We start from the raw sequence: 68,344 nt of genomic DNA, 5'->3' as shown, positions 1-68,344 counted from the left end.
TTTTATTTCATTTTTGTTTTTACTTTTTATTTTGTTGTAGAGACTGGGCCTTGCTATGTTACCGAGGCTAGTCTGGAACTCCTGGGCTCAAGCGGTCCTCCCACCTCAGCCTCCCAAAGTGCTGAGATTACAGTTGTGAGCCACAGTGCCAGGCCCTCCTCCCTATTTTTGGTTTATTAGTGACCATCCCAGTTCTCCAGCCCTGACGCTGCCAGTCCTGTTACTTTAGATCTCCATGCCCCACCTCGCCTTCGGTTTTGTTTTGATTCATCTTGGCTTCCCTAATTTCACATTGCCTGCTGTTACAACTCCATATTCTTCAATAAAAATATTTCTCACCAAGACCGTCAAAGAAAACTGAAGGCAAGCATTTCCTGCACTCCCTCCTGCCTCCTCCACCCACAATGCTGTGGTCAACCGCTTCTAAGACTGACGTTATCTTCTGCTTCTCCTAGTGACCTCTGGAGTTTCAAATAACCTTAGTCTGTGCTGTTTCTTGCTAGATTTTTTTTTTTTTTTTTTTTTGAGACAGAGTCTCACTCTGTTGTAACCCAGGCTAGATTGCAGTGGCGCGATCGTGGCTCACTGCAACCTCTGCCTCCCAGGTTCAAACAGTTCTCCTGCCTCAGTCCCGAGTAGCTGAGATCACAAGCACCCGCCACCACGCCCAGCTAATTTTTGTATTTTTGGTAGCGACAGGGTTTCACCATGTTGGCCAGGCTGGTCCTGAACTCCTCACCTCAGGTGATCCACCCACCTCGGCCTCCCAAAGTGCTGGGATTACAGGCGTGAGCCGCCACACCTGACCTGCTAGATCCTTTTTAGGCATCCCCGTTTGTCGTCCTGCCATGGAAAGGGGGGGATCTCGCATGTTCTACCCTCACCAGTCTGGGATCTGACATTGGTAGGGAGAAGTTTGCAAGTTATCCCTACAAATCTAGGTTGGATCTTGGAGTAAGTGGAGAACCTAGCTGTCTTTGAGTTTTCTTTTTCAAAAAAAGAGTAATGCACGCCCCTGATTTTTTAAAAGGTGATGAAACTGGTGACACCTGTGTGTGCTTTATAATTATTTCTCAACCTACACCGAGATATTTTCTATACTTCTCTGAAAATAGCTTATGTTTCACAATTTTAAAAAAGAAAATAGGCCAGGCACGGTGGCTCACGCCTGTAATCCCAGCACTTTGGGAGGCCAAGGCAGGCGGATCACGAGGTCAGGATTTCCAGACCAGCTTGGCCAACATGGTGGAACCCTGTCTCTACTAGACATACAAAAATTAGCTGGTCGCGGTGGCAGACGCCTGTAATCCCAGCTACTCAGGACGCTGAGGTTGGAGAATCACTTGAAACCGGAAGGCGGAGGTTGCAGTGAGCCAAGATTGCGCCACTGCACTCCAGCCTGGGCGAAAGAGCAAAATTCTGTCTCAGAAAAAAGAAAATAGGGGACAGGTGTGGTGACTCATGCCTGTAATCTCAGAACTTTGGGAGGCCAAGGTAGGAGGATCACTTGAGTCCAGGAGTCCAGCCTGGGCAATAAGCAAGACCCTGTCTCTACAAAAAAAAAAAATTTTTTTTAATTAGCTGCGGCCGGGCGCGGTGGCACATGCCTGTAATCCCAGCACTTTGGGAGGCCGAGACGGGCGGATCACGAGGTCAGGAGATGGAGACCATCCTGGCTAACACGGTGAAACCCCGTCTCTACTAAAAAATTTTTTTAAAAATTAGATAGGCGTGGTGGTGGGCGCCTGTTGTCCCAGCTACTCGCGGGGGCTGAGGCAGGAGAATGGCATGAACCTGGGAGACGGGAGCTTGCAGGGAGCCGAGATCGCGCCACTGCACTCCAGCTTGGGAGAGACAGAGCGAGACTCCGTCTCCAAAAAAAAAAAAATTAGCTGGGCATGGTGGTACGTGCCTGTAGTCCCAGCTACTTGGGAGGCTGAGGCAGGAGGATTGCTTGAGCCTGGGAAGTTGAGGCCGCAGTGAGCTATGATCGTGCTGCTGCACTCCAGCCTAGGGAACAGAACTCTGACACTAAAAAAAAAAAAAGAAAGAAAAAAAAGAAAAGAAAATAGGCTTACCATAAAAAGCAATCTTGACATACCCCAAAATCCCACTCCCTTGAAGACAGCCACTTGTGCCCTGTTGCTTCTCTTAGTAATACTCCTTCTCTGCAGTTATCTCTTGACTTACTGCCAAGCTTTGAGGGAAGAGCGTGTCCCTGTCTCACTGAGAGAGGTGCCACCCTGTCTCAATTAGGAGATGAGGGATGAGAGAGGAAAGGGGTCTCCAGTGTGTTTGTCCAGCCAGGGCCTTAAATCCCTCTTGGGAGACATGGGATGGGGTGGATCGGAAAATAAATTTTTTTAAAATCCCTATCAAAATATCAGCTGGCTTTTTTTTAAAAAAATCAAATACCGAAATCCAAGTAGACTCCAACAGAAAATTCACCATCTCCTCTGCCCCTTTCTTCCCATCTCATGCCGTGAACTGTCTTCTGTTGACTTTATCGCTACATTTCTTCATTCTATTATTCAACCTTGATCTTTCCGTTTCATTTTATAAGCGTTTTATTAATTTCATTTATGTATTTATTTTTGACTAGGTAATACATGTCCATGGTACACAAATTCACAAGGTTTGTAGACAAGAAAAGATGTGAGGTTCCTTTCGTTCTCTGCCTGTGGCCTCCCTGCCCCACACAGGGACTCTAGGGTGGAATGTAGCAAAACCCATCCACCAGCCATGTACTACCCCTCAACCCAGCCAGTTTGGAGCGGCAGTGTCTGGGGAGCCGAGCCCCCCTTCTCGCTGCGGTGAGCCCGGACTGAGACGCGCATTGCGCAGACTCCCCGCTGCAGTGGGCGGGGCTCCCACAGGCCCCGCCCCCTCCGCCTCCCACCCCTGTTCAGCCTGTCGGGGCAGAAGCTGGGGCCCCGCGGAGGTAGCAGCAGACGCCTGAGAGCGAGACCGAGGCCCCTCAGGGGTAGGTTGGGGGAGGCTGGCTGGGGGGATGGGCAGCGGGGTGGCAGGGAGGCCCCGATGATCCCCGGCTGAGCTGTGTGGTGTGGGGGTACCTGAGTGAGGGCGGAGGAGCCACCTAGAATATACCCCCTGTGTAGTCCCAGGGCTGAGAAAAGCCGAGCACAAAGACCTGGGGCTCCGCTGACCTCATCCAGCGCTGTCTTTCTGGTGGTGGAGGAGAGAGAAGGGGGCTGCTAGAGGGGAGCTGCGTGGGTGCTGATGGGGGCAGGGTGGGCACTGCAGAGTGATGAGCAGGCAGCAGAGCCGTTGGATTTTGAGGGATTTCGAAATCCTGCTGACCAGTGACCAGCTTCCTCTTTTTGGGGTGGTGGGCAGTGTGCCAGTGGCCCCCATGATTATGAATGGCCCCAAGACTAATCACCCTTCTGTGATGTCTGTCCCTCTAAAGCATAGAACACCCCACACAGTGCCCACTTTTGTTCTGCCAGTTTGGAGACCCTGACACACCCACCTTCTCACCTGGGCTCTGCATATCCCCCAGCCTTGAGGGAAGATGAAGCCTAAACTGATGTACCAGGAGGTAGGTGGATTGGGGGACTCAGCAGGGTAGAGCTGGGTGAAGTGGGGGTGGGGGTTCCGAAGAGCCACCTGTCACCCCTGCTGTTGTCCCCATCCCCAGCTGAAGGTGCCTGCAGAGGAGCCCGCCAACGAGCTGCCCATGAATGAGATTGAGGCATGGAAGGCTGCGGAAAAGGTAGGAGCCCTCCGCCACCCTCGCCCTGTCTCAGGGACAGGCTGGGCTGCCCCCTCGGGCTGGCTGACTACCTCCTCCTCCCCACAGAAAGCCCGCTGGGTCCTGCTGGTCCTCATTCTGGCGGTTGTGGGCTTTGGAGCCCTAATGACTCAGCTGTTTCTATGGGAATACGGCGACTTGCATCTCTTTGGACCCAACCAGCGCCCAGCCCCCTGCTATGACCCTTGCGAGTAAGTGGGGGGCGCTGCAGGTGGTGGGGGGAGGGGCCTGCCAGACCAGGGACACTTAAGCACACACTAAGCATGGCCTGCACTGGGCCCTACCCAGCGCTTGCGACAACTGAGGAGGTTGCAGGCTCCCAAGTGCTCGCCCGCCCCCTCCTCCTCCACACACATAGTTTCTATGGCAGCCACAGCGTCATCTTCTATCCGCCGGTGAACAGACACAGCATCTTCCACCCACATCTGTGGACACACACACACATACACACACATCTAAATACATAACCTTCCTTCCACACCTCTAGACAGACACTCAGAGGATCATGAGTCCAGGCACATTCAAATACACACAGTTTTTTAAAAAATTTTTAAGAGAAAATAAAAACTCAAATACAGTTTAGCCGGGCTTGGTGGCTCACGCCTGTAATTGTGACACTTTGGGGGGCTGAGGCGGGAGGATTGTTTGAGCCCAGGACTTCCAGACCAGCCTGGGCAACATAGTGAGTCTCCATCTCTACTAAAAGTAAGAAAAGTAGCCAGGCGTACTGGCGCACACCTGTAGTCCCAGCTACTCAAGAGGTTGAGGCGGGAGGATCGCTTGAGCCCAGGAGTTCGAGGCTGCAGTAAGCCGAGATCACGCCACTGCACTTCTAGCCTGGGGGACAAGGCGAGACTCTGTCTCTGAAAAAAAAATATAGTCTGTCCAACACACCCATGGACGGACAGCTGAGCACTCACCTCCCAGCCATTGCTCTCCAGCACCCTATGGCTGATAGCATCCCCCACCCCCCAGAGCAGTGCTGGTGGAAAGCATTCCTGAGGGCCTGGACTTCCCCAATGCCTCCACGGGGAACCCTTCCACCAGCCAGGCCTGGCTGGGCCTGCTCGCCGGTGCGCACAGCAGCCTGGACATCGCCTCCTTCTACTGGACCCTCACCAACAATGACACCCACACGCAGGAGCCCTCTGCCCAGCAGGTACCTGCAACCTTGGCCCTGGCCAGCAGCAGGGGCAGGGGGTGGGAGGCAGCGGGGACTGTGGGGGATGAAGGGGTTTCTCCTGCAGCCCAGGAGACAGATGGGCGTGTCTCACACAGCGGATTGGACACAGGTGTTTGCAAGCAGCTGCCTTCACATGGTTCTCTGGACTGGAGGCGTTTGTCACGGTCATCTGTAGGCCTCTGAATGTCAGGGTGTGGGTTTGGTTACAAGGGATTATTAGGCTGGCGGATGTCACTCACCCACAAGCTGCCCTGACCCCATCACACAAAGAAATGGAAGAGTGGAGTAATTAACAGCCCAGCATCAAGACAGGGGCCACCTTCCAGCTGTGCGACCCCAGGCAGGTCACCTGTTCTCTCTGGCTTCAGTTTATCTGTAAAATGGGGTCAATTTATAGCACGTGCTTCTTAGGGCTCTTGTGAGGATGAAATGGACTAATCCAAGCAAATTTTAGCACAGTGCCTGGCACAGAGTTAACCTTTGTGTCTCCTGTTACTATATCCTGCTATGGTCTGCAGACAAACTTAAGAATGTAAAACTTCACAATTTGAGAAGGAACAGCCTACATGGATAACCTCTTCCACTGAAAAACCATGAATTTGTTCCTTCTGTTTTCTTCTCCCTACTGCCTCTTTTTGTGAGAAGTTGTCTTAAAACTTAACTAAAATTACAAGGCTCCTTAAGAACTGCCTGAAAAAAAAAATTATGCCAGGTGTGGTAACTCACTCTGTAATCCCAGCACTTTGGGAGGCCTAGACAGGAGGATCACTTGAGCCCAAGAATTTGAGAGTAGCCTGAGCAACATAGTGAGACTCCTGTCTCTACTAAAAAAAAAAAAAAAATTAGCAGGGTGTTGTGATGCGCGCCTGCAGTCTCAGATACTCAGGGGCTGGAAGGCGGATGGCTCGAGCCCCGGAGTTGGAGGCTGCAGTGAGCTGTGATCATGCCACTACACTCCAGCCCAGGCAACATAGCAAGACCCTGTCTCAAAAAAAAAGAAAAATGGCCGGGCGCGGTGGCTCAAGCCTGTAATCCCAGCACTTTGGGAGGCCGAGGCGGGTGGATCACAAGGTCAGGAGATCGAGACTATCCTGGCTAACATGGTGAAACCCCGTGTCTACTAAAAATACAAAAAAAAACTAGCCGGGCGTAGTAGCGGGCGCCTGTAGTCCCAGCTACTTGGGAGGCTGAGGCGGGAGAATGGCGTGAACCCGGGGGGCGGAGCTTGCAGTGAGCCGAGATCGCGCCACTGCACTCCAGCCTGGGAGACACAGTGAGACTCCGTCTCAAAAAAAAAAAAAAAAAAAAAAAAAAAAAAAAAAAAAAAAAAAAAAGAAAAAGTAATAATAATAATTACAAAAGTTGAAAACCAAAGCCAGGCATAGTGGTACACACCTGTGGTCCCAGCTACTTGGGAGACTAAAGCAGGAGGATGGCTTGAGCCTAGGAATTGGAGGCTGCAGTGAGCCATGATCGTGCCGCTGCACTCTAGCCTGGGCAACATAGTGAAATCCTGTCTCTAAAAAAAATGTTTTTATGTTAAAAAAAAAAAAAAACCGTATGAGCTCCCACTCCCTACTGGCTCCCTCTGAAGTGGTTTAAAACAGATGTAGGAGGCAGATGGTCTGGGTTCAAATCCTGCTCCATAGCTGGATGTGGTGCACTCCTGAGGTACCAGCTACTTGGGAGACTGAGGCAGGAGAAATGCTTGAGCCCAGGAATTGAAAATCAGCCTGGGCAATGTAGCAAGACCTGTCTCAACAAACAAACAAACAAAAACAAAATCCCACTGCACTACTGAGTTCTCCGTGGAGATTATAATTCAACCAGCCTCACCGGGTTGTGAGAATTCAGTGAGTTCACTGAGAAGGGGCCTAGAACAGGGCCTGGCACACAGTAGGTTCCAGGGCATCCTTGATCGTTGCTGTTGCTGGCATCATCGTGCCTCACCCGATACCTTCCGGGACCCCCTGCCTGAGGCTCGCCCCCACCCTCCTGGGAGATGCCTGGAGGCCCTGCCTTGATGCTGAATTTTGAGAAAGTCCCTGGAGGGGCAGGTGGGGTCAGGAGGCCTTGGAGGGGGATCACAGGGCAACTAATTATTAAAGCAGATAAAGATGTTTAAAACAGATAAGGAAGTCTTTTAATATTTTAATCTGTAAAGTCTTTATACAGGCTAATGTAAAGCCTGTTTACTCCTAATCATGTCTCAAAATAACTCCACTGGGCATTACCTTGTGGGGTTGGAGAGCTGGCTGGTCCAGCCCCTCAGACGCTCTCCCCTCCCTGCAGGGTGAGGAGGTCCTCCGGCAGCTGCAGACCCTGGCACCAAAGGGCGTGAATGTCCGCATCGCTGTGAGCAAGCCCAACGGGCCCCAGCCACAGACGGACCTGCAGGCCCTGCTGCAGAGTGGTGAGCTGGGGCCCAACTGGGGCTGGTCTGGGCCTGGGGGTACCCAACCTGGCCCCTGATCACTGCCCCTGCTGGTCACAGGTGCCCAGGTCCGCATGGTGGACATGCAGAAGCTGACCCATGGCGTCCTGCATACCAAGTTCTGGGTGGTGGACCAGACCCACTTCTACCTGGGCAGTGCCAACATGGACTGGCGTTCACTGACCCAGGTCTGCCTGCACCCTGTCTACCTTCCTTCCAGGCCACTCCCTGCCCCACAGGGCACCCAGCCTCTGACTGCCCCCTCACTCGATCCAGAGTCCTCTCCACCCATTCTCTGCAATGGCTTCCTTCTTGCCTACCAAGCCTCCCTAATTCAAGCTATGCACGGTGGCTCACACCTGTAATCCTAACACTTTGAGAGGCCAAGGTGGGAGGATTGCTTGAGCCCAGGAGTTGGAGACCAGCCTGGGCAACATAGTGAGACCCCTTATCTACCAAAAAAAAAATTAGCCAGGTGTGGTGGCACACACCTGTGGTCCCGGCTACTTGGGAGGCTGAGGTGGGAGGATCACTTGAGCCCAGGAGTTTGAGGCTACAGTGGGTTGTATTCATGCCACCGCACTCCAGCCTGAGTGACACAGTGAGACCCTGTTAAAAAACGAAGAATCCCCAAGTGGAGCCCTCTGCTGCCCTGTCCCTGCTCCTGGAAGCCTGGGGCTCCCTCTGATCCCCAGTTGCAGCTACCAGCCCCTGGGCATTCAAGGACCTGTGCACCATTTGATCTTCATTGTACATCTCTGTGTGCCTGCTCTAAGTCCAGCCCTGTCCCGGGTAATGTTGGGAACACGGTGGTAACGGGTGGACCTCATGGAACTCCCAGTCCAACGCAGACTGGCCTGTCACCTGACAGTGACAGCCCAGAGGGGTCAGGGCCAGGATTGGGGAGACACAGGCAGAGGGTCAGGGCCAGGATGGAGGGAACAGAGGGTTGAAAAGCTCAGAGACCCCCAACCTGGGGTATTGGAGGGTTTCCCAAAGGAGGTATAACTAATCTGATCCCTGAAGGATAGGGAGGAATTAGCCCAAGATAGGGAACAGAAAACAGCTTGGGGAATGAGGTGAAGACACACATTAACTCATGAATTCATTTCCTCAACAGATAGCTCCCCTAACTTTTAATCTCAGCAATTATGCAGGGAGATGCTGCAGATACAGCTGTGACTGAGACATCCTTGGTACCTGTCCTCATAGCCCAGTGGGAAGACCAGTTTGTCACCAGAGAGAATGAGGAAGGAATCCCAAGGGACTAGGAGAGCCCAGAGGAATGCCTGACACAGGCTGGGTAGTCACGGGAGGCTTCCTGAAGGAGGAAATGTGTCAGCCTAGTTCTACGAATGAGTAGAAGCTAGCTCAGTGGAGGGTAGAAGCAACAGCAGATTGCAAACGTTCAGGAAACCTGGAGCTTTGGAATAACTGATTTTCATCAAAACTTAAGTTGGTAATCATGCTAGGACTTTAGCTATTGGAGCTGGGGTGGAGGGGTACTGAGGGACAGGAGGATAGCCAGAGGCCAGACTGGGGAGTGTCCCTGTCATCTGTGGGCACCAGGCCGGCGTCCCTGAGCTCAGCACTGCCCTCCTACAGGTCAAGGAGCTGGGCGTGGTCATGTACAACTGCAGCTGCCTGGCTCGAGACCTGACCAAGATCTTTGAGGCCTACTGGTTTCTGGGCCAGGCAGGCAGCTCCATCCCATCAACTTGGCCCCGGTTCTATGACACCCGCTATAACCAAGAGACACCAATGGAGATCTGCCTCAATGGAACCCCTGCTCTGGCCTACCTGGCGGTGAGTCTGGGACAAGTGAGGCCTGTCATGTCCCAGCTCCATGCTGTCACTCACAGCCTCCATCCGTCCCTGTCTGGTGATGATAGGGAGGGCGTATCCTGACCATCAGTTCTCACCCCAGCTCATTCTGCTTGCTCAGGGGCCTGGAGTAGTTCCTAACATCCCTCGGCCTCTATTTCAGTTAGAAAATGGGTAACCTGTTAGTGCTGCTGGGAGAGGTACCCTGCGTTCATGCACAGCAAACCTTTGGTGCTCTGTGTCATCCAGTATCGCCACAGGTGGCTCTTTCAGTTTAAGTTCATTAAATGCAATTAATAATTCAGGTCAGGTGGGGTGGCTTATGCCTGTAACCCCAATACTTTGGGAGGTTGAGGTGACGGGATCACTTGAGGCCAGGAGTTTGAGACCAGCCTGGACAACATAGCAAGACTCCATCTTCACAAAAAAAAAAAAAAAATAGCTGGGTTGGGTGGTACATGCATGTAGTCCCAGGTACTCGGGAGGCGGAGGCAGGGGGATCACTTGAGCCCAGGAAATCGAAGCTGCAGTAAGCCATGATCACACCACTGTACTCCAGCCTGGGTGACAGCCTGTTTCAAAAAAAAATTTTTTTCAAGACATGGTTTCTCATCCCTGTGATCCCAGCACTTTGGGAGGCCAAGGCCAAGATGGGACGATCACTTAAGGCCAGGAGTTCAACATAGGGAGACATCATTTCTTTTTTTTTTTTTTTTGTCTTATTATTTATTGCTCTAGACAGGATACCAAAGAACTAGGGAGACACCATTTCTACAAAAACATAATAAAAATTAGCCGGGTGTGGTTGCATGCGCCTGTAGTCCCTGGGGAGGCTAAGACAGGAGGATCACTTGAGCCCTGGAGTTCGAGGCTGCAGTGAGCTGATTGTAACGCTGCACTCCAGCCTGGGCAAGAGGCTGCTGCTCTGTCTCTAAAAAAAGACAAAATTCAGTTCCGCATGCAGTAGCCACATTTCATATGCTCAGTAGCACCTGTAGCAAGTGGCCACCATATTGGACATTTCCATCACTGTGACACGCTCTATTGGACGACACTAGCTCTCGCCCATGGCAGATACTGATCACTCTGGACAAGGCACTGATGTTTCTAGCTCTTAGATAGTTTCACTAGTTGAGGCAGGCAACCCAGGTCTCCCTAGGTCCCCCTGAGCAAGTCACCTGTCCAAGTCGAGTCATCGTGGAAGGCATGACCCTAAGGTGTGGACACAGGGAAGCATGACTCATTGGGGTCTTTCACTACAGGGGCCTCCCACAGGGGATCACGGCTCTCCTCATTACCACTTCCCCATTTAGAGCCTCAGTTTCCTTGTCTGTTGAGTATTAAGGGAGATGGGGGACCAGGTGTGGTGGCTCACGCCTGTAATCCTAGCACTTTGGGAGTCCGGGATGGATGGATCACTTGAGTTCAGGGGTTGGAGACCAGCCTGGGAGATGTGGTGAAACCCCATTCTACCAAAAATACAAAAATTAGGCGGGCGCCTGTAGTCCCAGCTACTCGGAGGCTGAGGCAGGAGAATGGCCTGAACCTGGGAGGCGGAGCTTGCAGTGAGCCGAGATCGCGCCACTGCACTCCAGCCTGGGTGACACAGCGCGAGACTCCGTCTCAAAAAAAAAAAAAAAATACAAAAATTAGCCGGGAAGGGTGGCGGGCACCTGTAATCCCAGCTACTCGGGAGGCTGAGGCAGGAGAATCACTTGAACCCAGGAGGTGGAGGTTGCAATGAGATGAGATCATGCCACTGCACTCCAGCCTGGGAGACAGAGCAAGACTCCATCTCAAAAAAAAAAAAGAAAGACTTGAGCAGAGGTCCTCAAATCTGAACGTGCCCCAGAATCAGCTGGGGGCTTGTTAAAACCCAGATTCCTGGGCCCCATCCCAGCACTCTGATTCAGTAGGCCATGTGCAGTGAGGCCCAAGAATTTGCATTTCTAACAAGTTCCCAGGTGATGCGGTTGCCGCTGGATCAGGGACTGGGTTCAAATCCTGGCTCCATTTATCCGCTGTGTGACCTTAAGTAGGTCACTTACCCTCTCTGAGCTTCAGTTTCCTCACCTGTGAAATGGATGTGGTGATTGACCCTCCTCTTCATGGAGGCTGAGGATTCGTTGAGCTCCACAGTGCCTGACTTGTGGTGAGCTGTCCGTATGTGAGATCCACTGTGACGATGCCCCTGGCAGGGCACGTGTCTTGACTGTCCCCTCGCCCTCAGAGTGCGCCCCCACCCCTGTGTCCAAGTGGCCGCACTCCAGACCTGAAGGCTCTACTCAACGTGGTGGACAATGCGCGGAGTTTCATCTACATCGCAGTCATGAACTACCTGCCCACTCTGGAGTTCTCCCACCCTCACAGGTACTGCCGGGTGTGGGGATAGGGAGCCACTGCAGGTGGCCAGGAGACAGGAGAGGGAATCATGGAGACCAGAAAGCTGGTGGGAGCTCCAGGCAAGGGGACAGATGGAAGAGAAGCCACAGGGAGAGACAGTCACCAGGAGGTGACTGGGAAGAAGGTATCTAGGTACTTGAGACAGGAGAAAGAGATTACGGAGGAGACAGGGATGAGGTTTCAGGATGAGGTTTGAGGAAACAGAGAAAAGGATGAGAGGGCTGCGCCCGGTGGCTCACACCTGTAATCCCAACACTTTGAGGGGCCGAGGTGGGTGGATCACTTGAGGTCAGGAGTTCAAGACCAGCCTGGCTAACATGGTGAAATCCCATCTCTCCTAAAAATACAAAAATTAGCCGGGCATGGTGGCATGTGCTTGTAATCCCAGCTACTTGGGAGGCTGAGGCAGGAGAATTGCTTGAACCTGGGAGGTGGAGGTTGCAGTGAGTTGAGATCACACCACTGCTCTCTAGCCAGGATGACAGAGCGAGACTCTGTCTCAAAAAAAAAAAAAAAAAAAAAAAGAGAACGCTCAAAATGTTGGGGTTGAGGGCAGGAAGCCTGACGCAGGGGTGCAGGATGTGGGATTTGGGGAGGTAGGAGGCATGCGCTGGAAACAGGATGAGGGGTTGGGGAATGGGGGCTAAAAGTATTTGGGTTTAGAGTAGCAAGCTTGGGGATTTGTGATTCTGGGATAAGAAGGATAACAACCGTACCCACTGCAATGTCCAGGTGGATGATGGCGCTTGTGGGGCTCAAAGAAGGTATTCTAGGGGCAGTAGATAAGACAATGGGTCCAAGGCATGGTGGCTTATGCCTGTAATCCCAACACTTTGGGAGGCCAAGGTGGGAGGATCACTAGGAGTTTGAGACCAGCCTGGGCAACATAATGAGACCTCGTCTCTACAGAAAAATTTGAAGATTAGCCCAGTGCGGTGGCACTCACCTGCAGTCCCAGCTACTCAGGAGACTGAGACAGGAGGATCATTTGAGCCCAGGAGTTGGAGGCTGCACTGAGCTATGATCATGCCACTGCACTCCAGTCTGGGTGATAGAGCAAGAACCTGTCTCAAAAAGAAAAAAAGAGGATGGACCAGGTGCAGTGACTCACGCCTGTAATCCCAGCACTTTGGGAGGCCAAGGCGAGCAGATCACCTGAGGTCGGGAGTTCCAGACCAGCCTGACAAACATGGAGAAACCCCGTCTCTACTGAAAATACAAAATTAGCTGGGCGTGGTAGCGCATGCCTGTAATCCTAGCTACCCGGGAGGCTGAGGCAGGAGAATCACTTGAACCCGGGAGGCAGAGGTTGCAGTGAGCTGAGATCGTGCCATTGCACTCCAGCCTGGGCAACAAGAGCGAAATTCCATCTCAAAAAAAAAAAGAAAGAGGATGACAAGACTGGGTTTTGGAGAGCAGGAACGGGAGCCACAGCCAAAAGAGGAAATACTCCGTAGGATTTATGGAGGCAGGAACAGGGTCTGGGAGCCAGCGATGAGGAAGTCCTCTGAATAGCTAACGCTGGGCCCAGGCTTGGTTCCCCAAAGCTGAGGGCAAAGCCTGTGGAGACACACCCTCCGCATCCTGCCCCACCTCCTACACACTCGTCCCCAGGTTCTGGCCTGCCATTGACGATGGGCTGCGGCGGGCCGCCTATGAGCGTGGCGTCAAGGTGCGCCTGCTCGTCAGCTGCTGGGGACACTCGGAGCCATCCATGCGGGCCTTCCTGCTCTCCCTGGCTGCCCTGCGTGACAACCATACCCACTCCGACATCCAGGTGGTAAGCACCACCCCTCGGCCCCTGTGCGGGGCAGTCCTGGGGACACAGCCCTCATGGGGCTCCTCTGTCAACTGACAAGGACAGCCCAGAGTAAGCCCTGTCACGGTGGGGAAACCACGGGTCAGGGCCAGGGTGGTGGGGGCACAGGGAGAGGGGCCAGGGCTGGGATGAGGGGGCACAGGCAGAGGGGTTGGGGCTGGGATGGGGGTACACAGAGAGAGGTGTTGGGACCGGGACTGGGGATGTGGGCAGGTAGAGGGGTCGGGGCTGGGATTTGGGGGCACAGGCAGAGGGGTCAGGGCTGGGATGGGGAGGCACAGGCAGAAGAGTTGGGGCCAGGGTGGGGGGCACAGAGAGAGGTGATAGGGCCAGAGTGGGAGGTACAGGCAGAGGGGTCGGGGCCAGGACGGAGGAGGCCCAGGCAGAAGGGTGAGGGCTGGAGTTGGGGGCACAGGTAGAGGGGTCAGGGCTGGGGTGGCACAGAGAAGGGTTTGGGACCAGGACTGGGGGAGTGGGCAGGTAGAGGGGTCAGGGCTGGGGTCGGGGGCACAGGCAGAGGGGTCAGGGCTGGGATCAGGGGGCACAAGCAGAGGGGTCAGGGCTGGGATGGAGGAGGCCCAGGCAGAGGGGTCAGGGCTGGGATGGAGGAGGCCCAGGCAGAGGGGTCAGGGCCCGGGGGGTGCACAGGCAGAGGGGTCAGGGCCAGGGTGGGGACACCCAGAGGAAGCCCCTGCCCTAGTGAGAAGGGCCAAGGAAGATGTTCTGGCAGTGGGGGCATCTGAGACAAGACCTCAGGAATGAACAGGAGCCATTCTGTAGGGAACAGTGTTTTGCAAATGAGGCCACCGGGGCCTCCCTTTCAGCTTTCATTCTCAGAGCGCCCCTCCACCTGGCCCTGTTCTGGCCCCCAGGGATTCTGTGGGAAGCAGTGGAGTCCCACAGATCTGGCTCCATGCCCCGCTCCCTGATCCCGGGGCTCCTCCAACTCCCAGTGCCTCTCACACTCCTTCCCATCCGTCCCTCCCACTCAGAAACTCTTTGTGGTCCCCGCGGATGAGGCCCAGGCTCGAATCCCATATGCCCGTGTCAACCACAACAAGTACATGGTGACTGAACGCGCCACCTACATCGGTGAGTGTCCTGAGCACCACAGGGCACTGAACAAGAGGGGGTTCAGACACCCGGGGCAGCCCCCTGAGGGCTCCCTTACGCTCCACCCATTCCTCTCTAGGAACCTCCAACTGGTCGGGCAACTACTTCACGGAGACGGCGGGCACCTCGCTGCTGGTGACGCAGAACGGGAGGGGCAGTCTACGGAGCCAGCTGGAGGCCATTTTCCTGAGGGACTGGGACTCCCCTTACAGCCATGACCTTGATGCCTCAGCTGACAGCGTGGGCAATGCCTGCCGCCTGCTCTGAGGCCCGGTCCAGCGGACAGGCCGAGGCCTGCTAGGCCCCCACAGACCCAGATGCTCTGGGTCACGGTCCCTGTCCCCGTGCCCCCGCTTCTGTCTGCCCCATTGTGGCTCCTCAGGCTCTCTCCCCTGCTCTCCCACCTCTACCTCTGCCCCCACCGGCCTGACGCTGTGGCCCCAGGACCCAGCAGAGCTGGGAGAGGGATCAGCCCCCAAAAAAGTGGGGGTGCATGCTGGGCCCGGCCCCCTGGCCCACCCCCACTTTCCAGGGCAAAAAGGGCCCAGGGTGATAATAAGTAAATAACTTGTCTGTACAGCCTGTGCCTGACTGAGTGGTGTGAGATGGGGTGCAGGGGTAGGGGACAGCTGGCATGGGCCTCAGGTGGGGACATCTTTGTGCTGAGCCCTCGATATGTCACTGGCATGTACTGAGCCCTCAGTGTGTGACTAGCGTGGGTTAGCATGTACTGAGCCCTCAGCATGTGCTGGCACGGATTGGCGTGTGCTGAACCCTTAACATATAGCGTACATGGGCTGACCTGTGCTGAGCATGCAGCATGCCACCCTGTGGCCTGGCATGGACTTCACACTCATGTAGCCAGCATGGGGTATGTGCTGTACAGAAGCATGTTCCCAGATTGATCAGCAGGGACCAAACCATTGCTACATCCCAAGGGTGAAGAAGCATGGCTGAGCACCGGAGTGTGCACCAAGTGTGAATTTAGGCCTGCCAAGTGGATTTCCACCCAGCATGTCCCAAATGCGGATGAGTGCATGCCAACCCCATAAACATGTAGGAAGGACAGGTCAACAGATAAGGAGACCCCAGCGTCTGGCAAACTTGATTAACACATACTGAACACATGCATGTTCCGAGGGTGGATTCCCAATGTGCCAAGTACATAGCATATTTAGGACATGGGTTAGTCAACCAAGCACAGCTTTTCCCTCGTAGTGTGACAGCAGCCCAGGCTCCAGCCTAAGCCAGTGGTCAACTGGGCCCAGCATCGCAGAGCGAGTCACTGGGTGCCAGCCTGGAGCCCCCATTCCCCCCAGGGCCAGTCCAAGCCCCAGGCAGTGAGAGCAGGCTTGAAGCAGGACTGCTGAACAGTTCTATATTGAAACAGACAGAGGCAGCAGGGCCGAGGGCAGTCGCAGGGCCAGCGGGGTGCAGCCCCCTCTTCCTGCTGTCCCTCTGGCCAAGGAGCATGGGCCAGACTCCAAAGCTCTGCTGTGTTTAAGAGAAGTGTGCAGGCACGCACCGCACCGCAGACGGGGAATGGGAATTTCCAGATAACTATCTTTCTGTAAGAATAATTTGTGGGTTCGGGAGATGGCTCTGAGGAGCAGTTCAGGTTGGGAGGGGATGCCAGCTCAGCTAGTGCAGCCCTCAGTGATGGGCAGGGGTGGAATCACCATCAGTGGTGGCCGGTGACATGCTGGAGGAAACTGGTGGCCCCCCGGGGCGGACCATGCTGGTGGGAGCGGCGGGGTGGGAGCCCCTGAGCCCGTGGGCCCCTGACGCCCTCCAGGGTCCAGTCTGGCTCACTCAGCCATTCTCCGGGACAGCTGCTGGGGTCGAAGAGCTCAGGGTCTGGCCTCTGTGGGGGAAGAGGAGAGGGGCATCAGCCAAGCAGTGTTAGTGTGTTAATGTCTGCTGAGCCTCTGTCAGCTCCGCCTGATGAGGGTGAGCACGTGCTAGGGTCTTACCAGTGCTAGGCCTTTATCGCCTCTTTGCAGTGATGTGATGACAGCTCACTGCAGCCTCGACCTCCCTGGCTCAAGTGATCCTCCCACCTCAGCCTCCTGAGTAGCTGGGACTACAGATGCATGCCACCAAAACCAGCTAATATTTCTAATTCTTTGGTACAGACGGGATCTCACTATGTTGCCCAGGCTCTTTATCACTTCTTATAAGTAGATTACTGTGCCCTGAGTTTTTGTCACAGCCTGGAAATAGCTGAACATGTCCTGAGCCTTACCATATCTTGACGGTATTAGGTGTGTACTGAGCCTCCTCACACCCTAATCATATCCTGCATGTGGGTTGAGTGTGCTGAGCCTCTTCACATCCTAATCTTATCCTAAGGTGGGTGAGTGTGTGCTGAGCCTCCTCACACCCTAATCGTATCCTAAATGCACCCGGCTCACCTCAGCCTCCATGGTCATGTTGTCAATGTTGGGCCCATCCCCATCTCGCTGCAGGATGGCGGGTGGCTCAGCAGAGGCCCCGAGATGCTCTCCTTCCTCCCAGCTGCTGCCCCGGCAGGGCCTGTCATCCTCAGGCGAGACCTGGCTCAGCCGGATGAGGTTGCTGAAGTTGGAGTCGGATTTGGAACCCGCAGGTGGCTTGCGGGCCTTGTGGCGGCCTGCCAGGCGGCTGCTATAGAAGGCCAGGATGGGCTCGGGGCCCGAGTCGGGCATGTGGCGGCCAGTGATGGCTGCCTTGAGGGGGGCCATCATGTCGGAGACCACATCGGTGCAGGTCTCACCCCACAGCCCATGCCCAGCCTCCTGCAGACTCAGGTCATCCAGCTGGTCGATGGCTCTTTGCATACCTGGAGCCTTCTCCTCTCGGAAGAAGGGGCTGCTGCTGGCCACACTGCCCATGCCTGCAGCCTCCTTCTCCTCAGCCAGATGGTAGTAGGGGGTCCCACCTTCTGCAGCCACGACGGGCGCGGGGGGCTTGCCCTCCACCTGCAGCGAGAGGCGGTAGCTGCGCAGCGAGAGCTGGTAGTAGTGGGTGGTCTCGTGGGCATTGCGCAGCTGCTGCATGGACACAAAGGGGTGGCGCAGGGCAGCACTGGGGCTGATGCGTTCATGTGATTCCCAGGTCAGCATGCGTTTGATCAGCTCCACCATGCTCTTGAGGTCGGCATGCTCTGCCAGTGCCTCCCGGTCGGGGAAGGTCAGCCGACTGGCCACACTGCCACCATTCACTGTCTCGATCTGGTCCAAGGATTTGAGCATATACTTGCGGCGCTCCAGTGGGCGCACCTGGCGAGGCATGGAGAAGGGAGCAGGGTTGACCCTTGTGCAGGGCTAGGGCCCTGAGCACTCTTGCTGTGGCACCCACATGTAGCCCCAACTTCCAGGTCTGCCCATGATCTGCCTTGGAGCTCTCTGGCTGCTAGGAGGGCCACCCTGGATCTGTCACACCCGAGCTGCTCTAATCTAACCCAAAGCTTTCACTGGTCCAAGTTCCACCCCTCGCCCCAGACCTCCAGTCCACCCCAGCACCATGGGTGCAGCCCCTACCGGCAGCTAGCAGAGGGGCTGCCCAGAATCTCTAGTCCTCCCTGGAATCAAATCCAGGTCCCTCTTACTGCCACAGCTCCACGCTTGATCCCAGGCCTCCCGGTGGTAGAACCCAGACCCTTCTTGCTACACTAGTTTATGGAACTAGTTCCCTGCTATGGAACTGCCATCAACTTTTAGTCTCACCTGTGGTCCCATCCAGACCCTTCTTGCTGTGAAATCAAGACTTGTGACCTCAAACTCCTAGTCTCAGGCTCTTGCTGCACAGATTGGAGGGGCAAAGCCATAGAGGTAGCAAACTGGCTGCTGCCCCAAACCTCTAGACTCACCTGAGGTCTCAGAAATTTTTTTTTTTTTTTTGGGACAGAGTTTCACTCTTGTCACCCAGGCTGGAGTGCAGTGGCACAATCTCGGCTCACTGCAACCTCTGCCTCCCAACTTCAAGCGATTCTCCTGCCTCAGCCTCCCAAGCAGCTGGAATTACAGGCGTCCACCACGATGCCCAGCTAATTTTTGTATTTTTAGTAGAGACAGAGTTTCACCATGTTGGCCAGGCTGGTCTCAGACTCCTGACCTCAGGTGATCCACCCGCCTCAGCCTCCCAAAGTGCTGGGATTACAGGTGTGAGCCACTGCGCCTGGCCTCAGATCCTTTTTTTTTTTTTTTTAAACAGGATCTTGCTCTGTCGCCCAGACTGGAGTGTAGTGGTGCAATCACAGCTCACTGCAACCACCAACTCCTGGGTTCAAGTGATCGTCCCACCTCAGCCTCCCAAGTAGCTTGGAACTACAGGTGTGTGCCACCATGCCTGGCTAAATTTAAAAAAATTTTTTCTAGAGACGCAGTCTTGCTATGTCACCCAGGATGGCTTCAAGCGATCCTCCTGCCTTGGCCCCACCAAAGTGCTCGGACTGCAGGTATAAGCCATTGCACCTGGCCTCTTTTGCAATTCTCACAGCCAGTCTCAGTCCTCATTTTTTCTCCGTGGTCTCATCCCTCTTGCCACACAAGTTGCTGACCCCAGAGCTGAAGCTGGCAGAGAAGCCGCCCCAATCTTCCTGTCACACTTGTAGTATGACCCAGATCCGTCTTGCTAGAGCAGCCCTCACACCTGACTTCCAAACATCCAATTCTCCCTGCGGTGTCTCCCCCAGATCTATCTTGCTGAAGCAGCTGACAAGTCCCACCTTTGATCTCACCCAGCTCTTTCTTGCTGTGAAAATGCCCTAGGCTGACCCCCAAGTTCCAGTTCTCACTGAGATTCAGCCCAGAAATAATTTTTTTCAAATATTAAAAAAATATTTTTTTTTTTTTTTTTTTGAGACGGAGTCTCGCTCTGTCGCCCAGGCTGGAGTGCAATGGCCGGATCTCAGCTCACTGCAAGCTCCGCCTCCCGGGTTCACGCCATTCTCCTGCCTCAGCCTCCAGAGTAGCTGGGACTACAGGCGCCCGCCATCTCGCCCGGCTAGTTTTTTGTATTTTTTAGTAGAGACGGGGTTTCACCGGGTTAGCCAGGATGGTCTCGATCTCCTGACCTTGTGATCCGCCCGTCTCGGCCTCCCAAAGTGCTGGGATTACAGGCTTGAGCCACCGCGCCCGGCCTAAAAAAATATTTTTTTGGCTGGGCGCAGTGGCTCCTGCCTGTAATCCCATCGCTTTGGGAGGCCGAGGCGGGTGGATCATGAGGTTAGGTATTTGAGACCAGCCTGGCCAACATGGTAAAACCCCATCTCTACTAAAAATACAAAAAATTAGCCGGGTGTGATGGCGAGTGCCTGTAGTCCCAGCTACTCGGGAGGCTCAGGCAGAAGAATCCCTTAAACCCGGGAGGCAGAGGTTCCAGGGAGCCAAGACTACGCCACTGCACTCCAGCCTGGGCAACAGATCGAGACTCCCTCTCAAAAAAAAAAAAAAAAAAGAAGAAAAAATTTCTTTTATTTTGTTTTTTATTCTTTTCACTCCATTCTTCTGGTCTGATAGATTTTTCTTTTATTTTTCTTTTTGAAACAGGGTCTTGCTCTATCACCCAGGCTCAAGTGCAGTGGCATGACCACAGCTCCTGTAGCCTGGATCTCCCAGGCTCAAGGAATTCTCCTGCCTCAGCCTCCCATGTATCTGGGACAACAGGCCCATACCACCACGCCCAGCTAATTTTTTTTTCCACGTTTTATAAAGAGGAGGTCTCACTATGTTCCCTAGGCTAGTCTCAAACCCCTGGGCTCAAGGGGTCCTCCCACCACAGCCTCCCAAAGTGCTAGAATTACAGGTGTGAGCCACGTCGCCCATCCTAGATTTTTTTTCATGTAACAGCCCCCACACTGACTGCCCTCACCCAACTTCTCCCTTACCTTCGTCTCGGCCAGGTAGTCAGCCGAGGACTTGAGCTGCCAGGGGTTGGCGGCGTCAGGGTGGGGGTTGCGCTTAAAGAAGTGGTGGGCCTTGCGGGCGGCGTGCAGCAGGTGCGGCTTGGGGAGGCCCTGGGTTTCGCAGATGTAGCGCACCTGGTCGTACTCGTTGTTGCCGGGGTAGAGGGGCCAGCCCAGGTGCAGCTCAGCCATGACACAGCCCAGGGACCACACGTCCACCTTCTCGCAGAAGGGCAGCCCCAGCAGGATCTCGGGGGCCCGGTAGAAGCGTGACTGGATGTATGGCTCCTTCACGTAGCGCACCTCGCTGAAAATGCTGGCAGAGCCAAAGTCAATCACCTGTCGGGTGGAGAAGAGGGCGAGTGGGCAGGTCAAGTGCAGGGACAGCCCAGCCGGGCCACCCCTGGCATCCCTCACCTGGCATATTCCTGCATCTGCTATTTGACTCTGGCCGTCTCTGGGTCTGTGACTCTTTAGTCGCTTTGTTGGTTTTTGTTTGTTTGAGACAGAGTCTGGCTCTTGTTGCCCAGTCTGGAGCGCAATGGCACTATCTCGGCACACTGCAACCTCCACTTCCCCGGTTCAAGCGATTCTCATGCCTCAGTCTCCTGAGTAGCTGGGATTACAGGCGCCCGCCCCCACGCCTGGCTAATTTTTTGTATTTTTAGTAGAGTTGAGATTTCACTATGTTGGCCAGGCTGGTCTCGAACTCTTGACCTCAGGTGACCCACATGCCTCGGACTCCCAAAATGCTGGGACTACAGGCGTGAGCCACTGTGCCCAGCCTTTCTTGTTGTTTTTTGTTTGTTTGTTTGTTTGTTTTTTGAGACTGAGTCCCACTCTGTTGCCCAGGTTGGAGTACAGTGGCACAATCTAGGCTCACTGCAACCTCTACCTCCTGGGTTCGAGTGATTCTCCTGCCTCAGCCTCCCCAGTAGCTGGGTCTACAGGTGCACACCACCATGCCCTGCTAATTTTTGTATTTTTAGTAAAGACAGGGTTTCACCATGTTGGCCAGACTGATCTCGAACTCCTGACCTCGGATGATCCACCTGCCTCAGCCTCCCTAGCTGGAATTACAGGCATGAGCCACCTCACTCAGCTGTGGTCATAGTTCTTAAGTCGCTATCTCTGTCTCTTCCAGTCTTTGTGTCTGGTTCGAGTGACTGACTCTGTCTCTGTTTCTCTCCACTAGAACTATGCATAGGAGGATTAGGACCCTACTCTTCCTCTTGTACCCCACACCTTGTCCATCAGCCAACAGATCTAGAATCTGCTCGCTCTGCATGCCATCTGCAGCCCCCACCCTGGTCCTATCCCACATCCTCTCCAACCTAGACTGACACAGGGGCCTCCTCGCTGGTCTCCCTGCTCCTCTCCTCTGCCCCCTAGTCTGTCTCTCACATGCATCCAGGGGTACCCTGTGGTCGCCTGGGATAGATTGGGTCCTCCCCTGCTCACAGTCACATCCTGTGACAAAAGCCAAGGTCCTCACCGTGGCCCACAGGTCTCCAACGTCTGCTCTGTCACCTCTCTGCCACATCTCCCACTGTCCCCGTCACTCACCCTCCTCCAGCCACAAGGGCCTCCTCACTATTCCTTGAATAAATCAGACATTCCCAGCTCAGGGTTTTGCACTGGCTATTCCTTCTGTCTGAAATGCTCTTCCCTGCATGAACACAGGGCTCCCTGCCTCACCTCCTTCAGGTCTTTACTCAAATGTCATGTTTCTATCAAAAGCAGAAAGGGAGGATAAAAAAAATGATCACCTTCTCAGTGAGGCTTCCCCTAATCATTCTGTTAAAGCATCAGCCCCCACCCTTCCTATCCCTCTGCCAGGCCCCTGTTTTTCCTTTTTTCTTTTTTTTTTTTTGAGATGAAGATTTTTGAGACAGAGTTTTGCTCGTCACCCAGGCTGGAGTGCAATGGTGCAATCTTGGCTCACCGCAACCTCCGCCTCCCAGGTTCAAGTGATTCTCCTGCCTCAGCCTCCCAAGTAGCTGGGATTACATGCGCTTGCCACCACGCTCAGCTAATTTTTACATTTTTAGTAGAGACGGGGTTTCGCCATGATGGCCAGGTTGGTCTCAAACTCCTGACTGCAGGTGATCCACTCGCCTCGGCCTCCCAAAGTGCTGGGATTACAGTCGTGAGCCACCACACCCAGCCCCACCATCGCTCTTAATGCCATTTCACACACTATATCTTTTAATTTTTTATTTTAATTTTATTTTTAATTATTTATTTTTTGTGATGGAGTCTCGCTCTGTCGGCCACGCTGGAGAGCAGTGGTGTGATCTTGGCTCACTACAACCTCCACCTACTGGGTTCAAGCGATTCTCCTGCCTCAGCCTCCGAGTCGCTGGAATTACAAGCACTAATCTTTTGCATTTTTGGTAGAGATGGGCGGGGTTTCACCATGTTGGCCAGGCTGGTCTCAAACTCCTGACTCAGGTGATCTGCCTGCCTCGGCCTCCCAGAGTGTTGGGATTACAGGCGTGAGACACTGCACCCAGCCCTTTTTTTTCTTTTTAGAGACAGGGTCTTGCTTTATCACCCAGGCTGGAGTGCAATGACTCCATCATAGCTCACTGCTGCCGCGAACTGCAGGGCTCATGAGATCCTCCCGCCTCAGCCTCCTGAGTAGCTAGGACCGCAGGCACACACCACCATACCCAGCTAATTTTTTAACTTTTTGTAGAGATAGAGATGGGTCTCACTATGTTGCCCAGGATGGTCTTAAGCTCCTGGGCTCAAGTGATCCTCCTGCCTCAGCCTCCCAACATGCTGGGATTATAGGCATGAGGCCCCACACCTGGCCCTAGTCTACTTCCTTATCAAGTTCAGCATTTCTCTCCCCAGCTAGGATGTCAGTCCCACAAGGGCAAAGATTATATCCACTTTGTTCAATACCATATCCCTAGATGCCTAGAACAGTACCTGGCACACAGCAGGGGCTCAGTAAATAATGAGTGAATGAATGAATGAATGTATGGGCTTTGTAATCCTTCATTCTATTTCCATCTCTTGTTTGTATCTCTCTGTCTCTCTTTTGAGACAGTGGCTCACCCTGTCACCCAAGCTGAAGTACAGTTGCGTGATCTCGGCTCAAGGCAACCTCCACCTTCCAGGTTCAAGCGATTCTCCTGCCTCAGCCTCCCAAGTGGCTGGGACTACAGGCACATGCCACCATGCCCGGCTAATTTTTGTATTTTCAGTAGAGATGGGTTTTCATCATGTTACCCAGGCTGGTCTTGAACTCCTAGGCTCCAGCAATCCTCCCACCTCGGCCTCCCAAAGTCCTGAGATTCCAGGCATGAGCCACTGTGCCTGGCCATTTGTACCTCTCTTGTTCTTTCTTTGCATCTACCTCTCCATCACTTGCCTGTCTCTTGTCTCTCAGTGTCTCTCTCTCTTTCCATCTCTGTCTCTGTGTCGTCCACTAGGAAGACACCTCCCTGAAGTCCAGGTCTTCTTCTGTCTTCCTCATCAGGCACTGTTCACACCTGTCACAGGCCTTTGGCACATGACAGGTGCTTTGACCAACAGCTGCAGAACCAACGCCGCGAATCGCCCAAAGCCTTTGTATCTCCCCATGCCTCTGGTGGAGCTGTCTGCCATTTTCACTCTGAATCTCCGTGACTCTCTCTTGGCCTAAGTTTCTTTTTCTTTTTCCTTTTCAGATGGTTTCACTCTTTTTTTTTTTTTTTTTTTTTTGAGACGGAGTCTTGCTCTGTCGCCCAGGCTGGAGTGCAGTGGCCGGATCTCAGCTCACTGCAAGCTCCGCCTCCCGGGTTCATGCCATTCTCCTGCCTCAGCCTCCCGAGCAGCTGGGACTACAGGCGCTCGCCACCTCGCCCGGCTAGTTTTTTTGTATTTTTTAGTAGAGACGGGGTTTCACCGTGTTAGCCAGGATGGTCTCGATCTCCTGACCTCGTGATCCGCCCATCTCGGCCTCCCAAAGTGCTGGGATTACAGGCTTGAGCCACCGCGCCCGGCCGGTTTCACTCTTTTGTCCAAGCTGGAGTGCAGTGGTGTGATCTCGGCTCACTGCAACCTCCACCCCCACCCGGGTTCAAGCGATTGTCCTGCATCAGCCTCCCAAGTAGCTGGGATTACAGGTGCACCCCACCACACCTGGCTAATTTTTGTATTTTTAGTAGAGACGGGATTTCACCATGTTGGACAGGCTAATCTTGAACTTCTGACCTCAGTTGATCCACCCGCCCTAGCCTCCCAAAGTGCTGGGATTACAGGCTCAGGCCACCACACCTGGCCAGCCTCAGTTTCCTTCTCTGAGTTTTTCTGCTTTTCATTCAGCCATTTCTCACTTTTTTTTTTTTTGGTGAGACAGAGTTGAGCTCTGTCGCCCAGGCTGGAGTGCAGTGGCGTGATCTCAGCTCACTGCAAAACCTCTGCCTCCCATGTTCAAGTGAGTCTCCTGCCTCTGCCCCCCAATTAACTGGGATTCCAGGGTATGTGCCACCATGCCTGGCTAATTTTCTTTTTTTTTTTTTCTGAGACAGAGGTACTTCCTCTGTCGCCCAGGCTGGAGTGCAGTGGCGTATCCTCGGCTCACTGCAACCTCCGCCTCCCAGGTTCAAGTGATTCTCCTGCCTCAGCCTCTGGAGTAGCTGGGACTACAGGCACCTGACGCCACGCCCGGCTAATTTTTATACTTTTAGCAGAGACGAGGTTTCACCATATTGGTCAGGCTGGTCTTGAACTCCTGACCTCAGGTGATCCACCTGCCTCGGTCTCCCACAAGTGTTGGGATTACAGGCATGAGCCACCGCCCAGCCATCTCTCACCTTTTACTTGCAGAAAGCAGTATCATGAAATGGTTATTAATTGCAGTTCTGATCCCAGAGTGCCAGGGTGTCAGTACCCAAGAGGCTAAGTGACCGTGGGTACTTAATCCATATTTATGGAATTCATTCATTTATTCATTCATTCATTCATTCCACAGAGACAGTGGGGGTGATAATGCTGGTCAGGTGCTATGGATCTGTCCTGTCTGTCCTCTGCTGTGTTTGTAGAAGTCCCTGCTTCCCTGGGTCTCTGACCTTCCACCTCTTGGGGCAGAATAATCCACCTTTTTCTGTCTCTGTGTCTCTGTATCTCTGGCAAGCATTCATTTAGCACTGGCTCCATGACTGCAGTGCTGGGAGATGTCAGGGACACAGTGATGACTAAGTCAGCCCCAGCCTTGCCCTCAGGGTGCCCCTGGTTCAGACCCATCCAGACAGTATCAAACTCAAAAGCAGACAGAGGACTGGGCGTGGTGGCTCACACTTGTAATTCTAGCACTTTGGGAGGCCAAGGTGGGCAGATTGCTTGAGCTCAGGACTTTGAGACCAGCCTGGACAACATGATGAAATCCCATTTCTACCAAAAAATACAAAAGTTGGCCAGGCGGGTGGTCACACCTGTAATCCCAGCACTTTGGGAGGCTGAGGTGGGTGGATCACCTGAGGTCAGGAGTTCGAGACCAGCCTGACCAACATGGTAAAACCCCGTCTCTACTAAAAATACAAAAATTAGCCAGGTGTGGTGGCAGATGCCTGTAATCCCAGCTACTCGGGAGGCTGAGGCAGGAGAATTGCTTGAATGTGGGAGGCGGAGGTTGCAGTGAGCTGAGATTGTGCCACTGCACTCCCCCCTGGGTAACAAGAGTGGAACTCCGTCTCAAAAAAAAAAAAAAAAAAAAAAATGTTAGCTGGGTACGGGTGGCGGGCACCTGTAATCCCAGCTACTCAGGAAGCTGAGGCAGGAGAATCGCTTGAACCTGGGAGGAGGAGGCAGTGGGCCAAGATCATGCCATTGCACTCTAGCCTGGGTGACAAGAGCAAGAGCAAGACTCCATCTCAGGCCGGGCGCGGTGGCTCACGCCTGTAATCCCAGCACTTTGGGAGGCCGAGGCGGGCGGATCACAAGGTCAGGAGATCGAGACCACGGTGAAACCCCGTTTCTACTAAAAATACAAAAAAAATTAGCCAGGCGCGGTGGCGGGCGCCTGTAGTCCCAGCTACTCAGGAGGCTGAGGCAGGAGAATGGCGTGAACCCGGGAGGCGGAGCTTGCAGTGAGCCGAGATTGCGCCACTGCACTCCAGCCTGGGCGACAGAGCGAGACTCTGTCTCAAAAAAAAAAAAAAAAAAAAAAGACTCCATCTCAAAAAAGAAAAAAAAAATACAAAAATTAGCTGGGCATGGTGGTGCATGCCTGTAGTCCCAGCTCCTCGGGAGGCTGGGGCAGGAGGATCACTTGAGCCCAGGAGGCGGAGGTTGCAGTGAGCCGAGAAGGTGCCATGGCACTGTAGCCTGGGCGAAAGAGCCAGACCCTGTCTCAAAAAAAAAAAAAAAAAAAAAAAAAGCGGACAGAGGGGTCAGCACCAGGGGCCTGTGACAGTATGGAGGAGATGCCTCTGTGTGTCCAGCACAAGGCCAGACCCAAAGCAGGCATTCAGTAAATGTTTATTCATCGACAAACTGACCATGATGAGTAATACACATGCTTCCAGTTGCTCGGACCAACAGGCTTTTGTCCCCCTCTACTCCTCTCTCGCCCTGTCACCCTTCATGTAAGATCTATCAACAAATCCTCTTGTCTCTAGCTCCGAAATCTACCCAGAATCCACCGAAGTCTCCTGCTGCCACTGCCCTGACTCTGGTCCCAATTGCCACATCTCCCACCTGGACTAGCACAGTCACCCCTCTGCCTTCCTGCTCCTGCCCAACCCACCCCTGTCTGCTCCCCTTATGCAGCCAGAGAAACAAGGCTTAGGCTTGTTTCTCTGAGTCAGACCGAGTCCTCCTCTGCTTAGATTCCTCCTGTGGCTCCATCTTCCTCGGAATAAAACCAAAATCCGTGCTGTGACCAACAAGGCCCTGCATGCCTGGCCACATCACCTCCTTGGACTCATTTCTTCCCTCTTCACCTCATTCATTCTGCTTCAGCCACACAGGCCTCCCTGGTGTTCTTCAAATGCATACAATTGGCACACTCCTTGATATGGTTTGGCTCTGTGTCCCTGCCCAAACCTCATCTCTAAATGTCACCAAAGGAACCTGGTGGGAGGTGATTGGGTCCTGAAGGCAGTTTCCCCTATGCTGTTCTCATGATAGTGAGTTCTCATGAGATCTGATGGTTTAAAAGTGGCAGCTTCTCCTGCACGCTGTCTCTCCTGCCGCCATGTAGGACATGCCTTGCTTCCCCTTCACCTTCCGCCATGATTGTAAGTTTCCTGAGTCCTCTCTAGCCATAAGGAACTGTGAGTCAATTAAACCTTTTCTTTATTTATAAATTACCCAGTCTCAGGTAGTTTGTTTGTTGGTTGGTTGGTTTGCTTTTGAGATGGAGTCTCACTCTGTTGCCCAGGCTAGAGGGCAGTGGCACCATCTTGGCTCACTGCAACCTCCACCTCTGTGTTCAAGTGATTCTCCTGTCTCAGCCTCCCGAGTAGCTGGGACTACAGACGTGTGCCACCACGCCCAACTAATTTTTGTATTATTAGTAAAGATGGGGTTTCACCATGTTAGCCAGGCTGGTCTCGAACCCCTGACCTCAAGTGATCCACCCACCTTGGCCTCCCAAAGTGCTGGAATTATAGGTGTGAGCCACTGTGCCCAGCCTACAGGTAGTTCTTTATAGTAGCGTGAGAACAGACTCCTACCTCAGGGCCTTTGCACTGGCTGTTACCTCTGCCTGGATGCTCTGTCTCCAGATGTCTACACAGCTTTCTCCCTCCTTCAGGATTTCCCTCAAAGTTACCTTCTCAGTGAGGCCTAGCTGACCACCATGTCTAAAAGCTCACTCAGCACCACCCATCTCTATGAACACCCAGCATCCACTTCCTCCCTGCTTCTCACTTGCTTATCATATTTCACTCATTTATCTTGGTGACCCTCTGTCTCCCACTAGAATGTCAGCCCCACAAGGACAGGACCAGGCCAGAGAAGCTGAGCTGAGAATGGAGCAGGACAGGGAGACCTCAGGGCCTGGAAGGGAACAGGGGAGACCTCAGGTCTGGGACAGAAAAGACATCAGAATTGGGACAAGAAGATGGGGAGGATTTGGGGGCCAGGAGCAAGGCAGAGCAGAGCCATTATGGACAGGACTCTGGGAAGACCTCAGGCCCCAGAGGTAGATAAGAGAAATCTTAGTGTCTGAAGAGACTGGGCACAGTGGCTCCTGCCTGTAATCTCAGTGATTTGGGAAGCTGAGGCAGGAGGATTGCGTGAGCCAAGGAGTTCAAGACCAGCCTGGACAACATAGTAAGGCCTCGTTTCTACACAAAAAAAAAAAAAAAATTTAATTCGCCAGGCACAGTGGTGTGTGCTTATAGTCCCAGCTAATTGGAAGGCTGAAGTGGGAGGATCGCTTGAGCTCAGGAGTTTAAGGCTGCAGTGAGCTATGATTGTACCACTGCACTCCAGCCTGGGCAACAGAGCAAGACCTTGTCTCTGAAACTAAATAAATAAATATCTTAAAATTTTAAAAAGTAGGCTGGGCACAGTGGCTCACGCCTGTAATCCCAGCACTTTTGGAGGCCGAGGCAGGGGGATCATTTGAGGTCAGGAGTTCAAGACCAGCCTGGCCAGCATGGTGAAACCCCATCTCCAATAAGTACAAAAAAAATTAGCTGGGCAGCATGGTGGCGCATCCCTGTAATCCCAGTTACTCGGGAGGCTGAGGCAGGAGAATCACTTGAACCCATTTGAACCCAGGAGGCAGAGGTTGCAGTGAGCTGAGATTGTGCCACTGCACTCAAGCCTGGGCAACAGAATGAAAGTCCGTCACACACACACACACACACACACACACACACACACACCCCATCCAGGGCTAGAAGAAGCTGAGAAAAAGACAAGGAACTAGGGACACAGCCACCCTAGACGGCCCCTACTCACCTTGACCCTGAAGGGGCAGCGGGTCTGGTCCACCAGCATGATATTCTCAGGCTTGAGATCAGCGTGGATGATCGCCAGCTCCTTGAGCCGGGCCAGGGCTCTGAGCACCTGCAGGGTGACTGTACGGATGTGGCGGGCAGGGAGGGGTGCAAAGTTGTTCTCCTTCTGGAACTCAAAAAGGTTTTGCTCCAGCAGCTCGAAGACCAGGTAGAACTTGAGGGCGTCGTGGAAGAACTCGAGGAAGCGGATGACGTGGGCTTCCTCAGGGTCCAGGCCTCGCATGCAGTGCAGCAGCTTCAGCTCGTTCTTGATGATGCGGTTGCGGTAGGCGTCGTTCTTGAGGATCTTGATGGCCACCATCTCGCCCGTGCTCCGCCGCCAGCCCTTGGCTACCTCCCCGAAGGTCCCCTTGCCCAAGACCTCGATGATGTCGTAGCAGTCGGTCTCCGACTGGATGGTAGCCATGGTGCCCCCGCTGCCAGACACCGCCCTGCCCAGGCCCCTGCGCCACTGGCTCTGCCGCCCAGGCCTCCCGCCTGGCCGCCGACACAGCAGGCCCCCCAGTGGGGGAAAGAGAACCGCACTCGTGCCTCCTCCTACGAGGTTGGCCCCTGCTTCCTTGGCACCCCCAAATCCCCAGGCCACACTGTCAGTCTGCCAGGGGCTGCGCCCCTCCCCAAAAGCCCTCCTGGCTTGGGATGAGGGGCCCCAGGCCCCACTGAATGGGTTCCAGCGCTGTTGAGTGGCTCTGGTTCTGTTGTTGGAGACCTGAGCCCTGGCTGGAGTGGGGGTGGGGTGCCAGGCTGGGGCCCCCCTCCCCCGCCCAGTCGTGGAACCTTGCAAAGACCAAACAGGTGAAGTGTTGACAGAGGGGAGTCTAATCGTGGGCCTTGGGCATACAGGAACGGGGATAAGGCAGGAGCGAGGAAAGGTGGCCTTGTTGAGCTTGGGAGATGTGATGTGTGGCTGTCTGTGTTCAGAAAACTCCTGTCCCAGCCTGTGACTGCTGTGGCATGAGGGATAAAAGGCCCTGAATGCCAGGCTAAGGATTTTGGACTCTGTTCTGAGGGCCCTGGGGAGCCACAGAAGGGCTTTGAGCAGGGGAGGGCAGGGTCAGATATGAGTGTCAGAAAGTTACTGTATGAAAAAGGATAGGTTGGAGCGGGTAACAGTGGAAGCTCCAAGCCAGGGAAAGAGCCCAGGACAGGGCACGGATGGGAGAGGTCAGGGAGGGCAGGGCGAGGCCAGTGAATGAGACACTCCCAAGGCCAGAAGGAGCAGCCGTGAGACTGACAGGTTGGGGGAAAGGCGGGAGCTGTCTAAGACCAAGCCCAAGGCTCTGGCGTGCAGAGGCAGTCCCTGAGAAATGGACATGGATAAGGAGCAGCTTGGGGGAGATGTTGAGGCCAAATTAGAAAATGTATTTATTTTTGGCTGGGTGCGGTGGGTCACACCTGTAATCCCAGCACTTTGGGAGGCTGAGGAGGGCGGATCATGAGGTCAGGAGATCGAGACCATCCTGGCTAACATGGTGAAACCCTGTCTCTACTAAAAATACTAAAAATTAGCCGGGCGTAGTGGTGGGTGCCTGTAGTCCCAGCTACTCGGGAGGCTGAGGCAGAAGAACAGCTTGAACCCAGGAGGTGGAGCTTGCAGTGAGCCAAGATCGCACCACTGTACTCCAGCCTGGGTGACACAGCAAGACTCAGTCTCAAAAAAAAAAAAAAAAAAGTGTTTATTTTTATTTATCTTTTAATTTTTTGTAGAAATGGGGTCTCACCATGTTGTCCAGGCTGGTCTCAAATGATCCTCCTGGCCTCAAGTGATCCTCCTGCCTCAACCTTCCAAAGTGCTGGGATTGTAGGCATGAGCCACCACTCCAGCCAAATTAGAATATTTAACATTGGGCCGGGCTCAAGTGGCTCATGCCTGTAATCCCAGCACTTTGGGAGGCCGAGGCAGGTGGATCACCTGAGGTCGGGAGTTCCAGACCAGCCTGACCAACATGGAGAAACCCCGTCTCTACTAAAAATACAAAAGTAGCCAGGTGTGGTGGCGCATGCCTGTAGTCCCAGCTACTCAGGAGGCTGAGGCAGGAGAATCACTTTAACCCCGGAGGTGGAGGTTGCGGTGAGCCAAGATCGCACCATTGCACTCCAGCCTGGGCAACAAGAGGGAAACTCCGTCTCAAAAAAAAAAAAAAAAAAGTAAAAGAAAAGTTAACATCAAAACATTTAAACAAGGATGAAGTGCTTTAGTCTTATCTGATCCTTACAACATACAAAGTAGGGATTTTATGGAAGAGAAAATCAAAGTACAAAGAAGTTTTTAAAGTGCCTGGCCAGGAGCGGTGGTTCACGCCTGTAATCCCAGCACTTTGAGAGACCAAGGCGGGCAGATCACCCGAGGTCAAGAGTTTGAGACCAGCCTGGCTAACATGACGAAACCCCCATCTCCACTAAAAATACAAAAATTAGCTGAGCATGGTGGTGCACACCTGTAGTCCCAGCTACTCTGGAGGCTAATGTCAGGAGGCTGAGGTATGAGAATCACTTGAACCTGGGAGGCGGAGGTTGCAGCAAGCCAAGATTGCACCACCGCACTCCAGCATGGGCGACAGAGTGAGACTCTGTCTCAAAAAGTTAAAATAAATACATAAAAAATAAAATAAAATGCCTAAGGTCACCCAAGTGACTGCCAGAAACAGCCTCTGACCCTGAGCAGCCTGGTTCCAGCACCAAGCTCTGAACCACCACCCACACAACCTCCTAAAGACGGGGAGACCTCCCGGGAAGGCGTGCAGAAGCTGCTGGGTCCCCAAAGGGATGCAGGAGAGAGTCTTGGAGTTGTCAGCACAGAGAGGAGGCGTAGAAGCCATTTGGGGGGTGGTGACGCACCCCAGGGAGGGTGTGGGGGTGGACAAGGGCCCGGGAGGAACCTCGAGTGCCCAAGGAGCACGGGGAGAGAGAGGTGTGGGGAAGAGAGGAGCAGGTGTCAGGAAGATCGAAGGGGCCTTGAAGAGTCAGGACAAGAGAGACAAAGGAAACCCTCAGGCATGGCCACGGGGAGGTCACTGCTGACACAGACAAGGTAGGAGGAAAATCCCAAATGTTGGGATCTTGGAAATGGGTGTGCACCATGAGCGTAGATAACTCCCGCCATATTTGGTGGTAGCAAAGGAAAAGTGTGTGGTGAGACAGTGACCCGAGGAGGGCTGGCTTGAAGGGACAAGGTACTCAAGTGAGTGGGGGATTCTGCCAGGCCCCTCATTCAATGAGACAGGATAGGGAGATGTGACGAGAGTGGGGGGCTGTCGGGGTGAGACTCAGGACTGGATATTGAATCTCCTTAGTCCAGTGTGGGACATCACAGAGAGGATGTGGAGGAGGCTGGAGGCCCTGGTGGGAGCCTGGGCACTTAGGTCCTGAATTGGGATGACAGGGATGGATGGCCCATGGTCCCTGGGAGCTGAGACCAGCACTGATGGGTGCTGAGGACCCTGGGACCTAGTTCCAAGAGGCGGCTGTGTGTTTGGGGTAGAGGCTTTGAACCCAGATCCTGAAGAGGGGAGCAGGAGCGGCCTTCCTGGGTGGGGCCAGAGTGGACAGGGCAGTCAAACCAGCCAGACAGCAAACAGAAGTCCAGGATGTGCAGAAGTGCCCACGCTGGCAGAGGGCAGGTGGGGAGCAACCAGCCTGGTAGGAGTGGGTCCCCCAGGACAGGCAGGCTCCCTGGCAGAGGGGTCCCGAAGCTGTGCTCTGCCAGGGAATGTCCCAGAGTCCTCTTTAACAACCCCTGGGAATTCTCAAGGGCTAGGGACGTCTCCCCTCCCACCAGGGCCTGCCCCAAGGCCACCCTGACTCTTTGTTGTTGTTTTTGTTGAAACAGAGTCTGGCTCTGTTGCCCAGGCTGGAGTGCAGGGGCGCCATCATGGTTCACTGCAGCCTCGACCTCCCGGGCTCAAGTGATCCTCCTACCTCAGCCTCCTGACTAGCTGGGATTACAGGCACAGGCCATCATGCCTGGCTATTTTTTGTAGAGATGAGGTTTCTCTGTGTTTGCTGGTCTTAAACTCCTAGGCTCAAGCAATCCTCCTGCTTTGGCCTCCCAAGTGCTGGGATTACAGGTGTGAGCCACTGCGCCCAACCCGCCCTGACTCTTCTCAGACCAGGTATGACCTGTTTTTCCCCTCACACCAGAGGTTCCCCTCAGGCCAGGCTCAAGTGACCCCTAGAACCTCCTCTTTGGAGACTGCCTTCTCTGCATCTTCCCTATACCCACTCCTGCCCCTCCCCACCCCCATGCACACAGAGGAGACGAATACACAGCTACTTCCGGATTATTTTATTCACATGGCTTGGTGGGGTACGGGCACTCCTGCCAGAGAGACAGGAGCAGGCCTCCCCGCCGGCCATGGTCAGTCACCCACCTCCCAGCCCTCTTAGGGTTAGTGCTAGTTATCACACACACAACAGCGAGGGGGTAGAGAAAGGAAGGCAAGAAGGGATCCCCATCTGCCCAGGGGCTTCAGACGGCCGCAGCCTGAGCCCCCTCCATCCTGGCCGGGCCTGGAGCCCCTGTCTCTGAAAACCCCACACTGGGCAGCCGCACCCGGAATCCACCTTCTTCCTGGTCCCCACTCCCACTCCGGGCCTTGGGGCTTAGGGACACCCTGGGGAAGCGGAACTTGGGTGACTTCTCTCTGACGGGGGACTTGGGAGCTGCATCGCCCTCCTGCCCCCGAGAGGCTTTAGAAGGGGCCGCCAGGCCTACACGTGGCAAGCGGACCCGGACCCGGCCCCGGCGCCCCAAGGCCCCTTCCCCACTGCCCTCTTCCTCCTCCTCCTCCTCGGGGCTGGGGGAGCCTTCCCCAGTGACCATCTCACTCTGGCTGAAGCCCACTCGGGGCAGCCTGAGTTTGGGGCTCTTGGCCTTCTCACCCTCCTCGGCCCCCTCCTTGGCCCACGCCAGGCCAAACCGGGGCAGCCGTACCTTGAGCTTGTGTCCAGCCTCCCCCTCCCCGTCTGCCACCTGGTACTCGGCGTGGTTGCCCCCGGGTGGTGAGAGCTCCACGTCAGGCAGTGAGAGGCGGAAGGTACGCTCGTCCCCTGGGGGCTGCTCCTCAGCACTCTCGCCCCCCACCCCAGCTCCGGTCCCCAGTGTGGGCAACTTCAGCCTCAGCCCACCCTTGCCTGTGGCCACCTCGCCTGCCTGTGCCTCTCGGCTTAGCCCCACGTCCAGCTCAAGCTGGGGCACTGTCACGGTGGGCATCTTGAAGACACCCTCACCCACCAACAGCTCCCCACCTGCAACCTGGGCTCCAGGCAGAGACAGGGTCACCTGGGGCACCTGAACCCTGCAGCCTGCTGTGTCCTCTGCTGAAGGGGCCGTACTCTCAGCTTGCTGCCCTGGGGTACCCACCTCCCCAAAGCCGGTCAGCTCCACCTGGGGCAGGGAGATGCCCAGCGGAGGCATCCTCAGCCCCGCCTCATGGCCCTCGGTGACCACCTGCCTGGCTGTGGACACCTTCAGGCCTGACAGCTGCATTCCACTGACGGCCACAGCCCCCTCTGCCCTCCCTTCCTCCTGGGCGCCCAGTGTGACCAGCTCCACCTCGGGGATCTTAAGCTGCACAGCCGTGGACTCAGCCTTTTCCCCCGGGCTGGCACGCTCACCTTGAACTTCTGCTTCCTTCCCTCGAGCCAGCCCAAAGGAGGGCATCTTCAGCTTGGGCATCTTCACCCTCCCATCCCAGCCCCAGCCCTTGCCCTCCAACTCAGCCATCCCCGGCACTAGTTCTGCTGCCTCAGTGTCCCGGCCTCTGACCCCAAACTTGGGCAGAGCAAACCTGGGCCCCTTGACCTTGAGGTCGGCCCCTGCCACCTCTGCCTTGCCTGAGGGCAGGTGGGCATCCAGGCTGAGCTGTGGGATGGACAGATCGAGGGCAGGCAGCAGGCCTGCCTCCCCAGCCCCTTTGGCCTCAGCCTCAGCCCCCACCCGAGCCTTGGGGAGTGAGATGGCAAACTTGGATACCTTCAGCTTGGTGGCTCGCCCAGGCCCCTCAGCCTCTGCCTTAGCCACCTTTGGCCCTGAGAGTCCAAACTTAGGTAAGGAGAACTTGGAAGAGGGCTTGACTTTCATCTCCATCATCTCCAGCCGCCCTTCCTCAATTTCCACAGCGGGCAGCTGTGGAGTGACAATTTCAACAGAGGGCACTCGGAAGCCCACTTCCCTGACCTCGGGGCCCTCCACCCGCTCTACCTTGCCCATTTCAGTGGCTGGGACCTGCCTCTCCAGGCCAAGGGCTCCTGGTAAGTCTAGCTCCACTGAGGGCAGAGTGAGAGAGGGGACACCCACATGAGCCTCACCATCCACCTCTGGCTGCAGACAGGGAAGTGTTACCAGCTTCCCTGAGACCTCAGCACCCGCCTCGCCTGGCTTTCCCCGTGACGGGGACTCTGCCCTCCCTAGCTTGGGCATGGTCATCTTGGGCATCTTGAAGCCAAATTCCATCCCTTCTGCCTGCTCTGCCTTGGCGGCCTTTAGCTGCACCTCTGGAGCCCTAGGCAGCTTCACCTCTGGTGCCTTCGGAAGATGCACATCAGGAACCTTCGGTAGTTGCACTTCCGGCATCCGAATCTCTGACACTTTCGGCAGCTGCACCTCGGGGAGGTGCACATCGGGCACGGCCATCTCAGGCACCTTGGGGAGTTTTATCTCCGGGAGCTTCACGTCAGGGACTTTCATTTCGGAGACCTTGGGCAGCTGCACCTCTGGGAGGTGCACATCGGGCACGGCCATCTCAGGCACCTTGGGGAGTTTCATCTCTGAGACTTTTGGCAGCTGCACCTCGGGGAGTCGAACCTCTGGCACAGCCATCTCGGGCATTTTAGGGAGTTTCATCTCTGGGGCTTTCGGCAGCTGCACCTCTGGGAGGTGCACATCGGGCACGGCCATCTCAGGCACCTTCGGGAGTTTCACTTCAGGGAGTTTCATTTCAGGAAGTTTCATCTCAGGCACCTTTGGAAGCTTCATCTCAGGGACTTTCATCTCTGGGACTTTCGGCAGTTGCACCTCTGGAAGCCGCACCTCTGGCACAGCCATCTCTGGCACCTTTGGGAGTTTCATCTCTGACACTTTGGGCAGTTGCACCTCTGGAAGCCGCACCTCCGGCACAGCCATCTCTGGCACCTTTGGGAGTTTCATCTCTGGGACTTTCGGCAGCTGCACCTCTGGAAGCCGCACCTCTGGCACAGCCATCTCTGGCACCTTTGGGAGCTTCATCTCTGACACCTTGGGGAGCTCCACCTCTGGGAGTCGAACCTCTGGAAGAGCTGCCTCGGGCACTTTTGGAAGCTTGACCTCAGGAGCCTTGGGGAGCTTCACTTCAGGTCCCTTGGGCACCTTGACCTCGGGCCCTGACACTCCGATGCCAAGGGAGGGCATCTTGATGGTGGGCAGCTTCAGCTTGCTCTCTACAACTTCAGGAGCAGCAGGCCGGGGCTCCAAGAGGGAAAGCCCAAAGGTGGGCATTCGAAGTCTGGGACCTTTCACCCTGGCCTCAGGGATGCCCTTGGCTACCTTGGCCTCAGCAACTTCCTTTGCTCGAGCCCCAAATCGGGGGAAACTAAGGCGGGGCATCTTCAGGGCCACCTCAGGTGCCTCTCCCCGGGCCTCCACCTCTGCACCCGGCAAGGCCAGGTCCACCCCCACAGTCGGTGCTGCCACATCCAGGGTGGGCACCACTACCGACACAGCCCCTTCCCGGGTCTCTAGGCAGGGAAGTGGAGGCAGAGCGGGCAGTGAGGGTAAGGCAGGCAGCTCCACCTGGGGGACCTGGATCTCCACGGCTGGGGCCTCCACAGCAGGCGGAGCCGGGGCTCCGAGCCCAAGGGTTGGTAGGTGGAGGGCAAAGCCACCAGCTGCCTCTGCAGAGGGGGCAGCCTTGGGGGCTGAGACCTGGGGGACACCCACCTCGGCCCCTGGCAGCCGGGGCCCAACCAGCTCCACCTGAGGGGCTGTGAAACGAGCCCCTGCAGCCACCTCGGCCTCCACCTTGGCCTTCCTGGGGGGAGGAGCAGCGGCGGCCAGCCGGGCTGCCTGAGCCTCTTCGGCCACTTCTCGTACACGCAGCCGAGGCAGCTGGAGGCGCCGGCGGACAGGGGCGGCCGGGACAGGACCCTTGGCAGCCTCAGCTTTGAGGCCTCGGCGCAGGCGGGAGAACTTGGGAAAGGAGAACTCGACGTCAACAGGGGCCAGGTCAGCGGGGACCCCCAGAGCCCCAGGCACCATCTTCTTCTTCTTCACAGGGGACAGACTCTGGATGTTCTGGGGAAAGAGGAGAGAGGCGGGAGGCGGTGGGACAGTGGGAGGCTGGGAGTGGACAGGAAAAGCCCCACCTGGTATTGGACCAGGCTGGGGATACCCTGGGTCAAGTATCTTGTCCCCCAAACATCATCCCCACTTCTTGCCTGTCTTTTCACTATGAGTGCCCAGGAAGGCAGGCAGCCATCTAGAATCTCCAAATGAGTCAACAGGAGTATAGGGACTGGGACCCAAGACTTCTAGGTCCTGATCTGGGATTTTCCCCAACATCCTCATTCTAGAGATGGGGAAACTGAGGCCCAGGGAGGGAAATAAATTTGTCCAGGGCCACTCAGCCATAATTGGGCCGCACTCAGGCTGGAATCTGGCTTCCCTGGTTCCAAGTAGCCTGGTCAGGACCCCTAGCAAGCCTGGATCCGATGGTGGGGACGCCTCTCCGAGGTGGGTGAGGGCCCTGGGCTGGGGTGGGTCTGTCCCCCTCCCCGGGGAAGAGTTTGGGGCAGAGAGGAAGGGGCAGAGGGTGGGATTAGCTTGGGTTAGTGACAAGACAGAGGGCAAGGCTGGCCCATGGTGGCGGGGAATGGGGCTCACGGCGCAGAGACCGGATCGCTGGGGCAGTCCAGGGCCGGGGCCGGGCTAAGCACGCGTACCAGCTTGGCCACCTTGGCCCGCGGGCCCTTGATCTCGTAGCCAGACACGGTCCCAGGCCGCAGCGCCAGGTCCCCGGTGGGCACAGTGCGCTTCAGGCAGAAGGAGACTTTGTAAGGCTCGGCGCATTGCAGCAGGCGTAGTGCGTCCTCGTACTTGAAGTTCTCGAAGAACACTCGGGCACTCAGCAGCTGGTCCCCTGCGGGCGAGGTGGAGGTGCGCAGCACGTGGGCATCTCCCGGCTCCACCCAGGCCTAGTTCTGCCCACTTGCGCGGAGCCCCCCGCGGTGAGGCCCCGCCCCAAATTTTAGTCTCTCCAGTCCCCAGGGCAGGATTGAGTCGCAGTTACGCTAGTCCCCGCCCTATGACCTTATCCCCGCCCCCTGCAATGAACAAAGCCGCGCCCTCTCAGGTCACGCCCGCACCTTGTAGCTCCCCTAACCATCCTTACGTTTCAGATACTGACTTTGTTTCTTTTACCGAGAGAACAGAATCAGAAGAGAACTTCCAGAAGCTCCCACATTGTCTGTTCACCCCCTTTCTCCTTCCTGTTTCTGGGGATGAACTAACCCCACTCCTAGCTCAGGGCAATCCCTCCACCGCCTTCTCAGGGACATCCTCCAGCAATTCTCTCCTCTTCCCATATCATCAGTTGTCCTTCTCGTCTACATTATTCCCATCAGAATACAAACATTATTATTTCTCCCATAAGAAAGGTTGTCGACTGGGCGCGGTGGCTCACGCCTGTAATCCCAACACTTTGGGAGGCTGAGGCGGGCGGATCACGAGGTCAGGAGATCCAGACCATCCTGGCTAACACGGTGAAACCCCGTCTCTACTAAAAAAACAAAAAAAAAAAAAAAAAATTAGCTGGGTGTGGTAGCGGGAGCCTGTAGTCCCACCTACCCGGGAGGCTGAGGCAGGAGAATAGCGTGAACCCGGGAGGAGGAGCTTGCAGGGAGGAGGAGCTTGCAGTGAACCGAGATGGCGCCACTGCACTCCAGCCTGGGCGACAGAGCGAGACTCCATGTCAAAAAAAAAAAAAAAAAAGGTTGTCATGGCCTCACTCCCCTGGAGCTCCTGCCCTATTGATCTGTTCACCTTAATAGGCAGAAGGTAGTGAGTTCTCCAGTAGCATTGTTACCAGTTCTTCAATCACACCTCTGACCCTACTTTCCCACACACACATCTGAACTGCTCCTCTTAAGGTCCCAGGCAGTGACCTCTGTGTAGTAAGTTTAAGGGTCAAGTCCCAGGCCTCATCTGCTTAAACCACTCAGCATCTGATCTAACTTCATTCTCTCTCTCATACACTTGCTTCCCTTGGCTTCCAAGGTGCCACACCCTCTGGAGCCTCTCTGGGGGTTCCCTGTCAGTCTCCATAGATGTTTGCTTTCTCTCTCCCTGATTTCTTTCTTTCTTTTCTTTTCTTTTATAAACAGTCTCACTATGTTGCCCAGGCTGATGTTACCCAGTCCAGTCTCAAATTCCTAGGCTCAACTGATCCTCCCACCCCAGCCTCCAAAAATGCTGATATTACAGGCGTGAGCCACTATACCCAGCTTGCTTGCTTGCTTGCTTTCTATTTTTCTTTCTTTATTTCTCTCTCTCTTTCTTTCTCTTCTTTCTTTCTTTCTTTCTTTCTTTCTTTCTTTCTTTGTTCCTTTCTTCCTTTCTTCCTTTCTTCCTTTTTCTTTCTTTCTTCCCTCCCTCCCTTCCTTCTTTCTTTCTTTTTTGAGATGGAGTTTCACAGCTCACCACAACTTTTGCCTCCCAGGTTCAAGCGACTCTCCTGGTACCCCAGGCACGCGCCACCACACCCGGCTAATTTTGTATTTTTAGTAGAGACGGGGTTTCTCCATGTTGGTCAGGCTGGTCTCAAACTCCCTCCCGGGCTCAAGCGATCCTCCCACTTTGGCTTCCCAAAGTGCTGAGATTACAGGTGTGAGCCACCCCATGCTTGACCATACTCTACTGTTAATGCAGCAGTTCAGCACAGTCAATTCATGTTTCTCCTCTGCTCACAGCCCTCACAGAATAAAAGCCAAAGTCCTATAAAGCCCTCTAAAAAGTCCCTACCTCAGGGGATCTGCCCACCTTGGCCTTCCAAAGCACTGGGATTACACGCGTGAGCCACCATGCCCAGCCTCTTTTTTTTTTCAAAGACAAGATCTCGCTCTTTCGCCCAGGCTGTAGCACACTGGTGCAATGACAAATCACTACAGCCTTGAACTTTCAGCCTCAAGCGATCCTCCTGCCTCAGCCTCCTGAGTACCTGCGACTGCAGCCCCGTGCCACTACACCCAGCCTCTCTGGCCTCTTAAAGACACACTATCCCAGACCTCAGGACTTGGACCTCCTCTCTGTCTACATGCTCAAGTCACCCCTCGGGAATTCTTGGAAAGCTCATCCAGATTGAGGAGTTTAAAGATCATAAATCTGCTAACAATAGCTGAGCATATCTCTGCAGCCCAGCACTCTCTCCTCCACGCTAGACTCACATCCAACATCTCCATCATATCTCCACTTGGGTGTCCAACACCACACCTCTCCTTTAACAGATTCAAACTGCACTCCTGGTCTTTTCCAAATGAGTGCTAGTCTCAGTGTGCTCCTTTTGAGAGACCAGCAACTCCACCCTCAGTCAAAAATCCCTGGATCCAACCTTGACAACTTTCTTTCCATCATACCTAATATCCAGCCCTCAAAGCTCCTCCTTCAAAATATATCCAGAATCCAGAATATATATATATATATACATACATACCTCCAAAACCTTTTGGTCCTGAGCATCCTCATCTCTTACCTGGATAATCACAGTAGCCACCTTGTTGGTCTCCCTGCTCCTAACCCTGCCCTACTGTTTCATGTTGTTGGCTTTGTTTTTGAAACAGAATCTTGCTCTGCTGCCCAAGCTGGAGTGCAGTGGTGTGATCATGGCTCATTGCAGCTTCAATCTCCTGGGCTCAAGCGATCCTCCCACCTTGGCTTCCCAAAGTGCTGGGATTACAGGGGTGAGCCACCCCATGCTTGACCATACTCTACTGTTAATGCAGCAGTTCAGCACAGTCAATTCATGTTTCTCCTTTGCTCACAGCCGTCACAGAATAAAAGCCAAAGTCCTGTAAAGCCCTCTAAAAAATGCCCTCCTCTTACCTCTCTGGGCTCCTCTCTTACTCCCCTCTTCACTAACTCAATTGCATAGTCACTGGCTTCCTCACTGTTTCTCCCACAAGCTAGGCATGGTCCCACCTTGGAGCATTTTTGCTAGCTGTTCCCTCTTCCAGATGGCCTCATAGCTTGTTCCCTTATCTCATTTAGCCTTTTCACCCTTTCCAGTCCACCCCATTTTTTTTTTTTTAGGCGGAGTTTTGCTTTTTCACCCAAGCTGGAGTGAAGTGGCACGAACTTGGCTTATTGCAACCTCAAGCAATTCTCCTGCCTCAGCCTCCTGAGTAACTGGGATTATAGGCGCCTGCCACCACATCCAGCTAATTTTTGTATTTTTAGTAGAGACAGAGTTCAAGGCCAGACTGGCCTTGAACTCCTGACCTCAGGTGATCTGCCCACCTTGGCCTCCCAAAGTGTTGGGATTACAGGCGTGAGCCACCGCACCTGGCCAAGCCCACCCCATTTAAAAATGCAGCTGTAGCACATTTTGTCCTCCTGGCAACTGTAGCACTTATTGCTTTCTAATTTATTAGATATTTTACTTAATTTGCTTAAATATGTCTCTCCTCACTGGAATGTAATCTCCATAAGTGCAAGGACTGTTGTTCACTGTTTTGTTCACTGCTGTAGCCCAAGCACCTAAGATAATGTCTGAAATAGGGCAGGGTACAGTGGCTCACGCCTGTAATCGCAGCACTTTGGGAGACCGAGGCAGATGGATTATTTGAGGTCAGGAGTTCGAGACCAGTCTGGCCAACATGGTGAAACCCCGTCTGTACTAAAAATACAAAAATTAGCTGGGCATGGTGGCCCGCGCCTGTAATCCCAGCTACTCGGGAGGCTGAGGCAGGAGAATCGCTTGAACCTGGGAGGCGGAGGTGGCAGTGAGCCGAGATCGCACCATTGCACTCCAGCCTGGGCAACAAGAGACAAACTCCGTCTCAAAATAAATAAATAAATAAATAAATAAATAAATAAATAAAGTCTGAAATAGAAGGCACTAATAAATAGTTGTTGCATGAATAAATCACGTCAGCTTCATCTATGTTTCCTAAAACATCCTTCACTTACAAAGCTTCTCTTCCCAACCCCTCCAAGTGACTCACTCCACCCTTTTCTCCTGCCCCAACAACAAAAACATTTACTAGCACTCACGTAGTTAAGCACTATGTGCCACTTAGCTATGTGCTAAGTGTTTTCACATACTGACTCTAATCTACAATACATAATAACCCCATACTAGAATAAGTCCCATTTCAGAGATGAGAAAACTGAGGCACAGAAAGATCACAAGCTAGTAAACGGGGGATGTGGAATTCGCACCCAGTGAACCTCTGGAGTTCGCTGTGAAGTCAGCAAAGCCCCGCCCCAAGCCCTTAACCCCGCCTCCTGGTCGCCGGTCACGCCCCCATCCCCTGGTCAGTTTCAGCTTCTCTTTGGACCCAAGGCAGATTCCTAACCCCGCCCCCGCAGTTCGACCCCCGCCCCATATCCCGGGCTCGCCCACCTTCCTGCAGGCTGAGGCTCCTGGCGGCCGGTGAGTCCTCGCGCAGCTCCCGAACGAAGATTCCCTCTTTGCCGCCGCCAGCTACGTTGATGCCGCTGACCCCGGTCTGCGCCTCTGTCTCCACGATAATTTCCACCAACTCCGCCCGCCTCAGCTCCTGCAGAGGGCGGCGAGGTGTAGTGCTGGGGCTCTAGGGCCAGACCTCGCCCAGAGCCCACCATTGCGCTCAACAGTGGCTCATATACATATATTATATACATATATATGTATATATTTATATAGAGAGACGGGGCGGGTCTCGCCACATTGCCCAGGCTGGTCTCGAACTCCTCCTTGGCCCAAGCGATCCTCCCGCCTCGGCCTCCCAAAGTGCTGGGATTACAGGCGTGAGCTACCGCGCCCGGCCAGGAGCGGCTGTTCAACGGGTCTTCAGGGCACACGCCCCTCGGCGCTGCGACGTCGGGACACACCCACTCCGGCCTCTCCCCTTTAAGCAAGCCCGCGGGCGACTGGCTTTCTAGGACCCGCGGAACCGTTAAACAGCTCCGCGGGCCGGCTGGCCTCTCTGAGGCTCTAGAGCTGCAGTCTAAAGGGATTAGGGGAGGAGACGGGGTTGTAAGCGGATGGACTGCGTCGGAGTGGTCTGGAGAGAATTTGAGTTGTGATTGAGAGATTGGCCCAGGATCGTGGGGGCGTGGTCAGGTCGGGAGGGCGGGGCTGGGGGTTGGTGCGGGTAGGAGGGGTAGGAGAGCACAGGCCTGGGAGGAAGAGCCAAATGGGGTATAGAAGCGTGCCAAAGATAGGACTGTGGCCGGAATTTATGGGGGGTTATTTGGAGCTGGGATTGGAGACCCATATTATTTTTTTGTGGGGGGAGACAGGGTCTCTCACTCTGTCCCCAGGCTTGAGTGCGGTGTGATCATGGCTCACTGCAGCCTCGACCTCCTAAACTCAAGCAGCCCTTCCGCTCCAGTCTCCCAAGTAGTTGGGAACACAGGCACGCGCCACCATGCCCAGCTAATATTTAATTTTTTTTTTTTTTTTGAGACGGAGTCTCGCTCTGTCGCCCAGGCTGGAGTGCAGTGGCACGATCTCGGCTCACCACAAGCTCCGCCTCCCGGGTTCACGCCATTCTCCTGCCTCAGCCTCCCGAGTAGCTGCGACTACAGGCGCCGGCCACCTCGCCCGGCTAGTTTTCTGTATTTTTTTAGTAGAGACGGGGTTTCACTGTGTTAACCAGGATGGTCTCGATCTCTTGACCTCGTGATCCGCCCGTCTCGGCCTCCCAAAGTGCTGGGATTACAGGCTTGAGCCACCGCGCCCGGCCTAATTTTTATTTTTTAAGAGACAGGGGTCTCACCGTATTTCCCAGGCTGGCCTCAAACTCCCGGCCTCAAGAGATCCTCCTGTCTCAGCCTCCCAAAGTGCTGGGATTACAGGCATGAGCCACTGCATCTGGCCCCGAGACCCATATTCTCCAAGCCGGATTGAACTATGGGGGAGGGGCTTTAATTATAGCAGAACAAGAGAATAGTTGAGGATGGGATTCTGAGGAAGGGGCTGGCTGGACCTTCAAGCTGTCTGGGATTCGGGGGACAGGGAGTGGGATTTGCCTCCCTGCAGGCTTGAATCTGTGTGAGAATGTGCTCTATTGTAAATTCAATGACCCAAAGACCTGCGAAACGCCCACAGGAGAGGGAATCCAGTGAAGGGGGTCTGCGTGGGTAATGAATGGGACTGGCAGACATGGCATTCCCGGTATTTACTGTAAATGATGCAGATTGGACCTGGCCCAGAAGCCACTGTGGGATTCACAATAGGGCTTCCCAGAAGAGGCACTGACAAACCTGGATCCTGTCTAGGAATCCAATCTGCTGTGTGTCTTAGGAAGAATCTTGCCCTCTCTGGACCCACTTCTCTGCTGCAAAATAGGGTAGCATAGGCATACTGGAAGGAGGTTGCAGCAGGGATCTGAGAGGATGCTGTCACTTCCAGCGCATCAGGGCCAGCACAGAGTGGAATTGAGCCCAGGACTTGGAGGGAGAGCGGGTCTAGGCCAGATGCCCCACAGCAGTGGCCCCAAGGGACTAGGGGGCTGAGCAGGGCAGTGTGGGTAAGAAGAGTTGTGGCTGGGGCTGCAGAAAACAGCATGACCACCAAGTACCACCCTTTGGCTCAGCAGGCCGTGGACTCAGCATTTTATGTGCAGGATCTCTTTTTTTTTTGAGGCGGAGTCTCGCTCTGTTACCCAGGCTGGAGTGCAGTGGCACAATCTCAGCTCACTGCAACCTCCACCTCCCAGGTTCAAGCGATTCTTTTTTTTTTTTTTTTTTTTTTTTTTTGAGGCGGAGTCTTCACTCTGTCCCCCAGGCTGGAGTGCAGTGGCACCATCTCGGCTCACTGCAAGCTCCGCCTCCCGGGTTCGCGCCATTCTCCTGCCTCAGCCTCCCGAGTAGCTGGGACTACAGGCGCCCGCCACCGCGCCCGGCTAATTTTTTTTTTTTTGTATTTTAGTAGAGACGGGGTTTCACCTTGTTAGCCAGGATGGTCTCGATCTCCTGACCTCGTGATCCGCCCGCCTCGGCCTCCCAAAGTGCAGGGATTACAGGCGTGAGCCACCGCGCCCAGCCCAAGCGATTCTTCTGCTTCAGCCTCCCGAGTAGCTGGGACTACAGGCACGTGCCACCACGCCCAGCTAATTTTTGTATTTTTAGTAGAGATGGAGTTTCACCATGTTGGCCAGAATGATCTCGATCTCTTGACTTCATGATCCACCCACCTCGGCCTCCCAGAATGCTGGGATGACAGGCATGAGCCACCGTGCCCAGCCTCTTTTTATTTTTAAGAGTTGGAGTCAGGCCAGGCGCGGTGGCTCATGCCTATAATCTCAGCACTTTGGGAGCCCAAAGTGGTCGGATCACCTGAGGTCAGGAGTTCGAGACCAGCCTGGCCAACATGGCAAAACCCTGTCTCTACTAAAAGCCCTAAAATTAGCCAGGTGTGGTGGCAGGTGCCTGTAATCCCAGCTACTCAGGCGGCTGAGGCAGGAGAATCGCTTGAACCTGGGAGGCAGAGGTTGCAGTGAGTCAAGATTGCACCACTGCACTCTAGCCTGTGTGACAAGAGAAAGACTCCGTCTAAAAAAAAAAAAAGAGTCGGTCGGAGTCTTACTGTTTTGCCCAGGATGGTCTCCAATTCCTGGGCTCAAGGGATCCTCTGGCCTCAGCCTCCCAGAGTGTTGGGATTACAGGTGTGAGCCACCGAACCCAGCCTGCAGGATCTCATTTCATCCCCTCCCCACGGCCTTAGGCAGTCACAGAGGTGGACACTAAGGCCCAGAGAGATAAAGTGACTTGCCTAATGCCCTGTAGCAAGTTAAGTGGCTGGGCCTCAACCTTAGGTCTGTGACCCCAGAACCCATAGGCCATCCCATAGGCAGAGAACTCCTGGCGCTCTACCTACTGCCTCTCACCCCTAGGATCAGCTTGGCCCCTGTAACAGTAGACCCGCTCTGTGCCTGGCATACAGTAAGACACGGTCGATGCCAGTCCACCATCTCAGTAACAGTGACAGCAGCTGCCATTCAAAGAGGCTTCCTCAGCACCAGACTCTGCAAATGGCTCAAGCGTGAGTTCTCAGAGGTGGAGATCATTACCTCCATTTCTTTTTTTTCTTTTCTTTTTTGAGACGGAGTCTCACTGCAACCCCCAAGCTGGAGTGCAATGGTATGATTTCGGCTCACTGCAACCTCCGCTTCCTGGGTTCAAGCGATTCTTCTGCCTCAGCCTCCTGAGTAGCTGGGGCTACAGGCGTGCACCATCATGCCCGGCTAATTTTTGTATTTTTAGCAGAGATGGGGTTTCACCATATTGGTCGGGCTGGTCCCGAACTCCTAACCTCAAATGATCAGCCCGCCTTGGCCTCCCAAAGTGCTGGGATTACAGGTGTGAGCCACTGCGCCCGGCCCCATTACCTCCATTTCACTGATAGGGAAACAGAGGCTCAAAGAGGTGAGATCATCTGCCCAGGGCCACACAGCTGAAGTGGTAGGGTTGGGATTTAAGCCATGGGTCCAAGCCCATGTCCTTAATCCCTACATTATATGCCCTTGTTTTGTTTTTGTTTTTGTTTTTGTTTTTGTTTTGTGTGTGTGTGTTTAGACAAGGTCTTTTTTTTCTTTTTTTTGTTTACTTTGTTTTTCTTATTTGTTCTTTCCACACAGGAGACTTAATGCGACAGGATCTTGCTCTTTCACCCAGGCTGGCAGTCAGTGGTTCAATCATATCTCACTGCAACCTCAGCCTCCTGAGTTCAGGTGATTCTCCTACCTCAGCCTCCTGAGTAGCTGGGACTACAGGAATGCACCACTAAACCTGGCTAATTTTTTTTTCCGGTAGAGACAGGGTCTCCCTATGTTGTCCAGGCTCGTCTCAAAACTCCCAGGCTCTAGTGATCCTCCTGTCTCGGCCTCCCAAAGTGCTGCAATTCCAGGCCTGAGTAACTGCACCTGCATTTACTGCCTCTTCTGATGAAGGGTTTCTGCTGGATTTTCTTTAGCTCCTTATTAACTTAGCTCCTTTACGCACCAATGAATTCACTGCTTTGAGTCTTAGTTTGTGCCAGACACTCAGTAAGGACATTACATATGTTAATTTTCTTCCCCTCACAGTGACCCATAAAATGGACCCTGTTACTATTTCCATTTCACAGATGGAGAGAATGAGGCACAGAGAGGCCAGAAAGTACCTCCTTGCTGCCCTAGTCTGTGCCTCCCCATTGTCCTCAAGTGCGCCTTGCAGGACACGTGGGCACTCACCTCTGCACTCCGGCTCCTGGCCTCCATGGCGTTGCTGGGAGGCACCTGCACCCCAGGCTCCTGTGTCCTCTCCCCTTTCTGCTGCAGAACCAGCTTCAGTTCTGCATGGAGCAGCTGCCTCTGAGCCTGCGGGAGGACAGCAGTGGAGGCTTGAGGCCAGGAGGGGACGAGAGGTGGAGGCCATGCTTACAGGGAGAGAGTAGGGTGGGTATTGGAAGGGGAGAAGGGCCCCACCCCAGCTGTCCTCTCACCGCTGCCTGGGCGCAGGCACTTCCTCCTAACAGGAGCCCAGCCCGAGGTGCCGCACAGCTGTCTGCAGGGCTCACGCCCTTCTGCGGGGTTCTTGCTGCCTGCCAGGGAAAGACCAGGACATGAAGCTCTAGGCAGTCGAGGGAGGGGTGGGGAGGGGCATGTGGCACCAGCCAGCACTCACCTGAGGGTCACCTCCAGCTCCTTGGGCCTCCTGGGTCCAGGGCTCTAAGAAGAAGAATGAGAGCAGTGTTATTGGCTAACACCCACTGATGGCTTCCTGAGTGCCTTACCCTGCTGTGTTCTGCTGATACCCTATCCCCATCGTGCAGGTGGGAAACTGATCCTCAGAAGACCTTTACCCAGGATGACTCAGCTGGACAACACACAGTAAAGCCAAAACTGACTCTGAGGCTTCTCTGGCAGCAGGGCCCCTGTGCCAAAGATCTTGGCCAACTGAGGGGGCCAAACTCACTAAAAAATAATTGGTTTTTGAGACAGGGTCTAGCTCTATTGCCCAGGCTGGAGTGCAGTGGTGCAATCACAGCACACTGCTGCCTCGATCTCTGGGCTCAGGCGATCCTCCCACCTCGGTCTCCTGAGTAGCTGGGACCACAGGTGCAGGCCACAACACCTGGCTACGTGTGTGTTTGTTTGTGAGAGAGTTTCAGGCTGCAGTGCAATGGTGTGCTCTTGGCTCACTGCAACCACCAACTCCTGGGTTTAAGCCATTCTCCTGACTCAGCCTCCCGAGTAGTTGGGGCTACAGGCACGCACCTTGGGACTACAGGCACGCACCACCATGCCTGGCTAATTTTTGTATATTTAGTAGAATCGGAGTTTCACCATGTTGGCCAGGCTGGTCTTGAACTCCTGACTGCAAGTGATCTGCCCATCTTGGCCTTCCAAAGTGCTGGAATTACAGGCATGAGCCACTGCACCTGGCAACACCAGGTTAATTTTTAAAATTAATTTATAGAGATGGGGTCTCCCTAGGTTGCCCAAACTGATCTCTAACTCCTGGGCTCATGTATCCTCCTGCCTCAGCCTCCCGACACTACAAAATAATTATAGCCACTCCCATGTACTCCCAGTGGGCAAATCATAGCACCTCTCTGTGCTTCAGTTACCTCATCCATAAAATGGGGAGAATAAGAGCTCTTACCTTGCAGGGCTGTTCCGAGGATGAAATGAGTTAATAAGTATAAAGTGCCAGGCACCTGGCAGGTGCTTTATAAATACTTGCTGCTATTATTATTATTACTATTATTATTATTTTGAGACAGAGTCTCACTCTATTGCCCAAGCTGGAGTGAAGTGGTGCGAATTCAGCTCACTGCAACCGCTGCTTCCTGGGTTCAAGTGATTCTCCTGCCTCAGCCTCTCGAGTAACTGGGATTACAGGCGCCCACCACCACGCCTGGCTACATTTTTGTATTTTTATTTTTATTTTTTTTTATTTTTTTTATTTTTTTTTTTTTTTGAGACGGAGTCTCGCGCTGTGTCACCCAGGCTGGAGTGCAGTGGCGCGATCTCGGCTCACTGCAAGCTCCGCCTCCCAGGTTCAGGCCATTCTCCTGCCTCAGCCTCCGAGTAGCTGGGACTACAGGCGCCCGCCACCACGCCCGGCTAGTTTTTTGTATTTTTAGTAGAGACGGGGTTTCACCATGTTAGCCAGGATGGTCTCGATCTCCTGACCTCGTGATCCGCCCGCCTCGGCCTCCCAAAGTGCTGGGATTACAGGCTTGAGCCACCGCGCCCGGCCATTTTTGTATTTTTAATAGAGATGGGGTTTCACCATGTTGGCTAGGCTGGTCTCGAACTCCTGACCTCAGGTTATCCACCCGCCTCGGCCTCCCAGAGAGCTGGGATTACAGGCATGATCCACTGCACCTGTCAGGCCATTATTATTACTAAGAACTTCCTATGGCCTTGACCTTGTGTCGAGCGCCCCACAGGCACCACTGCACGTGGCCCTCAGCACAGCCTTGTGCAATCAGCTACTACTGAGCCCATTACAGAGGAGACAACTGAGGCTGGGGGAAGGGATATCAGTAGCCCAGATCACAAATGGTCGAGCCAGGACTTGAACTTGTCTGAAGGCTCCAGCCCTTTATCTGGGTAATAATAACTGATGGGTACTGAGTGGTTAGTATTTGCCGGTCCCCATGCTAGACCTTCACCTTCTATCTCACCTCAGAAAACCCCATTTCCTGAGAGGCCAAAAGAACTTGCTCAAGGCCTCATAGCTGAAATTCACATACAGCCATCCGCCAGTCCCATCTGGGAAAATGGAGATGAATACTGTCTCCCCCAACCCCCGACTCTGGGCTTGTCCCCACAGCCCCCACCTGGCATGCCAACCCGCCAACCCCTATTGCACAGGGAAAGGTCAGGCCTCACGCGGCACATTCCCTCACACAATGGCTCGTCTGCTGTGTTCACTTGCATTCCGCCCCTGCCCACCCACCCTGGCCACACAATGGCCCTTCATAGCCCATCACTAGGCAGGACAGAGGACATGCGGACCCCTTAACACTCCCACGGCACCCTTGCCCCCCACAGTGTAAGAGGGCTTCTTTCTGCATCTCCTGGGGTCCTGGTCTCTGTGGCCTTCCTGTGAGCCCCCTGCCCCTTCCAGGCTGAGCCAGGACTTGAACTTGTCTAAAAACTCCAGTGCGGGCCAGGCACGTGGCTCAAGCCTGTAATCCCAACACTTTGGGAGGCTGAGGTGGGTGGATCACGAGGTCAGGGGTTCGAGACCAGCCTGGCCAACATGGTGAAACCCCGTTTCTACTAAAAATACAAAAATTAGCCAGGCGTGGTGGTGGGCGCCTGTAATCCCAGCTACCCGGGAGGCTGAGGCAGGAGAGTCGCTTGAGCCCGGGAGGCGGAGGTTGTGGTGAGCTGAGATCGTGCCACTGCACTCCAGCCTGGCGACATAGCGAGACTCCATCTCAAAAAAAATAATAAAGATAAAAATAAAAAAAGCTCCAGCGCTTTAGCTGGCCAATCATAATAACAACTGATGGGTATTGAGTGGTTAGTATTAATATTAGCTGGTCCCGCACCGAGACCTTGTCTGCCATGTCTAGGGCATTTCCTCTGAATTGGACCATGTGCCAGCACCCATAGGCCTCAAAATCACCCTAGATGTTGTGGCTGTTACAGGGGTGGAAACTGAGGCTCACAGAGGGGTCACTCAGCCAGAAAGGGGCAGAACTAGGACCCGTGCCTGCCCTTCCCCCGTGCTTCACCTTAGTTTGCATTGTTGGCCCTGCACACTGGGGCAGGAGCTGGGTTGGGCAGGAGGGGGTCAGCGGTGCTAGAAGCACACCCAGGCCGGGTGCCGGGCCTGGGCCGGGCAGGTGCTTTACATACTTGACCTCGTGGGACCCCATTTAACTGATGAGCCAATAAGAGTTAAGAGACCGGTGATCACAGTGACAGAGTAGACTCTTGAGCCCAGGTGCGAAAGCGAACTCAGTTCCCTTACCCAGGACTGAGACACAGCACAGAGTCCTGAGCTGGGGGCATGAGAAGCCTGGACCTTGGTGGTGGTAGTGGAGGGGGTCTCCTGGGTCACAAGCTGTCTGTCCCAGGCCCGTGGCTGTGAGGGTCATGCCCACAGCCTGGCACAGGAAGTTCAGGCGGGGCAGGGACAAGAGAGAGTACCCTCCTTCTTCGTCCCTCTCTGGGACAGGCACCCAGCCCAGGTTATATTTAGCCCAACTGTGCCCTTCCTGAGCCACGTACCCAGCTCCTGGGGTAAGGTGGGGGCAGCTTCGGAAGGAAACCCACAGAGAGGACTCTGTGTTCCCAGCTCTGCCTATCCCACGAGGGAGGGAAAGGAGGGGTGGGGAGGCTCCTGGCGGGGCGGTCCCTGCCTTGTGTTAGGAGCAGATCTACTGGGACCAGGCAGACACTCCAGGTGCCAGCAGCCTATTTCTTGGGCGGTTACTGTGGCGTGACCCTGGCATATGCCAGAGTTTTCAGAATCCCCAGGGTCCCCATTTCTTGAGCACCTACGATGTGCTAAGTAAGATCCTTCCTGTCTTGGCTCCTTAAATCTTTGTAACATCTCCCTGGAGTGGGTACAACTGAGATATCCATTTCAGATGCGACTCATGCCCTTCAGAGCAGCTGGGAGCAAGGGGTTGTCATTTGGAGGCTGCTGAGGGATCGGCTGAGGGCATTGCCCTTCTGGCCCTCTTTCCCTGGTGACTGCCACCAACTTCACTTGGGAACCCTGCCTGCTCAGAGCCTCAGCTTTCCCCAGCCACCAGTGTGATCTCCCATAGTAATGGGGGTCGGGGGTTGAGCTGACTCATCCAGACCTCTAAACATTATCCGAGGCCACCTAGGGAGTCAGCGGGAGTTAAGGTGGTGACCTCTGGCTGCCTCAGTTAGTCCCTGCTCCAGCACTTCCCAGGTGTGAGGACTTGGGCAAGATCCTTCATCTCTGGGGCCTCAGTTTCTCCATCTGTAAAATGGAGCCAATAAGAATGGCTTTGAAGATTTGTGAGAGAACAGCAGGTGCTTAGAATATCCCTCGTATATAGTAAGTGTTCAATTAATATACATCGTCTCTGACAGCAATAGGGAGAGTATGGAGGGAGGGGGCTGTGCATCTCACAGTGTTGCACATCCAACCTTTGCTCCTCAGTGGCCCCCACTTTCTCCGCTACCAAAGGGGAGCTTTGGCTGAGAGACAAAACCCAGCTCAGGCACCAGCCTCCCACCAACAGGATCCATGCTGCCTCCCCAGCACCCTACTCCAGGGAACCACCCCAGACATTCTGCCCCAGCTCTGGTGTTTGTTTGTTTGTTTGTTTTTTGGAGACAGGGTCTTACTCTGTCACTGAGACTGGAGTGCAGAGGTGTGATCATGGCTCACTGCAGCCTCAACCTCCTGGGCCCAACTCATTCTCCCATCTCAGCCTCCAGAGTAGCTGGGACCACAGGCATGCAACACCATACCCAGCTAATTAAAAAAAAAAGAAATTTTTTTTTTTGTAGAGATGGGGCCTCTCTATGTGGCTCAGGCTGGTCTCGAACTCCTGGGCTTAAGAAGTCCTCCCGCCTCGGCCTCCCAAAGTGTTGAGATTATAGGCATGAGCCACCATTCCCGGCTGCCCTAGCTCTTTAAAAGCAGCAACTCATTTATTCTGGTGCCAGCCTTGTGAGGTGGCCTGGGGACATAAGCCCATTTTAGAGATGGGGAAGCAGAGGCACAAAGGATGAAGTATCTTGCCCAAGGCTGCACAGCCAGAAAGGAGAGGAGAGGGGATTTGAACCACTGGCTCCAAAGTCTGTACCTTTCACACACCTACAACACATGGCTTCCTGAGCCCCCAGGCCCCCTCCCAGCACCTCCCGGGACCCTGAACCTCATTCCCACAGTGTCTCAGCCTGGCCAGGGAAGGGACTGGCCGGCTGATCTCTTACCGCTGAGCCTCCAGACACCTCAAGAGCTCCTGGTCCCGTCTGTCAGCCCCAGCCCTAGGCTGGAGGGGAAAAGGAATGGGGAGGGGGAGGAGAGAGAGATCCCAGCCATTGGCTGCGGAGGTGTGACGTCACCAGAGGGTGGGTGGTGGAGAAACAAACATCCCCCTCCTCCAGCAACATCTATCCGCAAGCGGTGGGGGCCAAGAGACAGCCACCAGCCGCCTCTCTCTTACTTTTTTTTTTTTTTTTTTTTTTAAGTAGAGACGGGGTTTCACCGTGTTAGCCAGGATGGTCTTGATCTCCCGACCTCGTGATCCGCCCGTCTCGGCCTCCCAAAGTGCTGGGATTACAGGCTTGAGCCACCGCGCCCGGCCCCCAGCCGCCTCTCTCTTGCCTGGGCCAAGACCTCTGCCATGAGCTCAGCTTCAAGGATTTGCACGTTGACTTCCTCGACTTGGAGAATCAGGACCCCACCCCGGCCCCACCGTTTCCTGGCTCCAGGACCCCGGTCTGGCCAATGGCCTCTACCGTAAACTCCTTCCACTCCCTCTCCCTGTCAACTTGGGTTCAAATCACAGCTCGACCACTTCCTGGCTGGGTGACCTGCCGCCAGTCACAGCTTCTCTCTGTGGATAGTAAGAGTACCTACCTTATGGGGTTGTGGTGAAGATTAAATGAGTCAAAAGAGACTGAAAATGTAAAACAATGCCTGGCACAGAATGAGGGTTACTAATAAGTATTTGGTATTATTTTTCACACAAATTAAGTGGCTGGCTGGTCTTGCTGGGGGGTTTTGACCCTTTTTGAGTGAAACTGGGTACAGGGGACCCCCAGTTCTCTGTCTAATGGAGTTACTGTTTAGGGGGACACCTATTATATACTAAGTGCCATGCTCAATGCTCAAGCCCTGCTTTTGAATCAAGGGTGTAAAATGGGGTCCTTATGCTCCGCACCCTTTTTTTTTTGGAGACAAGGTCTTGCCCTGTCGCCCAGGTTGGAGTGCAGTGGTGTGATCATGGCTCACTGCAGCCTCAACCTCCTGGGCTCAAGCAATCCTCCCGACTCAGCCCCCTCAAGTAACTGGGACTACAGGCATGCACCACCATGCCCAGCTAATTTTTGTATTTTTTGTAGAGACGAAGTTTCACCATGTTGCCCAGGCTGGTCTTGAACTCCTGGGCTCAAGCGATCTTCACACTTCGGCCTCCCAAAGTTCTGGGATTATAGGCGTGAGCCACCGCATCCAGCTATGCCCAATTTATAGCTATGTGGCCAGGAAGTGGTGGAGCTGAGGTCCAACCCCTGTTCTCCTGGACCAGAAAAACCCTGCTACACTCTTCTGCCCCTTCCACTTTGCAGACAAGAAGGCTCAGAGAAGGTAAGTGACTCTCCCAAGATCACCATAGCAGGTCATTGGCAGGGGCTCAGATTTGAACCCAGACCTGCCTGACTCCCAAGCCAAGGCTACCAGGCCTCACCCCCATCCCCTGGACCCTGGCCCAGCCCCCAGCCTGCCCTGACTCACCAGACCCCGGGGGGCGGCACAGGGAGCACAGGTACCCCCACATACCACTTGAACCCACCCGGCTGCTGCCTCGGAAGCTCGTCGCTCTCTGAACCCAGGCCCCAAGCCTGGGCTGGGCTGAGGCTGGGGGATTACCCCCAAAGCGCGTGTCAGCAGCTTCTGCCCCATTGTCCAGCCAGGCACAGACACCGGGCCCTGGCCTCCGTCGGCACCCTCGTCCCTCACACCAGCCTGGGTGGCCCCTCTGCAGACCTGTCCCCCATCTCACACCAAGGGGTTGGGGCCTACTTCGGAGGGCATGGGGGACCAGGCCAGGATGGCAGGATCGCGGAATGCTGGGGGCCTCCCTCCCTTCTCTCTGAAATGCCCCCTGCCCACTCTCAGCCACCGAGGAAGGCAGGAATGTGCTGAGCTCTGGGAAATGCCTTCCAGGCCTGGCAGCAACCAAAGGTTGGGGTGTGGCCAGAAGCCAGCCAGAGCCCTCCTCCTGGGAGGGGTAGAAGGGATGGTATGGTCGGGGCTCCCGATGGGCCTGAGGAGACCCTTACCTCGTTGCATTCTCTCTCCTTCATTGATTCACGCAAACGTTCTTTCGTTCCTGTATTCATTCAACAGACACTCACAAGCCCTGTTTAGTGGTAGGTCTTTTGCTGGGCACAGGGGACATCAACAGATCCAACTCCACCCCAGCGGGGAAGGGGCAGACTCAGGAAAGGAGCCTGCAGCAGGTGATATCTGCAGTCAAACTGAATGAGTGGGGCATGGTGATGGGCACCTGTAATCCCAGCTACTCGAGAGGCTGAGGCAGGAGAGTTGCTTAAACCCGGAAGGCAGAGGTTGCAGTGAGCCGAGATTGTGCCATTGCACTCCAGCCTGGGTGACAGAGTGAGCCTCTGTCTCAAAATAATAATAATATTAAATAATAATAAAATGAAGTCAAACTGGAAGATTGAGGAGGAGGGAGCTAAGGAAATAAGGAAGGGGCCAGGCGCGGTGGCTCAAGCCTGTAATCCCAGCACTTTGGGAGGCCGAGGCGGGTGGATCACGAGGTCAGGAGATCGAGACTATCCTGGCTAACATGGTGAAACCCCGTCTCTACTAAAAATACAAAAAAACTAGCCGGGCGTGGTGGCGGGCGCCTGTAGTCCCAGCTACTTGGAGGCTGAGGCGGGAGAATGGCGTGAACCCGGGAGGTGGAGCTTGCAGTGAGCCGAGATCGCGCCACTGCACTCCAGCCTGGGCGACAGAGCGAGACTCCGTCTCAAAAAAAAAAAAAAAAGAAATAAGGAAGGAAGGGGGTTCCAGGCAGAGGGACAAATGTGGGCAAAGGACGAGGTAAGAAACAGAGCAGGCCTTCATTCACTGTCAGCAAACATTCAGTGAGCACCTGGTCTTGTGTCCAGTCCCAGGCTGGATGGTGCTGGGGACACAGTGTGACTGGGACAGCTCAGGCCGGCGTCCATACCATTCACAGTCCAGCAGGGAACAAACCCAGAAAAAGGAGGGTTATGATGGGGCAACCATAGGCAGAGAGGTCAAAGCATTGATGGGGAAGTCCAGAAAAGGTGCCTGCCCCAGCCTAGAAAGAGAAATCAGAGAGGGCTTCCTGAAGGAAGTGGCATTTGAGCTTGCACCTGGAGGATATATAGGAATTAACCCAAAGCCATGGGTGGTGAAGGAATGACAGTGTGTTTCAGGTAGCAGGAACAGCCTGTACAAAGGCCCTTTGGGGAAATGGTTAAGGTGAGAGTGTGAGGGAAAGGTAAGAGGAGGTCCAGGGGTCAGCAGGGCCATGAGGAGGGCCCTGAGGAGCTATTGGAGAGACATAGTATTAATAGCACTGAGCTTTTAGGTACGTGAGGGCAGAAAGAGGCTGAGCTATCAGCCAGGCTAGGGTGGGGAAGAAAATCCCCCTCTCTCTGCTCAGGGTCAAACAGAAAAGGGAGGCTGGTACATACCATCCCCTCTCTTCCCTTGTCTCAGAGAGCAGACATCTTTGCTTGTTCTCCGTCTTAGGAGAGAGCATTTAACCTTTTGACATTAAGTAGGACGTTAGTGGTCCGTGTTTTGTAGATACGCTTTATCAGGTTAAGGAAGCTCCTTTCCCTAGTTTGCTGTGAGTTCTTTGTTTTCTTGTTTTTGAGAGATGCAGGTCTCACTATGTTGCCCAGGCTGGCCTCAAACTCCTGGCCTCAAGCGATCCTCCTGCCTTGGCCTCCCAAAGTGCTGACATTACAGGTGTGAGCCACTGTGCCAGGCCCCGGCCTGCTGTGAGTTCTTTTCTTTTGTTTTCTTTTTCTTTTTCTTTTTCTTTTCTTTTCTTTTTTTTTTTTTTTTGAGACTTCAGTTTTCCCTCTCTCGCCCAGGCTGGAGAGAAGTGGCGTGATCTCGGCTCACTGCAAACTTCACCCCCTGGGTTCAAGAGATTCTCCTGCCTCAGCCTCCCGAGTAGCTGGGATTACAGGCACCTACCACGATACCCAGCTAAATTTTGTATTTCACACTTGATCTTAGCCAAAAGGCCAAGAAGCGATAATTTTGTATTTTTAGCAGAGATGGGGTTTTGCCATGTTGGCCAGGCTGGTCTTGAACTCCTGACCTCAGGTAATCCACTCGCCTCGGCCTCCCAAACAGCTGGGATTATAGGCGTGAGTCACCACACCTCACCTGTTGTGAGTTTTTATCACGAATGGTGTGTCTCTCTGTGTGTCTCTATCTTTGTATCTCTCTGTTCTCTTTCTCTCTGTCCTTATTCTCTCTTTCTATGTCTTTCCCGGTTTCTTTCTGTCTCATTCTGTCTGTGCATTTCTCTCTCCCTCTCTCTCTCCCTCTGTCGTGCTTTCCCTTACCCGAGGGGGTGTGGCCATGGGAAGCTAAGTTGGGGGTGGCACCGGTGTCCTGGTTCCGGCTGTGGCCACCGCAGTAAACACAGGACATCCTGTGAGGCTAGGGAAGGAGGTGGACGCTTCTCCTCAGGGACAACCCTCTCCGGACCCAGTCTGAGCCAAGCAGGAGCCTTGGCCTGCCCTGCCTGGCCTAGCCACTCCGCCTCACCCAGTCCAACCAAGGGACACTGGTGTCTCCCTCGAGCCCACCCTTCACGCCCACCCCCGCACCCCAGTCCTCTCTCCTGAGCTCCTGGCCCAGGGCCCCAGCAGCTCCATGCCTTCCCTTGGGTGTCTCCCCAGCCTCTTGCACCCCCTGGGTCCCTCCCTAGCTTCAGCCCCAACCTCAGACTTGCTTCTCTCCCCAGTTGCCATCTCAGAGATCGCCCCACTGTCTCCCAGTCCCCTGATTAGAGCCCTAAGCCTGGTCTGAGACCCCTCCTCCATGCCTCATCAGTCCCACAGCCTGTCTGCTGGGCCTCCTGAGTGCCTCTTCCCTCCTAATAGCTGCTCCGTCCCTCTCCAGATTCTCCACCCCTGGGCTTCTGGGCTCCTGGCCTCCAGTGTCACCTCCCCGACGATGCCGCCCACCTAGTGAAGGGATCCTTTTACTTCATGGCTCCCCAGTGTCTTCAGAGTTAAGTCCCCCATCCACGGTCCTGTATGCCCTGGCCCCTGCGGACCCTTACAGTCTTGTCATTTACCTTACTGCTTTCCTCCTCCTTCCAGCCAAACCCAGCAGCTAAGAGATCCCCGAAAATGTTGTAGGGTCTCTCTCTCAGTGACCCTTGCTGTTTCCTTGCCCACCAGAACAATAGTTCTTTGGGGTTACTGTTCAGATACTGTTCAGATACTGTTCAGATACTGTTACTGTTTCAGTTTATAGGTGAGGACCCCGAGGCTCAGAGAAGTTAAGTACCTTGCCTAGAGTCACACAGCCACAGAGGGGCAACTCTTTTCTTTTCTTTTCTTTCTTTCCCTTCCTTTTTTCTTCTTTCTCTCTCCTTCCTTTATTTCTTCCTTCCTTACTTCCTCTCTCTCTTTCTTTCTTCCTTCCTTCCTTCTTTCCTTCCTTCCTTCCTCTCTCTCTTTTCCTTCCTTCCTTCCTTCCTTCTTCTCTCTCTTTTCCTTCCTTCCTTCCTTCCTCTCTCTCTTTTCCTTCCTTCCTTCCTTCCTTCCTTCCTTCCTTCCTTCCTTCCTTCCTTCCTTCCTTCCTTCCTTCCTTCTTTCTTTCTTTCTGACAGGGTCTTGTTATGTCTCCCAGGCTGGAGTGCAGTGGTACAATCATGGTTCATTGCAGCCTTTAACTCCTGGCCTCAAGTGATCTTCCCACTTCAGCCTCCTGAGTAGCTGGGACTACAGGCATGAGCCATCGCATCTGGCCAAAGCTGGGGTTCAAACCCAGCCAGTCTGGCTTTCAGGAACAAACTCTTCTCACCAGCTTACTGCTTCAGTAACATCTCTGTTAGATTTCTGCAATGTGCTAGGACTGCATACCATAGGTGCTCAATAATTGTTTTTAAAATTTTGTTTGGTTTGGTTTTTTTGAGATGGAGTCTCGCTCTGTCACCAGGCTGGAGTGCAGCGGCGCGATCTCGGCTCACTGCAACCTCCGCATCCCGGGTTCAAGTGATGCTCCTGCCTCAGCTTCCTGAGTAGCTGGGACTACAGGTGCGCGCCACCATGCCCAGCTAATTTTTGTATTTTTTAGTAGAGACAGGGTTTCACAGTGTTGGCCAGGATGGTCTCCATCTCTTGACTTTGTAATCCACCTGCCTCGGCCTCCCAAAGTGCTGGGATTACAAGCATTAACCACCACGCCTGGCCGCCCAATAAGTGTTTAACGAATAGGGACAGAGATAGAAGGTGAGCCTTGGAAGGTACAGAGTTCAGACCCCAGATAATTGCGGTAATAAGGGCGCAGGGGCGGGGGAGAGATGTGCTCAGATTTACCCTTTACATATGGATAGGCACACAGTAGGTGTGTGCTCATAAATTTTTGCTGAATGAGGGACAGGAAGAAGGGAGGGAGGAAAAGGAGACCAGATAGCTGGTCACAGCTCTTCCATGTGTCATTGTGAGTGTGTGTGTGTGTGTATATGTGTATGTTTGGGGGGCATTCCTGTGAATGCCATGGAGGAAAGCTGGCCTAGGGAGTGCCATGGCGGGCATACACAGAGGCTCTGTGAAAGGTGGCAGCAGCGCCAGGGCTGGTGGCTCAGCTAGGAATGGTGTGGGCCCTGGAGTCTGCTGGCCAAGGTTGTGTGGCCTCCTGGGGTTGAGCCTGAGGGTGGAGCAGCACACCAGAGCCAGGGAGCCTGCACAACCCATCTGGGGGTCAGACATGGGGAGAGAGGCGCAGGTCCTCACACATGAGCCATTCATAAACCTGAGGGCACCAGGCAGATGGGACCAGGGCTGATGTAGCTCATATGGTACTTTTGTGTAAAAGACATGCCCCTTCCTGGAGGCACTTGACCTCCATCTGCTGGGAAACTTGTAATAAATATGTCAATGCAGGGTACCTGGAACATGTGTGGCAGCCCCTTACATATAGAGTCTAAATGCAGTGCACAACCTATGCAACTGTACCTAGAGGCTCTGGGGAGAGGGGCCATCACCGGCAAAGCAGGCACAGGGGCAGACGGAAGGATCAGTTCACTGCATATTGGGCCTTGGAGACATCAGAAACAGATCCTTAGCTGGGCACAGTGGTTTGTGCCTGTAGTCCCAGCTACTCCGAGGGCTGAGGCCAGAGGATCCCTTGAGCCCAGAAGTTCAAGGCTGTACAGAACTATGATCACTCCTCTTTACAGACACTGCTCTCCAGCCTGGGCAACATAGTGAGACCCAATCTCTGAAAAAGGGGGTAAAGGAAATAATAAGAAACAGGCCCACGGGAATCCCAGCACTTTGGGAGGCTGAGATGGAAGGACTGCTTGAGCCTAGGGGTTCGAGACCAACCTGGACAACATAGGGCAACACTGTCTCTACAAAAATTTTTAAAAATCGGCCAGGCACAGGGGCTCACGCCTGTAATCCCAGCACTTTGGGAGACTGAGGCAGGGAGGATCACTTGAGATCAGGAGTTCAAGACTAGCCTGGCGAACATGGTGAAACCCTGTCTCTACTAAAAACACAAAAAAAATAGCCGGGCATGGTGGCGGGCACCTGTAATCCCAGCTACTCGGGAGACTGAGGCAGAATTGCTTGAACCCAGGAGGCGGGAGCTGCAGTGAGCCAAGATTGCGCCATTGCACTCCAGCCTGGGCAACAGAGCGAGAATCAGTCTCAAAATAAATAAATAAATATAAAAATAAAAATCAGCTGGGCGTGGTGGCACATACCTGTAACCTCTGCTAATCGGGAGGCTGAGGCGGGAGGATCGCTGAAGCCCAGGAATTCGAGGCTGTAGTGAGCTATGATCGCGCCACCGCATTGTCCAGCCTGGGCGAGATTCCATCTAAGAGAAGAGAGAAGAGAGAAGAGAGAAGAGAGAAGAGGAGAGGAGAGGAGAGAAGAAAGAGAAGAGAAGAGGCCCACAGACTGTTGTAAACAGAGGGCGTTCATGATCCCTCGACCACTGGACAGGTGTCCAGGGAACGAAGAAGGCGGCATCGCAGAGCCCTATTAGGCACCAGGGGGCGGTGCTGAGCTCAGCCCAGGCGCCCAAGTTTTGAGTCTGCGGTGAAGCAGTCAGAGTCCCATTTGCCCAGGGCCTGGAGTCACTCGGGGTTGGAGTCAGGCGCCTGGAAGACCCTCAGCCTGGACGCCAGCTCCCCGCAGACCATTTTCAGCCCCTTCCGCGGCCCGCCTCATCCACTTCCAGAAATGGGCACAACTTCCTCTGCTCCTCCAGGAAGCGCCACTCTGCCCGCCCCTTCCCGGACCCTGGGGCCGACCCGGGCTCCCCGTCTGGCCGAGCTCCACCCCGCCTCTGCCTCCCCGAGGCTTCTGGCCAGAGGCGAGGCTCTGGGACCCCACGATGGCGGCGTTTCCCTCACTCAAGGCCCTGTTGGCCCCTCAGGTCACCATTCTGCCCCTCGGGTCACCGTCCAGCCCCCTGCGCCTCTCTGCAAGCGCACCCGCAGTTTTCACGGTGACACTCCCTCCCCTCCGTGCACCCACCCCAGGCTCCGCCCTGTCCCTGCGGCCGTCAGGAAGGACGCAGCCTGGGTCCCGTGCCAGGCCTCTGAGTGTGCGGCCCCTCCCAGCCAGGCCTGGAATGCGGCTGGACCGCGGGGGCGGCCGCTGACACCCGGCGCTCCAGCCAGGCCCAGCACACGGGCAGGTGGCCCCAGCTCGCTTGGGTCTGGGTTTCTTCTAGAAGGAAGGCACAGCTGCCTGCCCTGAGCGCCCTCTCTGCAGTCCAGCTACCAAGCCTAGTGGCTTTATCTCAGACACAGCCTCCAAGCGGCCCTAGCCTTTGCCCAGAGATTTGAGACTGGGAGTGGATTTTGTTTTTTAAAATGGGCTGTAGTCCCCCTTTCCTTCCTCATTTTCCTGGAGAGCCACTCTCAGGGCTCCTTGGAGAGGATCTGTCCAGGATCCAGGTTTTGTGTTTTTATTTCCGGACCATTCTGAAAGCAACCTCCCCTTCTCTCCTCAATAAATACAGGTAGATTCCATGCGAGGACTTGCTTTCATTTTTAAAAAGTGGCCTTGACTTCCTGCTAGCAAGGAAAATAAATAAAATTTAAGAAAAAAAAAAGGCCGGGTACGGTGGCTCACGCCTGTAATCCCAACACTTTGGGAGGCTGAGACAGGAGATCCAGACCATCCTGGCTAACACGGTGAAACCCTGTCTCTACAAAAAATATAAAAAATTAGCCGGTCCCAGCTAATCGGGAGGCCTAGGCAAGAGAATCGTTTAAACCCAGGAGGTGGAGGTTGCAGTGAGCCAAGGTCATGCCACTGCATTCCAGCCTGGGCGACAGAGTAAGACTCTGTCTCAAAAAAAAAAAAAAAAAAAAAAAAAAAGCCTGGGTGCAGTGGCTCATGCCTGTAATCCCAGCACTTTGGGAGGCCAAGGCGGGTGGATCATGAATTCAGGAGATCGAGACCATCCTATCCTGGCTAACACCATCGTCTTACCCCGTCTCTACTAAAACCCTGTCTCTACTAAAAATACAAAAAATTCGCCAGGTATGGTGGCGGGCACCTGTAGTCCCAGCTACTTGGGAGTCTGAGGCAGGAGAATGGGGTGAACCCAGGAGGCGGAGCGTGCAGTGAGCCGAGATCGAGCCACTGCTCTCCAGCCTGGGCAACAGAGCAAGACTCCGTCTCAAAAAAAAAAAAAAAAAAAAAGTGGCCTGGTAGGAGGATCGCTTGAGCCCAGGGGTTTGAGGCTGTAGTGAGCCATGATCGGACCACTGTACTTCAACCTGGGCGACAGAGCAAGACCCTATTTCAAAAAAAAAAAAGAAAAGTAAGTTCATAATTTAAAACCTACCTCAAGTGATGATCTTGGAGCCTCGGTTTTCTCACCTGTAAAATGGGGATGATAATAAGACTACCGATCTTGTAGGGCTGTTATAGGATTAAATGAGTTAACACAGTCAAGTACTTAGAACTGTGCCTGGTAAACGGTCTACGCCCAATAAAATGTTTGATGTTTTTATCTTGCCTTCACATTACCCAGAGACAAAGAAGCACACGGATTTGAGATTTCCCAGGACTGGTTTTAATTTGAAAAATCTGATTGGGGTCTCTTCCCATATCAGAGAAGGAACAGCCCAAGCTATGACCCCAGGGCCAGGGGATTCAGTCCGCCACCAGACCCTGTCATTCCATCACTAGGGGGTAATCCCAGGCTCCCCCGCAAGCCCTGAGACAGGAGGACGGATGAGAAGTTGCCCAGGACTGGATTCTGTCTCTCCAAAGTGGCCCAAGCCCTGTTCTCTGTACTAGGGAAGCCAGCTGTGTCTTTTCGAGGACAGTTGGTCCAGCCAGCAAGCTCAGTTCAGACACCAGAAAACCATCCCAGCACAAGGGCTCAGCGCCCTGGCCCCGGCGGCCGCTCCAGTGCCTGTGTGCCCACCAGCACGTCCATGAGGTAGTCCAGTTCGGCCTCGTCCAGCTCCGGAGCTTCCTCTTTGCCCGGCCCATCCTCAGGACCTGGTTTGAGGCCCTCAGAGGCTGGTGCCCAAAGTTCATTGTCATACATAGAGGTGTCAATATCCTCAAACAGGCCCTCGAGCCCATCGTCCAGTAGACAGCCAGTGGCTGGGCCCAGCAGGTCCAAGGCACCCAGGCTGGGCGCTGCTCCCCCGATGCTACGGCCTGGTGGCCCCTCGTCTGCTAGGGGTTGGGGAGCCTGACTCAGGCCCTCAATGTGGCTGAGGTCCTCCAGGAGGCTGGCCATGGAAGCTGAGAGGGCAGCGTCTGAGCTTGCCAGTAGGTTGTCAGCCACACTGGGGGCAGCAGGTGGGCTGGGCACAGGTGGCAGGGCAGCCGCGGGTGCCATGGACGCCTGGATGCGCCGCAGAGTGTTTACCACCAGCACCAGGTGCCGCAGGTCCGGCTCACTCTGCTGCAGGCTGTGGTGGAGCTTGAGCACCGAGAGGTCAAAGAGGGAGCTAGAGGCCACAGCTGGGGGTGCCTGTGCCACCGATGCATGGCCAGGATCCAGCCACCAGGCGTCGACTGCCAGAGGTTCCTTCTCCTCCTCCTCCTCCCGTTTCCGCTTCAGACCCTTGCTCAGCATCTGCAGAGGGCAGGGAGTTATGGAGTTACAGTCAGTTATAGAAAACAAATGTTCAGTTCAAAGCCTGGATCTGACAGTTGCTACAGGTAGGATCTTGGGCAAGTCACTTAACCTCTCTGTGTCTAGCTTTTCTTAGGGAACTTTAAAGATATAGACAATTTTTATTTAATTGCATATCTATATTTATAGATTATTATTATTATTTTGAGATAGAGTCTCGCTCTGTTGCTCAGGCTGGAGTGCAATGCCGTGATCTCAGCTCATTGCAACCTCTGCCTCACGGGTTCAAGTGTTTCTCGTGCCTCAGCCTCCCCAAAAGCTAGGATTGCAGGCGCACGCCACCATATCTGGCTAATTTTTATATTTTTAGTAGGGGCGGGGTTTCACCATGTTGGCCAGCCTGGTCTCGACCTCCTGGACCTTAAGTAATCCGCCCACCTCTGGCTCCCAAAGTGCTGGGATTACAGGTGTGAGCCACCACACCCAGCCTATAGACTTTAAAAAAAAATTTTTTTTTTTTTTTTTGAGACAGTCTCTCTCTCTGTTGCCCAGGCTGGAGTGCAGTGGCGAGATCTCCACTCACTGCAAGCTCCGCCTCCCGGGTTCACGCCATTCTCCTGCCTCAGCCTCCCACATAGCTGGGACTACAGGCGCCTGCCACCGCGCCCGGCTAATTTTTGTATTTTTAGTAAAGATGGGGTTTCACCATGTTAGCCAGGATGGTCTCGATCTCCTGACCTCATGATCCACCCATCTCGGCCTCACAAAGTGCTGGGATTACAGGCATGAGCCACCGCGCCCGGCCTTAAATTTTTAATTTTGTATTTAAGTATATTTATAGACTTTTTAATCTGAAAAAAGAGATGGGGTCTCACTATATTGCCCAGGCTGGTCTCAACCCCCTGGCGTGAAGTGATCCTCCCCCCTCAATCAATAAACACTCTTTTTTTTCCCCCTTTTATTTTTTGTAGAGACAAGGTCTCACTATGTTACCCAGGGTGGTCTCAAACTCTTTGCCTCAAGCCATCCTCCCGCCTCAGCCTCCCAAAGTACTGGGATTACAAGTGTGAGCTGCCATGCCCTGCCAATAAGTACACTTAATGATAACATTATTATTTCTTCAGCGAACCATGTGGAATGACCATTCAACTTTTTCCCTTACAAAAGCAGCAGTTTCACATATTATAATGTTATAAATAATTATATCTAAGTAAGTTATATTATAAATACTAAACTAGTTTCACATAGTTTAACACTTATTGTCTACTATGACTATGTTTCAAACAGTAAATAAATAAGCAAACACAGGAAATGTACAGAGAATTACAGGAAGACACTAAAAGGTCCTGGAGACCTTTTAGATGATCAGAGAAGGCTCCGGTAAGGAGGTGACATTTGAATGGAGCCCTCAGGCCAGAGAAGTCAGCCATGGGAGACCCTGGGAAAAGCATTCCGGGAGGAGGGAACAACAAAAAAAGGCAAAGAAAAGCCCAGAGGCTGGGGGAATGGGCACAAGCCAGGTCACAGAAAACCACATATGCATTAGTAGGGAGTTTGGATTTTATCCTGAGTGTGGTGGGCAGTCATTAAAGGAATTTGAGCACGGAGGGAATGGGGGTGTGAGCTGATTAGGTTTCCGGAAGATCCCCCCCATGGCTGCTTCGAGGAATACTGTAGGGGGCAAAAAGAGGGGGGATCTGAGACCCACTAGTAGGCTGTACTGGTTTGGGACTGACGATGGTGATGGCCTGGAGCAGGAGCTGGTAGTGGGTATGGAAGGAAGTCGGTCGAGTCAGGATTTCTTTGGGAGGCAGAATAGACAGGGCTTGTGGAGAAATCGTGATCGGCACCGGGGTCAGTCACTGAGATAAGTTTGAGGGTCCACTCTTTTCTTGGAGTGGCGGGGGTAGGGCTGGATGGAGTTTTGGACCCCTGGCGCTACCTACTTTTTTGGGCCAGGAACACTTTAGAGTCCAGTTCTGGGACCCTGCCTAGCAAGATTTTAAGAGTGGCCCACCACACTACTCAAAACTGGGTCTTCGTCCCCTTCCCCGCAGTCCGGGGAGTCCGGAACCGCAGGAATTCCGCCCCCACCCCCGACTCCGCCCCCAAGTCCCGGCGCCCCCTGGCGGTGCCCAGGCCGGCTTTCCCCTGGGGATTCTGGCCCCTCTGACCCCAGAACCCCTTCTACTGCCCCCCTTCCCGGCTGTGATTCCTGCAGGCCTCCCCGGCGCCGTGCGAGCTAGGACCCTAGGCGGGCTGTTCTCTGCGCCCGGCCTCCGCTCGCTTCCGGCAGTGGAGGCGGCTCCTCCCGAAGCGGCGGCGGCGGGGGCGGGTGAGTCACGCAGCCGGAGCCAAGGAGCCGGCGCCTCCGCCCCCTTCTCGGACTGCGGCGTGATTCACCCGGCCCGGCCGGGGCAGACAGCACGTAGAGGCCCGCGCGTCTCGATCCCGGGCAGCCCCGGCGGGCACCTGTCGGACCCAGGGATCGAACTCCGTGAAGGACCCGGCCGCTGGTACCCCTTTTCTTCCCAGGCCCCTTCATTTACATACCCTGCTCACTAGCGGCCAATCAGAACGAAGAGGTAGCCACCCACAACCAATCAGGAAACGGCAGCGGCAGCATCGCTTGCTCGCTCTCCTCCGGCAACCGGCGCCTGGGTCGCGAGACGCAGTTCTGACTTCGGCTCACGACTCCAGACTCCTAACTACCCTTAGCGACCGCCCACTCTCGTGGCTGCCCCGCCCTCCGCCCCAGGGATTGGCCCTCGACGGTGATGGGCGGAGCCTGTAAAGGGCGGATTCTGAAGGAGGGGCTTCTGGGCGCATGCCCGGGCAGCTGCGCGAGTGAGGGGTGGAGAGAGGTGGCTTTTTACTCTGGGGGACGGGGGCGCGTGGGAGCTTTTGCCTCTCAAAGTACGAGCCCCTCACAACTACCCATGCACCTGCCAAACCCGGCAATTAAGCTTCTTACACATCCACCCCCGACAGTGGTCTACACTACAGATATGCCCGGGTTCAAATTCCGACTCCGGATTCCCCACTCACTCGATGCGTGACCTTGGAGAAATGATCAACCTCTTCAAGCTACACAAAGTTAAATGGGGATCGTCTTGCATACCTCTTGACAAGAAAGTTTAAATAGGATCGTATCTATAAGAACACAATACCACACTCAAGCAATGCTGGACAGTTGGACTTAATTGTGGTTAAGGGCGGCAGTGAGGTGGGAGTGCGGAATCACATCCCGGGCTCCATTCCCTAAGCAGCTGTGTGACCTGGGGCAAGTGTTTTAATCCCTTCGGGTCTTTTTCTCCTTTAACATGAGAGAAAATAGCCCCTAGTTTAGAGGATTGTTTTAAGGATTAAATAAAACAATTCATGCAAAATCCTCAGAGTGGGGTGCAATGTGTTTTGTTTTTTAATTTTATTTATTTATTTATTTATTTAAGACAGATTCTCACTCCGTCGCCCAGGCTGGAGTGCAGTGGCACAATCTCAGTTCACTGTAACCTCCGCCTCCCAGGTTCAAGCAATTATCCTGCCTCAGCCTCCTGAGTAGCTGGGAATACAGGGGTGTGCCACCATACCCGGCTAATTTTTGTATTTTTAGTAGAGGTGGGTTTTCACCACGTTGGCCAGGCAGGTCTCAAATTCCTCACCTCAGGTGATCCGCCCTCTCAGAGTACTGGGATTAGAGGCGTGAGATACCGCGC

The 68,344-nt window shown here is 54.2% G+C and overlaps 4 protein-coding genes across 19 annotated transcripts in view; 1 reads left to right on the top strand and 3 right to left on the bottom strand.

The window, feature by feature from the left end:
- PLD3 (phospholipase D family member 3) overlaps nt 1-15,130 on the top strand; it is a 32,285-nt gene extending 17,155 nt beyond the window's left edge. For 5 of the 16 annotated variants that reach the window (XM_025366431.1, XM_025366432.1, XM_025366439.1 and 2 more), the window contains 11 exons: nt 3,431-3,562; nt 3,662-3,736; nt 3,824-3,966; nt 4,751-4,934; nt 7,251-7,371; nt 7,453-7,580; nt 8,998-9,198; nt 11,447-11,586; nt 13,234-13,399; nt 14,431-14,530; nt 14,631-15,130. In XM_025366431.1, coding sequence (XP_025222216.1) covers nt 3,536-3,562; nt 3,662-3,736; nt 3,824-3,966; nt 4,751-4,934; nt 7,251-7,371; nt 7,453-7,580; nt 8,998-9,198; nt 11,447-11,586; nt 13,234-13,399; nt 14,431-14,530; nt 14,631-14,818 — 1,473 coding nt within the window. In that variant the 5' untranslated portion in view covers nt 3,431-3,535 and the 3' untranslated portion in view covers nt 14,819-15,130. Of the gene's footprint in view, nt 1-2,602; nt 2,984-3,430; nt 3,563-3,661; nt 3,737-3,823; nt 3,967-4,750; nt 4,935-7,250; nt 7,372-7,452; nt 7,581-8,997; nt 9,199-11,446; nt 11,587-13,233; nt 13,400-14,430; nt 14,531-14,630 lie in introns of all 16 variants that reach the window. The other 11 variants (XM_025366443.1, XM_025366441.1, XM_025366442.1 and 8 more) reach the window with 6 other exon arrangements.
- A 785-nt stretch (nt 15,131-15,915) lies between these two features.
- HIPK4 (homeodomain interacting protein kinase 4) lies at nt 15,916-30,126 on the bottom strand. The gene is made up of 4 exons (XM_025367718.1): nt 29,349-30,126; nt 20,421-20,777; nt 16,966-17,811; nt 15,916-16,415 (listed from the first exon to the last, which is right to left on the bottom strand). Exons 1-4 carry the CDS (start codon nt 29,811-29,813, stop codon nt 16,233-16,235), a joined length of 1,851 nt encoding a protein of 616 aa, XP_025223503.1. The 5' UTR covers nt 29,814-30,126; the 3' UTR covers nt 15,916-16,232.
- Nucleotides 30,127-33,675: 3,549 nt separating this feature from the next.
- On the bottom strand, nt 33,676-53,540 carry PRX (periaxin). The gene is made up of 7 exons (XM_025368165.1): nt 53,513-53,540; nt 48,249-48,292; nt 48,067-48,165; nt 47,816-47,941; nt 43,000-43,156; nt 38,324-38,520; nt 33,676-37,676 (listed from the first exon to the last, which is right to left on the bottom strand). The coding sequence occupies exons 4-7, from the start codon at nt 47,840-47,842 to the stop codon at nt 33,876-33,878; spliced, it is 4,182 nt and encodes a 1,393-aa protein (XP_025223950.1). The 5' UTR covers nt 47,843-47,941; nt 48,067-48,165; nt 48,249-48,292; nt 53,513-53,540; the 3' UTR covers nt 33,676-33,875.
- Nucleotides 53,541-63,582: 10,042 nt separating this feature from the next.
- Nucleotides 63,583-67,340, bottom strand: SERTAD1 (SERTA domain containing 1). The gene is made up of 2 exons (XM_025368878.1): nt 67,182-67,340; nt 63,583-64,628 (listed from the first exon to the last, which is right to left on the bottom strand). Exon 2 carries the CDS (start codon nt 64,626-64,628, stop codon nt 63,918-63,920), a length of 711 nt encoding a protein of 236 aa, XP_025224663.1. The 5' UTR covers nt 67,182-67,340; the 3' UTR covers nt 63,583-63,917.
- Between the last annotated feature and the right edge of the window lie 1,004 nt (nt 67,341-68,344).

This window comes from Theropithecus gelada, chromosome 19 (genome assembly GCF_003255815.1).
Source record: "Theropithecus gelada isolate Dixy chromosome 19, Tgel_1.0, whole genome shotgun sequence".
NCBI lineage: Eukaryota > Metazoa > Chordata > Mammalia > Primates > Cercopithecidae > Theropithecus > Theropithecus gelada.
Note: the sequence above shows the minus strand (reverse complement) of the source record. Positions and strands in the feature narration are given on the sequence as shown.

What these genes read in the sequence shown, in the direction of transcription:
- PRX (XM_025368165.1), bottom strand. Translation starts at nt 47,842, where the DNA reads ATGGAGGCCAGGAGCCGGAGTGCAGAG. An exon ending in CCAGGAGCCGGAGTGCAGAG is followed by an intron (nt 43,157 to 47,815) that starts GTGAGTGCCCAC and finishes CGCCCTCTGCAG; the next exon opens with GAGCTGAGGCGGGCGGAGTT. An exon ending in GGGCCAAGGTGGCCAAGCTG is followed by an intron (nt 37,677 to 38,323) that starts GTACGCGTGCTT and finishes CTCTTTCCCCAG; the next exon opens with AACATCCAGAGTCTGTCCCC.
- SERTAD1 (XM_025368878.1), bottom strand. Translation starts at nt 64,628, where the DNA reads ATGCTGAGCAAGGGTCTGAAGCGGAAACGGGAGGAGGAGGAGGAGAAG.
- HIPK4 (XM_025367718.1), bottom strand. Translation starts at nt 29,813, where the DNA reads ATGGCTACCATCCAGTCGGAGACCGACTGCTACGACATCATCGAGGTC. An exon ending in GCTGCCCCTTCAGGGTCAAG is followed by an intron (nt 20,778 to 29,348) that starts GTGAGTAGGGGC and finishes TCCACCCGACAG; the next exon opens with GTGATTGACTTTGGCTCTGC. An exon ending in ACTACCTGGCCGAGACGAAG is followed by an intron (nt 17,812 to 20,420) that starts GTAAGGGAGAAG and finishes ATGCCTCGCCAG; the next exon opens with GTGCGCCCACTGGAGCGCCG.